Source organism: Coffea arabica, chromosome 9c (assembly GCF_036785885.1).
Source record: "Coffea arabica cultivar ET-39 chromosome 9c, Coffea Arabica ET-39 HiFi, whole genome shotgun sequence".
NCBI lineage: Eukaryota > Viridiplantae > Streptophyta > Magnoliopsida > Gentianales > Rubiaceae > Coffea > Coffea arabica.
The window spans coordinates 31,024,249-31,096,337 of record NC_092326.1 but is presented as its reverse complement, the minus strand read 5'-3'; the positions used below and the strand labels follow the sequence as shown (position 1 = coordinate 31,096,337).

General features: G+C 34.1%; 4 protein-coding genes and 1 long non-coding RNA gene across 10 annotated transcripts; 1 reads left to right on the top strand and 4 right to left on the bottom strand.

Moving 5' to 3' along the window:
* The first annotated feature begins 23,209 nt into the window (after positions 1-23,209).
* On the top strand, positions 23,210-31,817 carry LOC113708870 (mediator of RNA polymerase II transcription subunit 19a-like). Of its 5 annotated transcripts, XM_072064715.1 has the most exons (5): positions 23,231-23,346; positions 24,061-24,136; positions 30,743-31,032; positions 31,116-31,160; positions 31,477-31,817. In XM_072064715.1, exons 2-4 carry the CDS (start codon positions 24,106-24,108, stop codon positions 31,140-31,142), a joined length of 348 nt encoding a protein of 115 aa, XP_071920816.1. In that variant the 5' UTR covers positions 23,231-23,346; positions 24,061-24,105; the 3' UTR covers positions 31,143-31,160; positions 31,477-31,817. The 5 variants fall into 5 exon arrangements, with proteins under 5 accessions (XP_027087342.1, XP_071920816.1, XP_027087340.1 ...); XM_027231541.2 differs by lacking the exon at positions 31,116-31,160 and having other exon boundaries at positions 23,210-23,287; XM_027231539.2 differs by lacking the exon at positions 31,116-31,160.
* Positions 31,818-32,018: 201 nt separating this feature from the next.
* LOC113708869 (phospholipase A1-Igamma1, chloroplastic-like) lies at positions 32,019-33,894 on the bottom strand. Its single transcript, XM_027231538.2, has one exon. It carries the CDS (start codon positions 33,815-33,817, stop codon positions 32,267-32,269), a length of 1,551 nt encoding a protein of 516 aa, XP_027087339.2. The 5' UTR covers positions 33,818-33,894; the 3' UTR covers positions 32,019-32,266.
* Positions 33,895-41,669: 7,775 nt separating this feature from the next.
* On the bottom strand, positions 41,670-47,763 carry LOC113707725 (CSC1-like protein ERD4). 2 transcript variants are annotated; one of them, XM_027230019.2, is made up of 6 exons: positions 47,177-47,763; positions 45,242-45,390; positions 44,805-45,080; positions 43,686-44,530; positions 42,749-43,004; positions 41,670-42,354 (listed from the first exon to the last, which is right to left on the bottom strand). In XM_027230019.2, exons 1-6 carry the CDS (start codon positions 47,406-47,408, stop codon positions 41,977-41,979), a joined length of 2,136 nt encoding a protein of 711 aa, XP_027085820.2. In that variant the 5' UTR covers positions 47,409-47,763; the 3' UTR covers positions 41,670-41,976. The 2 variants fall into 2 exon arrangements, with proteins under 2 accessions (XP_027085820.2, XP_027085819.2); XM_027230018.2 differs by having other exon boundaries at positions 47,138-47,762.
* Positions 47,764-59,181: 11,418 nt separating this feature from the next.
* LOC140014036 (uncharacterized) lies at positions 59,182-62,175 on the bottom strand. The gene is made up of 3 exons (XR_011820909.1): positions 61,948-62,175; positions 60,049-60,128; positions 59,182-59,336 (listed from the first exon to the last, which is right to left on the bottom strand). It is a non-coding gene; the product is annotated as an uncharacterized lncRNA (long non-coding RNA).
* A 1,644-nt stretch (positions 62,176-63,819) lies between these two features.
* On the bottom strand, positions 63,820-70,600 carry LOC113708642 (hydroxyproline O-galactosyltransferase GALT2-like). The gene is made up of 7 exons (XM_072064791.1): positions 69,507-70,600; positions 67,639-67,889; positions 66,273-66,563; positions 64,999-65,127; positions 64,722-64,895; positions 64,443-64,550; positions 63,820-64,328 (listed from the first exon to the last, which is right to left on the bottom strand). The coding sequence occupies exons 1-7, from the start codon at positions 70,456-70,458 to the stop codon at positions 64,125-64,127; spliced, it is 2,109 nt and encodes a 702-aa protein (XP_071920892.1). The 5' UTR covers positions 70,459-70,600; the 3' UTR covers positions 63,820-64,124.
* Positions 70,601-72,089: the final 1,489 nt, after the last annotated feature.

Below are 72,089 nucleotides of genomic sequence, written 5' to 3'. Positions count from 1 at the left end.
ATTTTGAAGAGACATCTCGTCCCTCTCAATACCCTTATGTCTAGATTTGCATCCATAGAAAAACATCTAAATGTGAAAATTTTATAGGTTAGATTAGGAAAAATTTTCGACTAAACCTTGCAACTTGCCTTGGTTAAGTTGAAAGGGTGTGTTAAATCAAATCTTTGTCTTCCCTTTCTTCAAATATGACTCCCGAACTCTTTTCACTTATTTTCAAAGACCTGAAGTCATTTAAAAAGGTTTTATTTATTTTTCATTTAAAATGTATTTTGGGTGACTTGATATACCTAAATTCGATACCGAGTGATGAGTCCTATTTTTCTTAAAAACCCTTTTTAGACTAAATTTTGCATCTAAACCGCCACATTTTCTAAGTCCCATTTTATGCGCTTTTTCTTTATTTATTTTATAAAAATAAAAAATCATTTTTCTAAACTCATTTCTCTTTTATTTTAAAAAATGGGGCGCGACATCTCATGTGTCAAATTCATTTTTCTCGTTAAAGTACAATTCTCATATGAAATTGTGATTAAGAGTTATGACCAAAATGACCAAGTCAAGATGCATTCATTAGCATTATCTCAGTGCTATTATTCAATTGAATTTAATCCTAATTCAATGTATTGAGAGATAAATTAAGGTTGTGGATGCTTTTGGTGCTTAAGATTGACATATTCTATATGATGTCTTCTTAGAACTTCATGAATAAGGTGCAATTTATTTAAATTTGCTCTTTTATGAATGACATGAGAGAGTTTATGTGCATAAAATCTTTGTCTCAATTAAATAATTCTTAAATTATAATGAATGGTATCATCGAAGTGACCTTTATTTATTTATAAAATTATTTAATAAGGGTCCTGAGATGTTCATGTTTTGAAGTTATATGTTAGTTTTCAACTTGGGTTTTTATTAAAAGTTGAAATTGTTACTTGAGATATGAACCTTTGGCATAATATTTGAGGTAGCCTTTTTTGTTCATGTATTTATAAAAATATGTCATATTTTTTCTTTGTCCATGATTTCAATGGCATAAATAAAGATTTTAAGCAAATTAGACAAAGGATATTTAGCTTGAGCAAACAATTTTTAGTTTGCCAATGTCATAGTTAGATTTGTTATTCATTGACATAAAATATTAGCTCAATTGAATGATTTAATGGATTATTACAATTAGTACCATTGAAGAGGCAATTGTTTTAATTCATAAAATTATTTGATAAGGATTCTGGGATGTCTGTCTTATAAAATTATTATCATAATTACCTGTCCAAAGGAGATATTTATGCATATTAATTTTGGAAGAGTTAAGTGATCACCATGATACATTTATGGCCATATAATATTTATCTCATTTAAATGGTTTATTGAATTATTATAACTGGTACACCAGAATGGCCATTTTCATAATTCATAAATTTATTTAATAAGGATCATGAGGTGTTTGTTTTTTATGATTGTATTATATGGTTATCTGCCTGAAGGTAATAATCATATATCAATTTTAAAAGGGTTGACTATACAGTGAGTGATAGGTGTTGAGTCTGTGCAATAATAAATATCTACTCGAGAAAAATACAATTTTGTATATAGGGTCAGCAAGGTTGAATCCACGATGACTGAAAAAATTCGTTTCTTCTAAAGTTCATAGTCTTGGGGGATTTTTATAAAAATGAAAATAATTAAACAACTTAAATAAAATAAATGAGTAAATAAAACTAAATGACAATTTATTAGAATTGAATCAATAATATATAACTCTAGTCAAGAAATACCTTCAAAAATGGTTCACTTAATTGATCATTGATGCAATAGTAATTCCACTTATTAACTAATAGACAGGTTATAACTGCCAAATAGGTGATGACAATAAACTTCTTCTTACTTTATTGATAGTCAAGGTACAACCGTTAGCCACTACCCTAATCAAGAAATAACCCTGGATACGACCTTAGAGTTGAATTTTTCAATTGCCTTAAAAATTAGAAAAGCCCTATTCTAACTAAATAACACGCTATGAAAGTTATTTTAAATCAACCCATATATTCTCCTGACACAAAGCTAATCATGTTAGTTACTACTAATTTATAACAATTAAACAATTACGGATTTAATTGTCCTAATTGATTTTAGGTTATTGAATTAATCTAAATTCCAGACTCTAGATATCGAATAACATAACAACCATAAAAAAGTAAAGTAGGGAATATACGAATACCAGAAAATTAAAAAATAAATAAAATTAATTTGATTTCACAATTTTAGATGAATCAAATCCTCCGTTGTTCCTTGATTAGAAATAGAATTTTAGTCCATCTCCGTTGAAGAAATCCCACGTGAATTAGTTGAATTCCTCGACAAGAATATTTCCCCAAAAGTGAGGTATTGTTATTTGAAAAATGGAAAAGAAAAAGCAAAGAATGTCTTTTTCTTGAGTCTTGCAGCCAAAAAAAGAAAAGAATACCTACTAACTACTGACTAGTCTATTCGGCCCGAGAAGAAAGAAAAAATAAGCCAAAACAGTTTTGCATTTTTTCTATTTCCTACTTCTAGTCAATTACTAGTATCAATTCAAATCAAATTGTTCCGACAAATCCCATCTTAACCAAAAATGAAAAGTCAACAATAATCATATCCGACTTTTGAGACTTCATTTCACAACTGGATATTCCACGTCAACTCCCGAACTCCCCAGGACAAGTAGAGTTTTAATTTTGATGTGACCACGCCGAGCAGCAGGTTCAGTGAAGAAATCACGCCTTTTAATTACTTTTTATTTCAAATCTCTACAATCAACACAAATTATCAAAAATAAGTAGAATCTACCAATTAACGTGATATTTGGTCAAATAAAAGAGGGAAACAATCATAAAATTAATGACAAAATTACAATCTATCAATTTCTCCCACATTTAAACTATGCCTGTCCTCAATCATATCCAAACTCAGAAGCACAATCAAAATAGCAAGATTATGTAGTAATTCATACCCGTACCTATACCTTATTGTCCCAACAAGTTCCCCAAAGTCAAAATAAATTCAATTTTAACAATCCTCCCAAGAACTTTTAACAATGGCACTTGTCACTCACAAGAGTGTATAGGCATACTATACTCTCAAATCAATACTATGGAATGACTTTACCATAAGTTTGCTCAAATATCACATCTCCACCACCAATAGTAAATTAATTACAAGAATCGAAGGGACTTTTATAAGGTTATAATGGGACTAGGGCAAAGGGCAAGCTATAAGGGTGAATCGAGGTGTAAACATGTTAAGGGGGTGTCAAGAATTCATTACATGAAAACTTTCTCAACTCAATCTTCCAATGTTTCGCAACCATTTTCATCAACTCGACAAGTGTAAATGCTTTTCAGCAATTTGCCTTTACTACTTCAACACTTATGCACAAAAGCACTTCATGGCATGCGTCTCTTTTTTTTTTGAACCATCATTTTTTTTATTTCATTTTTTTCATGTCATTTTCAGCGTATGCAAACACATTTGGAACTACTTCACTTGTACAACTTGCTAACTTTATTCTATTGCCTTGCAATGATACACCCAATTTCATGCAATTCAATTTAGCCATCCCTTTAACACAAGGTTCGAAAAGAAAGTCAAAACAAAAGGTCTTGGGGGTAACAATTGTGGTTATTAGACAAAGAAAAGGGATAAAGGCTCAAATGGTATCACTAATGGTAAACAAATGAGGGGCTGGTCCTTTAAGAAAGTCAAAAGGGATTAAATTCAAGATGCCCTTGTCACTTTCATGCATCAAATTCAACAAAAATGTGATCTCAACATGCATATTAAAATGACAATACGCAGGCACGTCATAAAGTGAGAGTCTTATGATCATGATTTTGGGAAATTTCTTCCTAACACATGACCAAAAGACACGAGCATGTCATAAAGACCGGGAGTTTTCTGACCTTGCATCGTGAAATTTTTCCTAGCACGTGACCAGAAAGCGTGGGCACATCATAAAGTGGAAGAGTTTTCTGATCATGATTTTGGGAAATTTCTTCCTAGCACGTAATCAGAAGACATGGACACAGCTTGTCGACCCCTTGACCCTTAAAATTCTGCACTTGTGAAAATGACAGACTCGTAAGTTAAGTGCAGACGTGCCTTTATTCAATTACAAAACACAAACATTAAATGAGCAAAACGAAACACAAATATAAAATGAAAAAAAAACACAATTGAAAAAATATCAACAAAGTTGGAATGCCTCCCAACAAGCACCTTTCTTTAACATCTTTGGTTATACATACCTAAATGTCTTTAGTTTGTATAAGTTGGATCTTCAAGTTGCAACATCTCCACCTCTTCAACTGGAAATTCTTCATAATAAGGTTTGAGGTGATGCCCATTCACCACAAACTTCTTGTCCATTTTCAAACTTTGAATTTTCATTGCACCATAATGAAAAATATGAATAACTACAAAATGACCAATCCAACGAGAACATAATTTACCTCAAAATAATTTAAATTTTAACTGATAGAGAAGAACTTTCTGACCAACCGCAAAGGTTCTTCTTGAAATTTGTTAGTCATGAAAAACTCTATTCCTCTCTCTATAAATCACGGCATTCTCATATGCTTCATTTCGGATTTTCTCTAATTCTTGTAATTGAAGCTTCCTGTGAATTTCGGCCTCCTCAATGTCCATATTGCACTGCTTCACCGCCCAAAATGATCTGTGCTCGAATTCCATTGGAAGATGGCATGACTTTCCGAATACCAACTTATAGGGAGACATCTCTACAAACATCTTGTACATGCTTCGATATGTCCAAAGTGCATCTTCTAACTTTTGGTTCCAATTCTTCCTATCTGGACGCACCATCTTCTCTAAAATAGATTTGATTTTCTTGTTGAAGACATCTGTCTGGCCATTTCTCTAGGGGTGATAAGAGGTTGAGACCTTATGAAGGACACCATACTTCCTATAAAGTGCAGCTATCATCTTATTGCAGAAATGTGTCCCCCTATCGCTCACCATGGCTCTTGAAATTTCAAAACGTACAAAAATATTGCACTTTATAAAATCTGAAATTACTTTTGAATCATTAGTCCGGGTGATTTTAACTTTCACCCATTTCGACACATATTCTATCGTCAATAATATATAAAGAAAATCAAGTGATGTAGGAAAAGGATCCATAAAATCAATACCCCAAACGTCAAAAATTTTAACAAAAAATATGGGGGTTTACGGCATTTGATCTCTACGAAAAATATTACCTATTCTCTGGCATCTATCACATTTGAACAGGAAAGGCTAGTAAAATCCACTTTCTAATACCCTGTGAGCCATTTTTTCGGTTCAAAATGATCTCCACATGCAAAAGTGTGGCAAAAAGTCGGTATAGATTGAAATTCATTTTCACTTACACATCTTCTCATCACTTGATCCGCACACCACTTTCATAGGTAAGAGTCGTCCCATGTAAAATATTTAGTGTCACTTTTCAACTTGTTCTTTTTCACTTTGGACCACCCTGCAAGTAATTCATCAGTCACTAAATAATTAATAATATTAGCGTACTAAGGCAAAAGAGAATTAATTAAAAATAATTGCTTGTCAGAAATAGATTCCCTTAATGGAAATTCCTCCTCGACAATGGGTGTGCGACTCAAATTATCAGCCACTAAATTTTTTGCTCCTCTTTTATTTTTTATCTCCAGGTCGAACTCTTGTAAAAGCAATATCCACCTAATCAACCTTGGTTTTGCATCTGTCTTTGTCAGTAAGTAACGCAGAGTTGCATGATCAAAATATACGATAATTTTAGTACCAAATAAATATGATCTAAATTTTTTTTAAAAACAAAAATAACAGTCAGGAGCTCTTTTTTGGTGGTAGAGTAATGAACTCCATTCAAGACCCTCGATGCATAGTAAATGGCGCGAGTAACTTGTCACACTCTCTAATCTAGCATTGCTCCCACTGCATAGTCACTAGCATCGCACATGATCTTGAATGGGAGACTCCAATCAGGGGGTTGAATAATCGATGGTGAAGTTAGGAGTTCTTTCAACTTGTTAAACGCCATTTTTACGCTCGTCATTGAATTTAATGATCACATCTTTTTGTAAAAGTTAAAATAGAGGTGCTCCAATTTTTGAGAAATTTTTTATAAATCTACGATAGAAACCTGCATATCCAAAAAAGAGCGTACTTCCCACATATTTGCAGGGTAAGGTAAAGTAGACACAATATCTACCTTGACCTTATCAATTTCGATACCTTTGGATAACACTACATGACCTAGAACTATCCCGTACTCAACCATAAAATGACATTTTTTTTCAATTGAGCACTAGGTTAGTTTCTATACATCTTGTCAAAATTAATTTAAAATTATCAAAAATATTACCATACATACTAAAATCATCCATGAACACCTCTATAATTTTCTTTACATATTCAGAAAATATACTTATCATATATCTCTGAAAAGTGACGAGAGTGTTACATAATCCGAAAGGCATTAGTATATAAGTAAAAGTTCCAAACGGGCACGTGAAGGTAGTTTTGTCCTGATCCTTCGATGCAATTGTGATCTAAAAGTAAGCTGAAAAATCATTCAAAAAATAATAGTAAACTCGACATGCTAACCTTTCAATTATTTGATCAATAAAATGGAGAGGGAAGTGATCCTTTATTGTGATGGCGTTTAGTCTCTGATAATCTATACACTGACACCATCCGATGGGTTTTCGAACTAGAATTAGTTTAGCCTCTTGGTTAGCTTGCACTATCACTCCAACTTTCTTCGAAACTATCTGCATTGGACTCGTCCATGGGCTACTGATATTGCATATATAATCCTCACATCCAACAACTTGAGTATCTCCTATTTTACTACCTCCAATATCAAGGGGTTCAACCTCTTGAGTTTGTTTTACAGGTTTGGCACTTTTTCCGATCCTAATTCTGTGCATACACACAGAAGAGTTGATCCCTTTAATATCAGCAATAGTCCACCCTATCACTTGCTTATGTTCTCTAAGATTCCAAATCAATTTATCTTCCTAGATTGATGATAATTTTATCAAAATGATCACAAGATGAGTCTCATTATCACAGAGATACGCGTATTTCAAGTGATTTGGCAGGAGTAATAATTTTTTGTGAGGTTCTGGCATAAAAATAGGTGCAAGTTCATATCTTGTTATTGTGGTTTCTAAAAATTGCAGTGCTCTGACCATATGCTTTATATCATCACTTAACTTTATATTGTGAGTTGTTTCCAACTCAAGGTGTTTGGTTAAAACAACTTCTAACTCATCCCTACTATCAATTTTGAAAACTTCATGTACAACAGTATTAATGACATTCACAACAAAAAAGAGTTAGAAGTAGAAGTAGAATGATATTTCAAGACCTCAAACAATTTTCATTTTTATCTGAGTCTTATTCAAAAAGGGTTCACCTAATAGCAGAGGGGATGGGTCTGGGGAGCGATCATCATCCATATCAAAAATATAAAAATCAACTAAAAATGGTAATTCATTAACCTTGACTGAAACATCTTCATTTAGCTCATCAGGGTATGCATTAGTTTGATCAGTTAATTGAATTATTATTTCAATTTCTTTCAACGGTCCTAGATTTAAAGATGCGTACATAGACTTTGACATGATGTTAATTGATGCTCCTAATCTAGCATGACATTTCTAATCAAGATACTTCCTATTTTATAGGAGATAGTAAACATATTTGGATCCCCGTATTTATGTGGAAATTTCTTTTGGAGAATTGCCAATACATTCTGCCTCACAACAACTCTCTCATCTCCTTTCAGTCTCCTTCTGTTGACGTACAAATCCTTCAAGAATTTTGCATACTTTAGCACTTGTTTAATCGCGTTCAATAGGAGAATATTGATTTCCACCTTACAAAACACCTCTAGAATCTCTTTCTCCTTATTTTGCTTCTTCAATTTCTCTAACCTACTAGAAAAAAGGTGATGGTTTAGATCTAACTTTAATTACAGAATCAGAAATTACCTCTGGGTTCACGCTCCCTATGCCTTCCTCGTCAATCTCCTTTTCGATCCACTCTTTATTCTATCTTTTGGAGTCACGAATTGGGATCCCTCAATTTTCTTTTCGCTTCTTAAAGTCCTAGCACTTATATTCTTCGGGTTCACTTCGAGTTGAGATGGAAATTTTTTTTTAACTTGAAATTTCAAACGGTTCATTGATATTGCCATCTAACTAATTTAATTCTGTATATCCTGCATGTCAATCTCCACCTTTTTCTGAAATTACATAGTGTTAGCAATTAATACTTTCATCATGTCTTCTAAAGACGGACCCAAATTGAAAAAAGAATGTTGTGATCAAGATTGGTATTGCTATTCGTACTTTTGCTAGTTATTTGGCATGAAATTCTACTATCTGTTTCCTCCATAGCTGAGATTCGGATGGTCCTTCCAACTTAGGTTATAGATGTTGGAGCATGGATCATACTGCTTTCTTGGAGCAGACATGTGACCAGTCATGTTTACCTATTCAGCATTCTTCTTTTGAAGCATCGCACACATATCCGTAGAGTGTCCTACATTGGTACAAATCCAACACGCCTTGACTTGTGATGAGTTTCCTACAGTCAATTGTCTAACCAAAAATGTTAGTTCAGACAATTGTTATTAAATAGATGAAGTTTCTATCTCATTCACTCTACGTATTGGAACGTGTACCAAATTGTTGTGAATTCTTGGTCATCCCCTCAATCAATTCCCATGCCTCTCGCAGGGTTTTGTTCACTAATGCCCTCCACTTGCAATATCAATAATACTTTTATCTCTAAAGAGTAAACCCCCGTAAAAGCACTGAATTAGTCATTGTTCACTTATCTGGTACTGAGGGCATCTAGTACACAACTTTTTAAATCTCTCCCAATAGTCATGGAGAGGCTCCTTTGGATGTTATTTAATGCCACATATCTCCTTTCTCAGACTAGCAACTTTGGGTGTAGGAAAATATTTTTTTAGAAATTTCTTCTTTAACTGCACCCAGGTTGTGATATTACCTGCTGGCTGATAGTACAACCAATCTTTTGCTGAATCCTTGAGGAAAAAGATAAATGCTCTCTTTTTTTTTTAACCAACATATTTTATTATAATGATAATGATCCTAAGGAAGGCATAAACCTTACGTCATGCTATACATGTCTGCTGAAATTTTGATGGCCCTGTCTATCAGACCGACGTCGCATCCAAAAAAATGGGTATGATAGCCTGTCAAGCTTATACTCTCCCTTAGCCAGTCTAGGTAACCCCTCCTATCGTTCATATACAGATGTCTCAAATTTTGACTTACTACACCCTTCCTTTGCCAGTATATCAGCAACCTTATTTGCTTCTCGATAGCTGTGTTGAAACTTCAAGATGTCAGACGAGAGCATTCGAATATGTTCCAACTTCCTACCAATCAACCACGGACATTGAAATTCGTTGTTTAGGATTCGTACCAGTACCATCGAGTCCGATTCAACCAATATCTGCTTGAAGCCCCGTTGGACACATAGTTTTACCCCTACTAACAAAGCTCTGGCCTCAGCCTGCATATTAGTCCCCTTACCAAAACCAGTTGAGAAAGCGAAGATTAAACACCCCAAGGAATCTCGTAGTATCCCCCCTCCTCCGAATATTCCTAGATTATCCTTCGAGCAATCGTCTGTATTAAGTTTTACCTAGCCTGATTGAGGTGATACCCAATGAACTTTTGTAATTTTAACAGCATCGCACTGTAGCTCCACCTGCCCCAAGAATTGTGGCCAGGACATAATCTCCTGTAGCTCACTGAACTTAATTGCATATGCATCCTTCAGATCCTGAAAAATGGCCCGACACAACACCTGACAATCCACCTTCACTCCTTGAAAAAATGCTTCATTCCCCGCCTTCCACAAGTGCTAGCAAATAAAAATAGGTAAGAGCCAAAAAATAAATTGTAGCCGTTCCGTACGTGCTGGCCTGAACCACCATTCGACTAACACTCCCCGAAGAAGATTTCCTGACTAGCAAACTCCACAATCCGAACCAAAGAACTGCGAAACCGCCTTAGCCAATTCCCCGTCCAAAAATACATGATCGATCGTTTCACACTTCGTATTTACAGAACAAAAACATTTGGAAGGCAATTGAATCTGGAACCTGGCCAAAATGTCATCTAGAGGAAGTCTTCCCCTCAACAACCGAAGCATAAAAAATACTCTTAGTGGAATATGTAAATGCCAAATCTTGCTGCACATAAATGACGAATCTCTTACCTCCTAAACCTCCTAAAAGGCCGAACCGAGAGAAAAACTCCCCGAGGTAGAAGGAGACCAAATCATGACATCCGATATGTCTGCATCCAGAACCTCCATCTCCAAAATTGTTTGTACTAAGTCCACTGGTAAACAGTATGGAGATTAAACAGTTGCAGTTGTGATTTCTGGTATGATAATTGGGTTGGATCTGGGGCTTTGTACTTAAAGGCTCCAATACAAAGGGGCGTGGGTTTTAGACAAATGCTACATAATAGGGGTTGGAATGGCAAGTTGTTGTCGCAAAAGGGAAATGCTCTCATTTTTATATGTTCTTCAATAATCCCAAGGGATTTTATACTTGTGCATACTACATCAAATTTCTACAAGTGCTTAAGGGGTTCCTCACTAAGAAAACCATGAAAAAAAAGATAAAAGATGAATTAGACCATATTTTAATTCAAAGGGGGTATTATCATCTAAATTTGGAAAGGTAATGCATAATAGCTGCTGATTTAAGTCAGGGATAGCCAATTCCTTTAGGGTCCAAGTATTAGCCATGACGACTTCTTCTTCTTCTTTAGAATCACTTGAGACAGCACTCAAAGAATTCATTGATTTGGCTTCTGAATCGAGCCTGTGGAATGCAGCAATTAACTTCTCCTCTCTGTGTTATCTGGTCCCCTTCCTTACTTTACATGCAATCTTCTTTACTTCAAAATCGAAAATTAATTCGCCTGTACAAGAAGAATATGACATAAACTAGAAAAATACCAAAAAAAATCTAAAAAAAATGAACTTGAAAAGAAAAAAATTAATTAACACCAGTTCCCAACAACGGTACCAAAAATTGACAGGTGTCGAACCTGTGCAATAATAAATATCTACTCGAGAAAAATACAATTTTTGTATATAGGGTAAGCAGGGTCAAATCCACAGGGAATGAAAAAATTCGTTTCTTCTAAAGTTTAGAGTCTTGGGGGATTTTTATAAAAATGAAAATAATTAAAAAACTCAAATAAAATAAATGAGTAAATAAAACTAAATGATAATTTATTAGAATTGAATCAATAATATATAACTCTTACCAAGAAATAACTTCGAAAATGGTTTATTTAATTGATCATTGATGCAATAGTAATTTCACTTGTTAATTGATAAACAGGTTATAACTGTCAAACAAGTGATGACAGTCAATTTCTTCTTACTTTATCGATAACCAAAATACGACCATTAGCCACTGCCCTAATCAAGAAATAACCCTAAGTACGACCTTAGAGTTCAATTTTTCAATTGCCTTAAGAATTAGAGAAGCCCAATTCTAATCAAATAATACGCTACAAGGGTTATTTTAAATTAGTCCATATATTCTCCTGACACAAATCCAATCATGTCAGTTACCGCTAATTTAGAACAATTAAACAATTATGGATTTAATTGTCTTAATTAATTTTATGTTATTGAATTAATCTAAATTTCGGACCCTGGATATTTGAACAACACAACAACCATAAGAAAATAAAGCAGGGAATATACGAATATCAGAAAATTAAATGAATAAATAAAATTAATTCAATCTCACAATTTTAGATAAACCAAATCCTCTATTGTTCCTTAACTAGAAAGTGAGTTTTAGTTCATCTCTGTTGAAGAAATTCCATGTGAATTAGTTGAATTCCTTGACATGAATATTTTTCCAAAAGTGATATATTGTTATTCGAAGAACGGAAAAGAAAAAGCAAAGAACATTTTTTTCTTGTGTCTTGCAGCCGAAAAAAGAAAAAAATACCTATTGACTACTGACTAGTCTATTCGGCCCAAGAAGAAAGAAAAGATAAGGCAAAACAGTTTTGCCCTTTTTTTGTTTCCTATTACTAGTCAACTACTATTATCAATTCAAATCAAATTGTTCCAACAAATCCCATCTTAACCAAAAATGAAAAGTCAACAATAATCATCTAGTGAAACATCCATGATCCGACTTTTGAGAGCTCACTTCACAATTGGATATTACATGTCAACTCCTGAGCTCCCCAGGATGAGCAGAGTTTTAATTTTGACTTAACCACACTGAGCAGCAAGTTCAGTGAAGAAATCACGCCTTTTAATTCCTTTTTACTCCAAATCTCTGCAACCAACACAAATTACCAAAAATAAATAGAATTCACCAATTAACACAATATTTGGTAAAATAAAATAGGGAAACAATCATAAAAGTAATGACAAAATTGCAACCTATTAGTGAGGGAAAATTATGATCTTGAAAGGGCCTATCTATTTGAAGTATATCAGTTCTTCTAAAGTTGTCTCGTAATTTCACTTGAGTGGAAGGTTTATACTATCTAGAGGGCACTCTTCATAAATATGCTTGAACTCCTGCATGAATATTGCCATTAGTTATTCACGTCTTCTTGCACAAGTTTTGTGTTTATGTCTCCACACATAATTGTTTTAAAGTTTGCAATATTAGTGTGAACAATTGTTCAACTGTTGATGATTTGTTTGGCAATATTGTTTTGAGGTGGAAAAGTAAAGTCGAGTATAGCACTTGACTTGGTTGATCTTGTTAGTATTATACTTCAAGTAAAGTTTTAAAGCTTACAGTTCAATATAAGAAAAAAAAAAAAAAAGGCCTGTCGTAATGGATAAATTAAAATATTAAGATTATGCAGAAATTTGTCCTTTAGCCTTTTTCAAATTATCATGGTAATTCAAACTATTGATCAAAATTTTACTTGAATCCATTGATCAACAATTTTGAGAATACGAAAGACCTAAAGTTACGGTTTCAATAGCATTAACAGACGGTGTTGTTTGTTAGATCATTGGGGAAGAGCTTTTCTTATGACCATGTAAAACTGCCTACCTTCTTGACAATTATAAAGTATAATTTTGTTAACCACCGAATTTAAAGGGTCCACTTTCTTTTAGTAATTTGGGGCTTAACTTTATGTTTATATTCAAGTGTCTATACTTTCAAATAAAAACAATTGTGATTGCCAAAAAATGAGCATAAAAATAAAAAATAAAGTTTGTTTCTAGTGGAATGTTCCACAAGTGTGCTCCAACTTGCTTATTGTGATGCAATGGAGGTTTATCTTGCTATATTGTATGGACAAACAACAGCAAAAAAATTTAAAAGTAAGCACATGAGAAATGCAAAACTTGTTCAGTGTTAACATAAATGATACATGTTTTGTAAAGCTCAAATATCATGCTACTACTATTACAAATGCAAAAAAATTTTCCACTATTTCCTTTTCAAACAAGACACTATCATGTAAAAACTTCCATCCTACAAAATTCATTACAAAACTTGTAAAAAATTCAAAGAAAATCTTGGGAGAGAAAAGGAAAAGATATTAAAGAAGAACTTGATTATCTCTGTAAGGATCGAAGACAACCTAAGAGGGGGTGAATTAGGCTTTCAAAAACTGCTAAGATATATTCTACCTTTTTAACAGACAGCCTTTCTTTTCTCAAATACCTCCCAATGAACAAGATAACACAAGAGCACAGGTATTCGTGAGATGGAGAGAAGAACAGTTTATGTAGAAAAGCAGTAAATAAGAGTAAAGAAACAAACCAAGCTTCAAACACTACTGAGGTTTGAACACCACTTTTATATACCAAGATACTTCAAGTTGAATAGACTTGCAACCAATCTTTTGTGTACAAGGAAGGGATCACTTCCTTCTTGCCCCAAATCACACTTGATCAAGCAAGGAAGTTTTACAAACACTCGCAAACCCTCACTTTGCTACACTATTGAAGAAGCTATGTCACACTTGAAAAAACTACACGAAGATTGTACATGCAAGGAGTACAAATGTTCCTTTTGAGTATTCTAGCACACGAATCACTCACAATCTGATGTAGGCTTGATGTACAAAGTTATCTTGAGGTGGTTGGCTTTGTTCTTTTTATAGGAGACCAGAAAGTTCCTCAATTAATGTTGTCAACGGGTATAAGGCAGCTGAAGAGTCAACTAGCCGTTGGTGCTGTCGGACGTCCGATGTTTGGTTTTTATGCGTCCGAAAAAGATTAATGAGTTCTGGAAGTTTTCTTGAATCTCTTAGGACGTCCGATCTTGCGTCCGAGGGTAGGATGAATACTTGGACTTTCTTCTTCAATTCCTTCGGACGGCCGATGCGTCCAGAGTGTTGCGTCCGAAGAGCAGCAACGCTTGTCGGACGTCCGATACACAGGTGTTGAGCGTCCGAACCTGATCAGTAATCGAGTAACTCCTGGCTTGTCTTCTTCGGACGTCCGAGTCTAAGTTCTTTACTCGTCCGAAGATACTCAAAGAATGTCGGACGTCCGATACCCTCCTTTTGTGCGTCCGACATCATCCTCAGCAGATTTCATTCTTCTTTGATCTTCTTTTTCTGCTTTAAATCCACAGACCTGTTTGGTTCATTTCTGAAAAGGATCTCTACAAAAAGTATTAGAAACATCCAATTGTTTTGTAATCATCAAAAGATATGAATTGAGATAAACGATCTCAGTCCGTAACTTTTGATTATTACAAAACAAATGGATGTTACTAATGTTCTCTAAATAGACCCTTTCAGAAATGGAGCAAAATAGGTTCAAAAATTAAGCACAAAAGATGTTGAAGCTGCCATTGGACGCACAAGAAGATTGGATCGGACGACCGACAACCTTTGCGCAACTTCGAACGCATGAAGAACTTCACCCTCGAACGTCCAAAGATATTGAGTCATTCCCTCTAAGCTCACTGACCTCGATCGGACGTACATCATCAGAGCATCGGACGTCCGACAAGCATTGCGACACATCGGATGCAAAGCCTTAGAGACACCGAACGTCCGAAAAGAATTGAAAAAGAATTCTCAATTTCACCTCCTACCCTCGAACGCATAAATTGAAGGTACCGGACGTCCAAAATAATTCAAGAAAATTTTTTGACCTCACTGCCTACGTTCGGATGCAAAAAACTGGTCTACCAGACGTCTGATACTACCAACGGCAAGTTGACTCTTCAACTGCCCTCTATCCGTTGGAGGTATTAATTGAGAAACTTTTTGGTCCCATATAAATAGAACGAAATCAACTAATTCAAAATAACTTTGCACATTGAGACTACATCAGATCAAGAGTGATTTTAGTAAGAAAATACTCTTCAAAGAAAATTTGTACTCTTAGTTGTGTAATTTTCGATAAGCTTTTCGAAGTGTAATTCAATTACTTCAATAGTGTAGCTTTGTAAGGGTTATCCGACTGATAGTAAAACTTCCTTGCTTGACCAAGTGTGGTTTGGGGTAAGGAGGAAGTGATCCTTCCTTTGTACACAAAAGATTGGTTGTAAGTTGATCATCTTGAAGAAACTTGCTCTATAAAGTGATATTCAAACTCAAGAGGAGTTTGGTATTTGGTTTAATACTCTATCTCTTTTACTTATTATCTTGATATATAAATTGTTCATCTCTTCCACTCACAAGCACTTGTGCTTTCTCGTCATTTGTTCCATTGTGTGGTCTTTTAGAAAAAGAGGCAAGTACTCAAAAAGTGACTCACAATTTGGCCAATTTTTAAACTACCTAATTCACCTCCCCTCTTAGGTTGTCTTCGATTCTTACAGAACTATCCCTGCTTAAGTTTTCATAACTCTTAAGACTAAATGCATAGCAATTGTTAGCTTACTATGATTGTAAATTTTACCGCAAGATTTAATATGTGGAAATGCAATTAAATGAAGAAATAAGCAAACCTATTAGCGCATCAAGACTATACTATAGGCAACTTTCAACAAATAAAATCACAAAGTAATACAAAAAAAGAAGAGGCATCGCCAATGAGAACCAATTCGATTCAACATAACAAAAAAGCAAAACCAATCTCTACCTTTAACATGACCTAGGACTATTAAGCTCTTAGGAAAGAAAGAGCGAGTACAAATAAAATTCAATTACAGCCAATGAGTTTAGAAACTTTAGCAACTTTTTGTCTTCAAGAAATAAAAAAATGTAAAGAATGTATAGGTGTTGCTCAGTCACTACTTTTATGCCATTGTAATATGTCATCGGACGTTCTCCAACCAATTCAGCAGCTAGAATTGTTATAAGCTTCTAAAGATCAACAAACTTTTTTTTACCTACATTGAAGAAAATAAAATTTCAATATTGAAACCTTCTCTTGTTAAAGGTGTTCAAAAAGTATACTTGGCCAGGACAAATGAAGATGGGTTATAGAACTACAAAATTTTGGCTATTCACTTGCTTGATTTCTAAAAAATTTCTTAAACTAGAAATATCTCTCTTTGTTAAACCATAATTAATCAAATAGTACATGACAAAGATAAGAAAATTTATTTTTGGAAAAGCAAAATACTATCAATTTGTTGTCAATGTAAGTGTATGTATTTGTTGCATAATTAATCAAATAAATAGGACAAAAATAAGAAAGTTCATGCTTGAAAAGCAATATGCTACCAATTTCTTGTCAACATATCTAGTATTTCTTGTGTTTTTTCCCACTCTTATAGAATTAATGGGATCTAATTTGATGAAACTTAGTTAGTTTCGTATTTAATAAATTATTATGCTCTTTTTGTGGCGTGATTTCAAATTGGGAAGTAATACACATTGTATAATGAAAGGAGATATAATTAATATACATATCAGAAGCTAAGAGTGAGGTAGCACAATTCTATCTAATGAGAAGGAAATTTTTTTAGTTAAAGAAGACTAATAAAGTATACAAAGTCATTTGTCTTGTTGGGTAGCTTTCTTTAAAAAAAAAAAAGTCAAATTGGCGAATCTATGGAAGCCATGACTTATACCTACTTCATTTCTTAGACAACTAACTAATTCAATTATTTTTAGTTGGTCAATCAAAAGTTCTTATGAGAAAGGCTCTATGATATGTCAAGATCAAAAACCTAATATAAATTTATAAAGGCAAATTTGTTATCAGAAATAATAATAGTTAATCTTTTTTTATGATAAAATCATGATAATTAGACCTCTGAACAAACTAAATGCTGGAAAATGAGATATTTTACACAATGTTCAATCAATTCTATATAGAAAGATAAAACTTTTCAATTACAATCTTTTAAACCTTCCATATGATGGTTCATTCTACATAAATTGAAATGCATCTTATATAGTTGCACTATCATTTTGCAATAATTTATAAAATTATAACATATGAAGTTGGAGGCTTACTTGATAATAATCTTTCTTGGGTTTTAAAGTACTAAATGGCACTAGTTATTCTAAATCTATGAAATATTTGCAGCACATATTGATCCTGTTCCATCATCTATCAAACTTCTCTTGTGGTACCTATTATATGTTGACATAGTATAAAGCAAGTTAGAAAATAGTACTCTCGCAACTGACTGTAGATAATAGTATCCTACAGCTATAGATGGCATTTGCTTCTCCTTAATGTTTCATTTGTTAAAAATTGAAACAATGCATCTCTTTGTGGCTATAAGTCTTGGGGAAACAAAATGTAGTATTGTAACTTCCCAACTATTTGAAAAACATATAAGATGCAATGAGATATTAAAAGGTGAAGGCAAAAAAATATTTTAATCAAGAGGGAAAAACAACTTTTCGATTTCTAAAGAACTATCTAGAACTTGAATAAGAATTCGCAAAAAAATTTTTAACCAGAAAGGAAAAATGACTTTTCTATCTCTAAAAAACTATCTATGAATTTGAATAAGAATTCACATTAAAATTATTAGCAAAATGCAGGAAAAATAAAGTTAACAGATCAAATGATAAAGTTTTTGACTTTTCCTTGCTTAGAAATAAAATATAGCAAACTAAAAGGCATACACTAAGTAAGAAACACAATAAAATTTAAAGAGCATCTTGATATAACTTAAATAGTCAAGCACTCATTCTCTGATGGCACCAAGAAACTCAGGCGTCATTTGGATAGACAGAAAAGGGTAGAAAAGAAAGTATCTTGAAAGAAAGTATCTTCATTTCGTTCCTTTGGGAGTTATACCATGGAAAAGAAATGAAATGAATGGATAAAAGCCCCTCTAATTCCACCCAAAATTGGGAAGAAAAGGATGGAAACTTCATGGGTGCCAAAAGATATTTTCAATATGACAATTTTGTCCTTTAAAAGCTGATACAAAAGTTTTATAATTCCTGATGTGTCCTAAAGCTAATTTGTAAAGGCATCGAAGTAGAGCTCTTCAATCTCAGTCCTATACTTTCAACTAGTAACAAAATACAAAGGAGTTCACTTGGCTTTTGTTCTTCAGCCATAGTCCAATAACAAAAGGTATCTCTTTGGCTCAATCTCCTCTAGAGAATTGTAGGAAAAGTATTTCTTTTGTGTAGATTGTTGTTATTTATATTCTAAATTTTTAGTTCATTTTCTGTCATAAAATTCTTGTCAATGAACTCTTGATTTTTATATTATTGATCTATGATTATGTCCTGCATGGTTATGATACATGTAAGCATCGGTGGTGATACATGAATATAAAATTTAAATGCATACAATCTATTTGTTTATTTGCCTATAGTTGTTTTATTATAAAACCTAATAAAAGGATTGCAACTTTTGCTATTCTCCATGCCGATTTGATTTTTGTCATTCCTAATAATGTTGAATCTACAATGCTAATCACATCTCTTTTTTAAACCAATAACCTTGCACTCAAAAGAACACTGTAGATTGTAAAATGATCAATCTAGAGTCCGTAAGCAGTATGCTAGCCTCTTTTATTGTAACAATGCATCTTTCTTTGAAGTGATTAAAAAAATGGTGATACTAGAAGTATTGCTTTGAATGAAGACTGATTGTAAAAAACAAATTAGACCTAACAAGATAGTGGTCATATGACAATAGAATAAATCACATTTTGTCATGTGAGTTGATATCATTAGATCTCCTAGTCTATGGTAGTTCTATTTATGGTCATAGAGGTGTCCCCGGTTGCCAGTTGAGACCAAAATGAAGACATGAAAAATCTAATGCCTGATCAACTTAAATTAGAGCAACGAAGAATTTTTCAATAAAGTTTGAGTAGACAAAATGGTATTTATATATCAGTACCTTCGTTTACAAACATCTTTTATGTATTCGAAAATTGCATTCTCCTGATTATTTATTGTAGATTATGTTAACACTTTAAAAACATTACTATTAGAGAATACTTCTCTTTATATTGATGTTTAGAGTTTTGGCATTGTACCTGATAATGACTCCATAACTTTTGTAAATAAATAAAATCTATTTTTTAATTATCCATTCATTCGTAAATTTAGTGTCCTAATAGAAATTTTTAGATGGATAAGGAACAAAAAGAAGTTGATGGAGAATATGACATTCAACAAAGGAATCGACAATTAGTTGCTACTGAAATTGTTTATTATGTAATAAAGATGATAATTGCTCGAAATCTAAGCCGTGCAAATTATGTGGATCAACCCATTAGATATCGGTCTGCACAATGTCATTTAGTATGAGACGAATTATTGATGCAACTTACTACAAATGGATATTTGAATAAGGTTATCCGTATAGTGCAGAAACTTTTAGGTGCTTATGTGACTTATTGCAAACACATCGTAGTCTATAACCTACTCAAAGATCCATGGTGCAAGAATTACTTCATTTCACTTGAATTTGTTCAGGTGAACGATTCGATCAGCTATAGTATTAGAATTGTCATATCCTTCATGTGAAGTGTTTAACTATTATTTGCTTATATAGAATGCATGAACATAAAAAATCGATAGGCAATATTACTTTGTTGGAGTTAATGATCTCATCAATGTTCTCAGGCCCTTGTTTTAGGCTATCTAAATAGGAAAAACAAATGGTCACAAAAGATTAACTATTGCCAAACAGAAATGCTCCAGCCCATGGCCCTATCCAAATAGGGAAAACAAATGCTGGCTTTAACTTGAATAACTTCAAAACTTCTTGTTTTATGACAGCTTCCATGAGTGCCTATGTAGAACTACTTAGCATGACATGTCCTATTGGTCATCTCACACCAATTTAAGTGCTACGGGGCCTAATTTCAGCTATTCATTTAGTTGTCCCTTATGTCTAGACATGAAAAATTAGGCATCTGATGAGATATGAAAGAACTAAAAATATCCATTTTATGGAAACTATATCTTTGCCAGCTCTAGTTTCCCCTTTTTTAATCTTTTTTGTTTGATTTGGCTTATTTGGATAACAATGCTGATCCCATAAAGGCATGCGTATAGTGACACAAAAAAGTTTATCATGCTTGATGTATCAGAAATTTGTCTTGCACAATTTGGGAACTCAACTTATTACTATTCATCTTGTGGGAATGTATATGCAACTATTTTAGAAATTTGTCTTGCCCAAATATACTATTTATTGGAACAAGAAAGCAAATCTTTGGACTTTGATTTAAAAACTAAAATGGCAAATACATAAAGTTGTATTCTCGTAAGATCCTTTCTTTCCATATCTCTCCAACTCTCAAATAAGAGAAAGATGTTTCTTTTCTTTTCTGTCATTGAACTCCCACATGAAATATACATTTTTCCCTTCTTTTCCTTTCTTTCCTAAGTTATCTTTTCTTCTCTTTTCACTTCCTTCATAAACTCCCAAACTAAGCCTAAAAGCCTTGAAGCAACCATGTTACTTGCAAAGGAAAACTTTCTTAGTACATATAAGGTGTTTTTTTTTCGGTTAAGCTCAGTGGATATTAACATTTCCATAACATCATCACTAAAAAAAAAAAAAAATCATAAGGACAGTACCTTAACCAGCATTGATCTATTAATTATTTTAAATTCTTGAACAGAATTTTTTTACACTGAAATCAGTTCAGTAGTCACAGGAATCAGTTGTAGCCTTTTCTTTTATCTCTAGGTTGCTATCTTTGTAATTTTGTTTAAAGATTTTTTTGGATAGTGTCTTGGTAATTTTATGAGATTTATCTAATTAGGCAAATTAAAATTTTAAGTCTTTGGATTTGTCCTAAAAAAAACCTTCTTCTAATTTCTTGTGGCAAAATAATTGAATCTTGCACTTTCTTTAGTGATTCTTCGATACTGAATTTTTATAACTTTTTTGGGGTTAACCTGAATTTTTGTAACCTTAATTTAATTTAAATTGCAATAGGTATAGTCTTGAAAATGTGAAAGAGACTTAACTTTTTATTAGAATGTATGTATAAATATTGTTAATAAAGCTACAAGATAGAGGTGATAACATGTCTTTAAAAGAAAGATAGACAAAACCTCAAAAATTACAATTGAATGCTACATAATAAGTAAAAATGCAGTTAATGCATAAATGATTTTTAACTTTCCAACAAAAAAAAAAAGCAAAAAATTGCTTGTCAAATAGCTTGCATACTAAAGAAAAAAAATTTCAAAACGTTGAAAAAGGAACTAAACATCAAAATTGCAAAATACCAATTTTGCATTTAAATTTAAGACAAACCTCACGAAAAGAGAACCAACTTGCAGGACCAAAATAAAGGAATACTGAAAAAATAGTTAGAAAATAGCAATAATTATATCACAAAAGAAAGACAAACCTCTCCATGTTCAACAATAATTACTTGAAATAAATAGCAAGAAAATAATTTAGTGTAATTAGTTATAAAAAAAAGAAATTTGAAGAGGAAAAATGATGAAGAAAAAAGAGGGAGATAGAGGTGGCAAGAAGAAGAATTGAAGATGAATAGGGTTTCTCATTGAGAGTAGTGGTGTTTGTTTGACTTTTGACTAACCAAAGAAAATAAGAGAGTAAAAATTCAGCTAAAAAGGAAACTACCACTTGTTAGAAAAAGAGACTATACACATGGCCAAAAGAGATGTTATAGTAGCCTTTCTTCCTTTTTATATACGAGGTAGAAAAATAGTTAGAAAATAGCAATAATTACCTCACCAAAGGAAGACAAACTTCTCCATGTTCAACAATAATTACCTAAAAAAATAGCAATAAAATATTCTTACTGTAATTAGTTATAAAGAAGAAATTTGAAGGGGCAAAAAAGATGAAAAAAAAAGAGGGAGACGGAGGTGGCAAGAGGAAGAATCGAAGATGAAGTGGGATTTCTCATTGAGAAGAGAAGTGTTTATTGATTTTAGGCTAACCAAAAAAAATAAAGGAGTAAAAATTCAACTAAACAGGAAACTGCCATTTGTTAGAAAGATAAGCTATACACATGGCAAAAAAAAAGCTTGTTACAGTAACTTCTCTTCTTTTTTATATACAAGGTAGATAGATACAATAAAAAGATAGTGCAAGTAATGTAGTAGCCCATCTTTGTGACAAGTGGTGAACCTCACCTTTAAGAAAGTTGTGTATTTTTAATTTTTTTCATTTTCACTGTTGTGTTGATGGCCAGCTTAATGATCTTCCGTTTTTTTTCACTAAAACCCACTCTATGTAAATTGTATCACCTGCACTTGCTTTTAAGCCTAGAATATTAAACCCATCTGGGTTGTTTGGTCTGATAATGTGACATTTTACAAAAATTATCCCACCAAATAGGCAATAATTCTTGGATCCAAAATACCAAATAGAATCAAGAGAATCTATTAGAAAGGTACCATAATACATATTAAGTCTAAATGTTTATGCATAATCATATTTGAAAAAAAATTCACAAAATAATATGCTTACCTTTTAACCTCATTAGTTGTCATTATTTACATATAACGAGGAATAAAAAATCTCTTGTTATTTGTGTGATAATAATTAGTGGCTCACTTCATAGATAGAATATTTCTCCATAACAAACTTCAATAAATTTCTAGCTCTTTTTTTTGTTTCTGTGTGTCTGTTCATTATGTACCAAAAGAATTACAATTTTTTAGCCAACTTCTTGGAGGGCCTTAGGTTATCAAAAACTAAGTCGGGGCCCAAATTTGGCAAAGGGCTAAAGTTCGGGCAGCACCATCGTTATTTGCCCATCCTGCAGAAGATGGCTCTTCAAGAAGCCCAAAAAAGCCCCAGTGCAAAATCGCTCTGGTCATCTTTGGCCGGCCTTTATTCTTCTCTGGTGACACATCCCTCTCTGTCTCTCTCTCTGTTTCTACTCTAACACGTTATTCAATCCATGTATGTGATAGATTGAAGATTTAAAAATGAAATCTTTTTTTCAATTTATTTCTTTACTACATTGCGAATTGCATTATGTGCTGTTTTACTAGGTTTTTGTTTTTTTGGGTTAAATCTTTGTCGGGATTGATTCAAGTGGCCAAATCTTCTCTGAAATACAGTTTAGCATGTGCATTTGATTCGTATGCCGATTCTCATTTGCCTTTCGAGTATTTGTTTAAGGCTATATTCACCCAGAAGAATTTCCGCATTCCTAACAATTTTCTTGTAAGTTTGTGTTCGTTTAAGTTTTGTAGATTTCCGGTGGTGTCCATTTGTTATAATTCTTGCGCAAAATTTCCCAATTGCTGATGTTTGTTGGAATATCTTTGCTCTGTTTAGTATAATTACAGCAAAGACTGACGATGGTATAGTCTTGTGGGAAAATCACATAAAAAGAAAATAGTAGTGCGGTTAAAGTGGGTCCTTTTCACCACGTAAAACAAACTGAACAAGGAATCAAGGACATCAGACCACCTTGAAGAGTCTTATTGTAGCTTCACCAAATTGTAATGCTTTTTTTTGTCTGCCATATATTCTTGGTTTTTGAATTTGTTACTCGCGGTACGTAATATATTTCTGTAGTTAGTCAAAAAGTTCACCAACTCAATTCAATTTGATATAGGATAACGATTTGCATTTTCTCATATTTTCTTTGGTTGCTTTTTTCTGCAGTCTAAGGGTTGTTGAGGATCAACCCTCACACTTATCATAGAAGTGATGGATCTTGCAAAACCAATGTTTGGAAGAGGTAAGGTTTGCAGGACACTTTTGTGTTCTTTATTCAAATTATTTTCTCTTCCTCTGAAATCAAATTAAAGAAATGAAATAGGGCATTCACAGGGATGCTGCTTCTTTGATTATTGACTTATCTGTATTAATGGATAGAGCATAATTAACACTATCCGAAGGAGCTTATAGTAACTGGAGTATGATTTCAACAGAAAAGGAAAAGAAAAATAAAATAAAAAAGTTTCACTGGCTTGATATGGAGTTATTGTAATTGGATAAATCGCTTATATTGGGTGGAATGGTTCACAAATTTTTCTGGTTTATGTACCCTTTCTTATGCATTGCTGCACAATGAAGTTACTCTGACTGATTATAAGTTGTGGGGATTTTATAATGTTGGTAACAAATGCAATATGATCTACTAAGAGAATCCAACTTTGGTGCACTGTAGTAGTTGTTGAGAATGCATGGTTGAATTTGGGTGGCTCAATTTATGCTTTACAGTTTAGCCCAGAGGTACTCCTATTCTTGTAGAGTTCTCTATTGTGGGGCTGAGATTGGTGTTAGATAATGTTATTAATGCTTTATGGCTCTCAGAATCCTCTCTCTGTGCCATTATCTAAAGAAAGGGTAACCTTGTTTGCACGGATTACTTTGTCTCAGTCTCCCTATTCCTCTCCTTTGTCTATATTTGAGATTAAGAAAAAAAACTACTATGATTTCAAAAGTTCTATTCTTACTTCTAAGTCAAACATTAATATAGCTAAAACTGAGGGGAGCTAATGAGCTACGCAGAAGGATGTGTCTAAAGTATTGACCTCTATGCTTAGCTCGTGTCTCTGATGACAAATCATTGCAAGCTTCTTCACTAAATCATAAAGAACCTTCCTGCTGAAAAGCAATGGAGACCATAGGCGCTTGATATAAATAAAAAAATTGGGAAGACAATGATGATCTATGGTAGAAGGGGAACTTGTATTTCCAAGAAATGTGATAAGTTGGTATTGTATGGTTGAAGCTAGTCTCAAATGTTAAGCCTCTAGGTTTTTCAGCTGTTTCAAGTATGTTTTATGCTAACTGCAATAGACTGTTCTTCTAAGGAGATGCCTGTGGGCATGATGTAGCTTGAGTTACCACGCAGACTTTAGAAAACACTTTCTTTTATGCATTTGGATGAAAAACCTGGTCCAACAGATTTGCTGATTGGTGCTCTTCACTTAAGGATTAATCTCATGGGACTGTCTGAGATGAAAAGTGGCTTTAATTTGCAAAGAACAGATCAATAGGCCTCGCCAAGTTTGGAGGAAGAGAACTTGAGGTGGCATAAGATGATCAGGAGCCAAAGTAGTGAGATGTGGCGGTGATGTTTTAGGAGATTTACAAACAATTACCATGAAAAAGAGCAACTTGTAACTCTAGAAGTCGGCAGTCAAGTACATCTAGAAGTTCAGCGAGACTAAAATTCCAAGTCAAAATCTTGATTATGTTGTCCTGCCTTTTAATACTTGCTCCACCTCTAACTTTTTCTTTGATTTGTTTTCTTGACTACATCTTATTGAAAAAAGCATGAATATATGATTGGAGAAGACTAGTATAGAATGGACTTGTCTTTGATCGCTATACACCTGAGCAAAATTGTTTGTCTGCAGCACCTGCTCCCTTAATTTTTTTCCCACCTGTCCTAATTAAGGTGCCTCCTTTTCCACTACCATAGTTAAGAGAAACTCCTGTAGTCTATGCAGGTCATTCCGTCTAGTTGTCAAGTTTTCCTTCCCCTTTGCGATCAGTATGGCAGGCCATTAATAGTTGCTAAAGTTAAAGTTGCTTCTGCTGTGGCATTTATGGGTATTAGTAAGTTACAAGCAGTGTATGGGTAATTTGTCCATGCTTGAAAAGTATCCAGTACAAGAAATAGAAATTGTTTGGCTGTGGCATGTCAAATTGGATGCTTAAACACTAGTGACAAGTCCTAGGTGATATAGATAGTGGTTGCTAACCATTGGCCCTAGTCAATAAAAAATTTCAATTTGAAGTGCTGCAGATCCCATTAATGTCTCATAAAAAGGAAAATCTTTCTTATTGTAGATGGAGATGGAGTCCAAATAAACCCACCTTTCTTGTTTTTGTGGGAAAATCATCTTCAAGAGTTTGTTGGAAAGCTTGCCCTGTGGACTTTTATGTTTGAACAAGTCCAGAAATGGATTAGGGATTTGGAAATGTTTTAAGACATAGTGTGTGTAGTGTTTGGATTACTTTTGGACCATATGAACAGAATAAAGGTTTTACTTCTTTCTTAGTTTTAGGCTATCATGTCTTGAAATAAAAAGTTGTAAGCAACAGAAGTAATGGAGGCTTAGTGGTTGATCATTAGTCTGCTTATCTGTTGTGCACATTATTGTCATCTTTTATTCATTTATACATGTAATATGTCACTGTATATTAGAGCTTCACGATGGGAAGTTTGTCTCGTGAGGTTTAAACCAGTGATAAAGCAAGGCCAGAGTTCATGTTGATGTTTCTGATGTTGAAGCAATTATTCCGATGAAGTATTCAGCAGTAATGGCTCAAACATGGACGTACATATAGTCATCATCCTATCTGTGAATGCTTATTCATTTGGTTGTTCATAGTGGAGTATAACTCCTTATTTCATATGTATAACTATAAATCTTGCTCCCTGTTGTTTTGAGACCTTGCTTTCAATTGTGGAACACGGTAGAGGTTTGACGTTCATCTATGTGTTCAACTGTTAACATTCTCTCTTGAAGGATGAGGTAGAAATGGTTATTAATCTTTGTTTCTCACGTTGCATTTCAATGTTTCACTTTCCTGTTTGGAAGATTTATAAGACTTAAAAAGAAAAATGATCTAGGCGGAATTAACATATAGTATTCGGAAACTCACTGTTTTCTTATGTTCAAGATGTTCGGATAATATTCTGGCTTAAGTATTTAAGTTGTTCCTATATTTTATTATTTCAACATTTTCAAGTGTTCAATTGCTTCCTGAAAGCTCTTCGCTGCTGTAAAATGTCTACCAAGTTTTTCTATCATTGTGAAGCAGTGTATTGCTCTTTAGAGAGAATTTAATGTGTGTGAAATTTATTGACAAGGGGGCTCTCGCTTGATGTGCTAAATGGATTGATTAGCTGGCTTCATTGCTGGTTTATAAAGCATGACATTAGCTTGGGGAAACTACTTAATGCCGTTATTGCACTTCTGTGTCCTGCTAGTTTGTCATCTGCCATCTATGTCTAGATTAGCCCTCTTGTTCTTTGCACTTTAGCATTTGTTGTAAAGCCTTTCATATCCTGCTTCACAATCTGGAGAAGTGTGGTAAGCTTTGCATAGGTTCCTTAATTATTTTGCCATTCAGTTATGCATTATAGGTGAAGATAACTTGAGAAGCAGAGAGAGGAAACGAGTTTTGCTCTTGCTGTACAGAGAGATGTAAGGATGGAAATTCTTGTGCTTCACTTTTTGTGGATTGCGTCATGGAGGGATATATTTCCTACTCCATAATCTGGATTACCAAGGTTTATAGTGCAGATGACATGAATGGCATAGATAGTTAATATATCTTTATCTCATGTTTTCTTTGTGGTATAGAACGAATTGGTAGATTTCTAAGTTAGGTGTACCATATAGGCAAAAAACACTTCTAGATGTTTTGAGTGTAACCTTGTTACTTTGTCAATTTTGTGTTTTGTTGGTTGAAGTGTGAATGTGTCCATGCATTGCCCTCTGGGACGTAATCATCTTGTTGCACAGATGTATGCCTTCGTTGCCTGGTTCTGGCACACAGGTTTCTAAACATTTTACAAAACTTGCATGATTTTGGTTCTTTCAATTTCAGTGTGCAGTCAAGATAAGGTGAACCCAAGTACCACGTTCTTCGAGCTTGGCTTCAAAGCATATGCTGTTGAACTCCAGCTCAAGCTTTCTGAATTTAGATGAAGAAGCTACTTAAACAAATAAAGTACAATAGGTTCCATCTTCATTTTTTTTTTGGGGTCACTCTGAGATCATTCAACCATTTTAACTGGGTGAATCCTTCTATGGACCCAAAAAAGATTAACCTTAGTGACCACAATTAAAAAAGCCTTCCTATGCCTTTATTAATCAGAGTAATTAGCCTTAGTACGAGATAAGATTGTGTTATTGTGTGTCACTTCCCAATTCTTGACCAATGCTACAGTGCTGGGAGCCTACTTCTGCATTTGGAAGTGTCAAGAAGTTGTTTCCCATATATGCCAGTGATAAGGTTTTTAAGCTGAATGATGGATAGATGGTGAATAGGTGATGGGTATTCCTGCTTTGGAGGTTATTTGCAAAAGTTGTGAACTAAACTTTGGATTAAAGTGAGTGCAGTGGTTCAATGCATTAGTTTGGGCGGTCAATTTGTCCATGTTCTCTCCATTGTTTATTCATGGAGTATGAATATGGGTTAAAACAGTGTGTTGTGCATTTGTTACCAGATGAGTAGGGGGCATAAAAGTTGAGCACTGGAAATCAGAAACTTGGTGTCTCGTATATGCAGACATTGACACATCACATGGGATGTGATGTCCATGGTCAATATAAATTTTGCTCTCTTTGTCTCTGTTATTATTGTTATGCTAGATGGCATTACATAAAACCTCTAATTCATTGTTTTTACTGTTTCTCCTGGATGTGCTGAATGATTTGTTGAAACTAATAACTTGTTGCAAAGCCTTGTGATAATATTGGATAGTAATCATCCTGGCAGTTATACTAAAAAATTGCTTTTCAATTGAATAGTTTCCGCCAATGAAATTCAAGTCCATGTACTTTTTTCCCCTAAGAATTGTACCAATAGTAATAGATACATTTGGCTTCCTCTACAGAGGCCGATTTGAAAGTTGAGTTATAAAACTTGTGTGAAGTGATTATTATAATCTTGACCAAAAAAACTTAAATTATATGATGGGGGGAGAAAAAAAAGAAAGCAAATGCCGCTTCCAAGTCCCCTATCTTACCAATGTCACCTCATCCTGATCCTCCATGGAAGCCACCCTTCCCTCTAAGGTTGAAGAAACACTGGCTTCACTTTTGATAATGACTCAATTTCCAGCAGTAAGGTGTCAACTCATGGCTTCCTCATATTTTGTTCCACGTGGAATCTCCACCCCTTTATAGCTTTTGCTTGCACCACCTCAGAATCTCCACCAGTTCTGTCTCCCGTAGCCTCCAGCCCCAACAGTCCAATATGTGCTTAGCTGCCCTTCATCTCTCACTATGGGCACATTTTGCCTCCATCCCTTTCACTATCAAAATAAAACAAAAGAAAGCGAACAAATAGCCTCCATTGGATAAGTAGCTCAACTAAGATCTCAGGCCTTATACTACATGCATATAAAGTAAGATCACTAGGTCATGAGCATTCATCCTTGTCTGAATTTGCTTTGGTTTAAGCTACTTTAGGTGAATGTAGGCCAGGTAAGATCTCAGGTCTTATAAGCTCTATATGCATATAAAGCAAGATCAACGAGGTCACAAGTTTTCATCGTAGTTGAAGGTCAGTGAGTTTCCTGCAGTTTTTGTTCATCTGAGAGATTTCATTGTTTCCTTGTTCCCATAAAGGCTCGTGATACACCTCAACAAGAAACTCGGTTTTCCTAATTTTCTAGCTTAATATTTCTTTTTACATATCTTCAGTTTCTATTTTTCTTTGAAGTTCCTTTGCAATTACTGTGTATTTCTACGTTTCAGCTCTTCTGGCTGACCTTTATCAGTTTGTGTGCCTGTAAATCTGGTTATTCCCTGCAATAATCAGGTTTAATGTCATAAATCATCTTAGTATGCCAGTTTAAGGTAATGTAAACAAAGGAAGTGATCAAGCTATGTGCACACTTGTTACATACAATGGTACATTTTCTTGGTTCTGGGAGTGGGTGCAGAGCAGCTATATCTGCAACTTGATCCAAGAACACTTGGAAAAGAGCTGACTTCCAAAACTTTTGTACTTTTATATTAGCAAAGCTGCTAACTAATGGAAGCCAATCCTAATGTAAATTTTAGTATTGGGATTCTCTCCTCTATCTAAAAATAATGTTTGAAGATCCTTACTCTGTACAGTTAGTATTATGATAGGTTGCTTTTTGTCTTTCATCTTGTTTAAATTTGCCTAAGATTTGTTTCTTTATATTTTTACATTTTGGTACATCTAAGGGGCAACGCCCTCTTTAATACTCTTTATAAAATGTGCACAAGCTATATTAGCTTGTAACAACTGTTATATAGAGTATGGTGGAATTCCAAATAGGAAAAGGGCTGTTATTCTTCTCTTAAGTTGGTAAGATGACTAAAACTATTTTTCCTGTGTCAAACTTAAAGTATGCCGCAATGTTACTTCTGTTCAGAAAAAATCTGCTATGCTCAATAATAAATTAGATTTACATTTTTTTTATGGTTCTGATGTCATACAGCTATATCTTGGCTTCTGTAGTACAAGTGAAACTCAGGAGTTCAAACTTTAGAAAAGTGGTTATAATGTTGATCTTGTGCTTTATTTCTTCCTTTTTCTGCCTCTCGAAGTTCAATTTCCCCTCCTTCCTCCTTCCCTTCCTTACTTTCGTCCTTGATGTCTTGTTGCACACCTTCAGGACCTAGTGAACTTTGTGGGGCAGTTGATCTTATAAGTCGTTATAAACTTTGGCTCCATCATGATTATTTCTCTAAGAGGCCGCCACCTTTATCACTTTCTGAGTCTGCATACCTTTGTAATCTGGTCGGAGACCTACAGATTAGAAAAGGAGAAGGAATGGAACTTGGTCAGCTCTTGCAGGGTACATCCTGTACGGGAGATAGAAATGAGCACCTGCCTCCTTTTGACTTGGATATTCTTAGTGAAGCGTTTCAGATTAAGGAGACAACAGATTTCGACCTTGCCTATGTAATATATCTTTCACTGCATCTTCTTGATATTCATATCCTTACTTTCATGGTATGATGTTTATGTTGCTTTTATATGCCTAGTTGCCTGCACAACTGAATGTTATCTAAAGGATGGTAACCGCTCAGGTACGTGTGAAATTGCACTTTGGAAATCACTTTTCAAATGTCGCTGGCAAACTGAGCAAAAATAAATTCTTTTTCAAACCAACAAGATCTTTTGCTACGTATAATAGACCAGAACCCATCTCTGTTAAATACTATGACAAGTTGACTATCTATCACCTGTACTTGTTAAAGCTATTTTTCACTTGGAATCAAACATAGACACAAGCTACATCACTCAACCCCAAACTCGTGCCAATTTGCTTGTGGAAGGCTCCTTGCACCAATGGTCATCCCAAAATTTCCAGTCTCATGATATATCTGTTTCTTCTATAAGCAGGTGGCAGCATCCAAGTTCAAATCCAAGGGTGAGAGAAAATATGAAAGACGCAAAGATATGCGTGCACAGAAGAAAAAGGACATTAAGAAGCCAAAAGGCTGTCACAATAGAACCAGCATTCAGAAAGAGGAATGACGAAATAGAATTGGGTTTGTGTTTTTCTGAAAGAGCAAGAAAACGGATTGGATTAAACTTTGCTTTTACGTTCCTACTGATCATCATCCATCGTTGGAAAATTTGGGCTCTTTTTGTTATCTGTTGGTTGAAGTTATATTTTGTGAAGCATATGATTACATATTGAAGTGCAAATTCCTTTTAATCTTAGGTAGCAAATTGTCTCATATGCGATTTTTGTCACCCCAAATCAAATGTGATCTAGTTGATTAAGAGCTGATGAGGACATCTGATGAACTACTTCTATAACCAATTAGGAAATGTACATAAATTCTTTGTTACAATTGCTCCGAAAGCCATACCCTTGAATTTGGATGACTTTGAGCTTCTATTCCTGCAGTTCTTTACGAGACATTCCCATCCAGATATCTATACCAAAGAAATTTTTTGAGATATTCTCATTCCAGATATCTATGCCAAAGAATTTTCTGCTGAACATCGTTGCGCTGTGCTGTTCTGGAGTTATTATACAATAGTATAAAGTTACAGCAGCCTAATTAATGACTATTCAACTCTCTTTTTCTAAATACTTCTTTTCCTCTGCTCTGTTCACCTTAGAGCTACTTTATCTTAATCTATGGTCACATCTCTCTATTCAATATATGTAATTCAAACCTCAGGAAGCAAACAATGGTTCAAGTGCATAATGCGTTTGCACGTCAAATACATGGTTCTGGCTATGCAATTCCACAGTAGGTGATGGTATATCTTCAGGATCCCTTTTGGGCTTTACCCACCTCCCATGAGCATTGCATTGCAAACCTTTGTTGGCCAATTGATACCAACTGGGAGGAATTCTGAGTTCATCAATTAGCATATCACAAGCTTTGTTAACCAATGCTGCATCCCTTCTGGCATCAGATCGATATGTTGAGGTTGTGCTAAGGAATCCATCCACAAGATGAAGATATGTCTCAAGCATATGAAACCCCATCAGGTTGAACCCCCTTTTTAGGTAAGGTGAAGACCTGATATCAAGCTTCAATTCTACTCCAACATGTGTATAAATCCACTCTAAGGTCCCGGTCAAATCATCAAACCTTTGCAAGCTTTCATTAAAAACTATTCCAGGCATTCGAGGCACGAAATCTTGCCTTATGGTGACTCGTAAAGTCTTAACGCCCATTTGGTAAAGTTCATCTCTGAAAGCAATATTACCAACTCGAGGCGCACCAAAGGATATGACACTAACTGGGAGGCCTGGAAAGGAAGCTGCAGCCTCGTAGGCATTGAGGAGAGCCAATGCACCACCTAGACTGTGTCCAGTTATGGTAAGACTAACTTCTTCGCCCCTGCTTTTATAGAAATGCACGAGATTTCTCACTTCTTTCATGACTTGCTCCGATGCACTAGACTTGTTGTACCTAGTGAAATCACACTTGGATGTGTAAATGCTAAGAAATCCATGTTCGACTTTGGCATCTCCCTCCCCTATAGGCTGCAGTTTTCGCTGAAAATCCTCGTACCACTCTGTTGCTGCTACAGTTCCACGCCAAGCCACCACAATGTCTCTTCTTCCAATTCTTTTAGACTCTTCATCATCACTTACAGCTACAAACCCCATCCAGTTTGAATCTTTGCTCCATGTATCGACCAACTGCGACCTCTCGAGCCATCGAGGCAAGTCTATCTGTGACATGGCATAAATGTATGCACTAACCTTATAGCCGCTCTTGCTAAGGCCTAACTTGTCAAAAATTTTATGACGATTATATCTACAGCTCCCGCAATACTCCGAGAAGGGATCAAAATCGAAAGCATCATACGTTGCTTGCGCGAATTCTCCGTATTTGATTATCTCCCTACGAAGCCATGGATGCAATGGATCAATGAGAGTATCCCATTCACTAGAACCATGGATTTCCTGCCATTTTTCTGATATGTCTTCCTTAGGTGACATGGTTGGTGTGTTTTGCATGTCTTCAATGTTCGCAAGATTGTTGTGTTTATTGGAATGGCCAAGGCTCTTATGAATTGCTGTTTCAATCTGGAGCTGTAACGAACTTGACCATGATTCAGCTAGCCGAACTGCCCTGTTGGGAGGCTTTTGGCGTGGCCGGGCTTCAATCTTGAAATCTTGATAGGATTCAATTCTCAATGGAAGCCTGTAGGGGTTGGGAAGATTTGTAGCTGGGAGATTCTGATGAAGGCTGTGTATTGCTTTCATGGTTGCTCTGATGATTTGGTTCTTGATTGCCAAGCAGGTTAAGTTCGGAGTTAGAAAGAGATTTTGAACTTGATATTTATTAGCAAAGATATTTATAGCAAGGCCTGTGGCAGGCAGGCAAGCTAATCTTACTCGGTATGCCAATTTTGGTCAAGACTTCCCAATTTTAATGGTTGAACTTTTCTCAAAGGAGATAAAGAGTCGTTGAAACTTTGAAAAGTAAAATATTAAAATATTTTGTTTCACATTATTTAAATTAGTTTGAAAATTTTTATGACTATAACTTCTATCTAATATTCTATTTCAATCTAATCTTATTATTAATTTATACTTTCTCGTCATATGTAATATCACTTGTAATGCTATTCTCGTATATTATGAATATATGCTATTGTTGTATATTGTAAACATTCACGGAGCATATTCACCATTGTTAAAAATTTTAGAAATTAGCGCAAAACGTGAAATAGAAAATTTTACGTTTATTCTTAGTTAGCTTTTTTTTTTCTTTCTTTTTTTTGAATATACAGCCACGATTGCAACGTGATATCTTAAAACATGTTTCTTGCTCTTTTCAGCCGAATTATCAACAGAATACAGAAGGGAACTTACGAATGAGAAAGAGATTTCAAAACTACTACTCTTTTCACTACCATTATGACTATTTCATCTTGACTCTGTTCCCGTGTTTGGCAAAAAAAAGAAAAAAAAAAGACTATTTCATCTTGACAATTGTACTGAATAATAAAGAGTCAATTGGTCGCTCTAAATCTTTTCAACACTTCAAAGTTAGATAATGGGCCTTGACTGCCGCGTGCGGACGAGTAGTCTACTGTTTGAATCACAACAGTCAAGAGCAGATCTCCTGCTGACGAAATTACTAGTCTGCTTTTGGGTTTGAAATAGTCCCAATTACGTAACCGACCGTACTTCAGCGAAGAAATTTGCAAAAAAGAAAAAAAAAATTCAAATATTATTCCACTTGCTTTATAAATATAATTTTTAATTATCTTTTTCAAATATGTCAGTCACAAAAATTGCAACAGTATTATTTTAAATAAATTTTTTCAAATAATCTCCAAATGACACATCATTTCGAGTTCACTATGCCGAAATACTACCTCAACCTATTGGAAATGAATCAAATTAGATCAAATTTTTAGGCCGATGGGTTCGGTTTTAAATTTTGTTCCTGAACTCGAATGGTAGACAAACCTAAGATTTGAGGTTGAGTTCGATTTGCTCCTATGTTATGGGCTCGAATTCATTTAGAAAGCTCCAATTTTTTTCTTTTTAGTTTTAGTACTACTTTATAAATAATACATATATAATTTTTGTATATATCAAACTTTATTCTAGCCTTAATGAGTCGAATCTATATGAACCCTAACTAACTTTATCAAATCTTAAATATTATTGAAACTTGATTCGAACTCGTTAAACTCAAATTGAATTGAATCTTAACTATTGCTATTTCATTAAGGACTTGATTCGTTTATGCCTGGCCCCAATAGTGTACTAAAATTTTTGGTCGTTTATGGGAGAATATTTACCCTTCTATTCTTAATTTAAAAACTATAAATTTTTAAATTACTTGCCAAATTATGCGAGTTGCCTGCCTTCTCATAGTTAACTTATACCTTCTTTAGGTGTGAAACTTGTTGCTGTGCCCTATTTTGTTTTGGTTCTAGCTGTGACTGTGAGTGGTTTGCTTGAAGTGTGTTTGTTGAATGAAGAAGTGTGGAGTATTGAATATGCATGAGGTTAACCACTGAGCTGAGGGTCTTTAAGTCTCTTCTTGAGTTGTAGGTGGGGGTTCAAATTTCACCTGCAGCAAAAAAAATTCAAGAGTTGTGCCAAAGTAATTCCTTGATCTAGTAAAATCTGTGTACCTGCTAGTCTCAAATACAACCTCTTTCAGCTTCCCCTCTCCTGTAATTTAGAATAAATAGGTTATACAATAATTATCGTTTTCAGAAAAAAAAAAAAAAAAAAAAAAAAAAAAAAAAAAAAGAATACGCATGAGATTACACATGGTCATGTAGATGGGTAGGGTGCTGTGGTGTTTGACGTTTTGGAAGGATTGGGTTTGGTGTTTTGGTTTGCATGGTGGACGGGAATACTTTAGTTAACGTGGAACATGTACAAAAATCGCTTTGAAATACATTCTATGGAAACACCACATCAATCGACGTGCGTCAAGCTATTTTATGCAAGTACACACACTTTTCTATTTTTTGAATCTATCACATCTATGAAAATCTTTTAGACCTATACTATTCTATACTAGGAGGAGGGACCTGAAAAGGTCCAAAAGTAATTCGAAGGGGACTAAACCATCACCGAATCAGACGGATACACTACGCACTCATATAGATTTTTTCAAGTAAACCAGCATATTGTGACAATTAGTGGAAGATAAGATTTGAACTCTTGACCTCCCACCCCACCAACCCTTAATCCTTTGGTTCGGGACACCAGCCTTTGGGTTGGTGGTTCACATCTGTGAAAACCTCTTGGAATGCCAATATATGGTAGTTGATTTCTCATGGTTAAGTTGTACCCTCCTTAGGTGTGAAATGTAATATTGCACTTGGTTGGCTAACTTTCTTTCAATCTGACAGAAAGAAGAAGTTCACCAGCTGAGGAGATTGATTTAACTATTCTCCGGGAGGGAGAAGATGTGAATTCTTCCTTGAATCAGAAGGCAATCTCTTGCACAAAGCTAAAACTTTTCTATTAAAAAAAATTACAGCCATCTCTATCATCATCAATTGGAGCAATTGAAAGGGTTAATTTCATAAACCTCACTTGAGATTTCTGATAATTGCAGCCACCTTCCTTTGAGATTTTAAAAATTACACTTACTTCCCTTAATATTATGAAAAGATTATAATAATTTTGACAAGTCTACAATTCCTAAGTGGGTGTAAGAGAAAAAGAAAATCACATTTTACAAATATTTCTATAACGCCCTGCACCTGCTTGACTGGCCTAATACCTTTTTTGAGTTGAAATCACAGGTTCAAAACGGTTAATTCCAAATTATTAGTAACCCGACGGGTCATACTTTATATACCTTCCTTTTTCTCTTTTTCAGTCGATGTGGGATATTACACTCTCTCCACCTTTAGAACTTTGCATTATCGCAAAACCTATTACAGTTCAACTATCCATTTAGTCATGCACGGATTTTAGAGGTGATTCGTACGGGCTCTAGAGGTAACTCTCATCTAACGTGGCACTTAGTCCCATAGGTTGTAGAGATAACCCCTGTTGAACATGACACTTAGTCCAACACAGCACTTAATCTTCCTTGCATAGTTGGAACTACACCACTTGGCCCCAATCTCACCCCACGTAGAAACCATGCGAGATTTGCTTTGATACCATTTGTAATGCCCCACACCCGCCAACTGGCCCAATACTTAATTGAGTTAAAACCACGGGTTCAAAATGGTTAATTCAAAATTATTAGTGACTCGATGGGCTGGACATTATACACATTTCCTTTCCCTCTTTCCCAATCAATATGGGACATTACAATTTTTTTATCCAAAAGCTCTAACCACGTCTCACCGTAACACATTATATCCAATTCATAAGTCATTTAAATGGACCTTTTTGCTTAGTTTTATAAATAGCATATTAGTTGGGATGCATTTGTTAAAAAGAATTTTTTTCACAACTTACTTAGCAAAAGAAAAAAAAAAGTTCAAATATTAAAAAATGGTGTCCGGAAACATGGCCTAAATTTTTTGTTAAAAAATTAATTTCAAAGATAAAATGAAATTTAATTGTATTAGGATTTCAAAAATATCACATAAGTGATATGTTGTACTAACATATATGTTTTTAGTCCAAATTATAAGTGATATATTCTACTAACTTTCATTATTCTTTTCTTTTACTCCAATTCTTTTCTTTCATTGTACTAACTTTCATTATAAGATTCAATACTCCCTCTACAATTTTTTTTTTATCCATAAGTAATTATGACAATATGTTTAAAACTTAACATCATATACAATAAAAAAACTATTTTGAAAGAAAGCATAGACATAACAATAAGAAATAAGAGATAAGACCATTATAAATGAGTACATTTAATGTGCAAAAAAAATTCAAAAAAAATAGAAAAGTGCTATGCAGATTGGATCAGATATCTGTGGATCGCAAAAAATGATGTCTGAATCTAATCCTTATAACTTCTTGACTCGGATGTGATCCTTATAATAGGATTCGGATCTAATCACTGGGTCAAGATGCAGAACCGTACCGCGATGAGAGTTTGCACTTAGTTGAGGACATTTCTTTAGGTGATTATGACTAGAAAGATAGAAAAAATTGAACTAACCCCACTTTACATTCCTGAACTTGTACAACTTTCTTATTTTGTATCCCAAATGTTAATTTTGGACACTTTACACCCTAAACTCTCAGATTCTAATCAATGAATTTAGCAAAATTAATGGCATGAAAGACCCAACAAATCAATGATAACGTGCCAAAAGTGGTTAAAAGGTGCCACGGTATTGTAGCAAAATAAAACAACACATTATCATTAATTTACACCATTTTTTATTTCGTAAATTTTGCGAATAATATTAGTGATTGAAGCTGTTTAAATCACTGACAATATGGTACAAGTGGTTAAAAAAGAGTTAAGGGGTCGCAATTAGAACAAAATAGCATATATCATTAATTTTACCATCTTTTATCTCATTAATTTTGCGAACATAATTATTGTGTGGATTTAAATGGAACAAAGTTGAGTGTTCAGAGTATAAAGTGTTCAAAATTAGGAGTTTGGGGTGTAAAGTGTCTAAGATTGAAAGGTTAAGATACAAATTGAGAAATGATAAAGTTTAAGGGTACAGAGTGGGTTTGGTCCGAAAATATTCCCAAACCACTGAATCCAGAATGGTATTTCAACAGTTTAATGCACGTTTCTTTGATTTGTATGACTGTCGCTCTAGACTTCGTCGTTTTTGTTTCAGCGTTCTTTTAATAGTTTCTTACCGAGTGTAGTCAAGAAAATTTTTGCATATTATAAACTGCTCTTATTCTATACTCAGTAAATTAAAAAAAAAATATATTTTCCTCATTACACCAAAATTTCTTCTCCTTTACTTTTGCCTTTAGTCTCTCTTTTATGTTTCTTTCTTAGTGAGCATTTTCTTTTCTCAAAATTCTCGACTGCAGTTGTAAGATAATTAACACAAAATGTCGAAACAAGCAATACCTTCAACTATCTAAAAATTCCTCAGTGTGCTCTAGTAGTGATAAAAATTATCTAAGCTCTAGTATCAGCATATATGCCTTAGGCATCACAATTGACGGGGAATTGGTGTTTCCTCAGTGTTGAGCACACTGGTTGTAAAGTCAATTCGAGTTTTTGCTCGCACTTGTATATCTTTTGAAAGTAATATAATCAAATATCGTTTCGGAAAAAAAAAAAAAAAAAAAACCAATACCTTCAACTATAATGCGGTTTTATTTGTGTTAGTTGCATTGTGGAGCAAAATGCAGTCTCAGTTTGCCATGATTTTCAAATTTCTTTTGGCATAGGTATGGTGTCAGAATGAACAAAACGGGTAACAAATAAAAAAAAAATTGTTATGGAAAACCGTGTCTGACCCTAATATATGTACAATTATCGAGTGATTTAATTTAACCAAAAATTATTTGCAAAATTATCTTGTGGTTAATAATATAGTAAACTGGGTAAAAATTGTACACGCAACATGATTTATTTAACCATGAATGAGGGATCAAATTGATTAAGACTCCAAAGACGAGGAATTAAAATGGTAAGAGCTAAAATTCTATTTCCCATCATTGCAAAGATTAGGCGTAGCCGCATCTTGCAAGATAAGCTCATGTCCAAACTCAATCAACCCTGCACCTGACAAGAAATCTGGGCACTTAAGAAACGTTTTTCTTTGTCATATGATCCTCACTTTTCATGTTTGTTTGGACAGTGAATTATTTGCCAAAATTTGTTTTATTTGCTTACATCATCAACACGTTTTCCAATCACTTTTTTTTTTATTTCACATGCATCATATCAAAAAAAAATATGCTACGTACAATATTATTTTTTAAAAAAAAATTATTCCAAATTATCTACTGTCCAAAAATTATTTTCCTCAAGCTAAAACTTAATAAATTATTTTGTTCAATCCAGGGTTGGCAACATATATTATATCTGAGTGCTTTGAATAGGGGACAATACACTCTGATGGTTTATCTGTTAAAGCTTGAGTACTCAAATGCCAGAGCTTTTATTTATTACACCATCGCAAAAGAAAATATTAATCACACTCTATTTTTTTGTTAATCGCACTTCCAGTATCATTTTATCATATGATTTTATGTATTAGATTATATAATAAAATAAATAGTGAGAGTACCATTTTATCATTTCCCATGGGATACAACATATATGGTCGGAAACTTGACAAGACCAATCACCTTGGGGCACAGCTTACTATGTTCTAGTTGGAGTAAATTGCATGCTTCCGCAGCATTTTTTGTTACTTATCTGGATTTACTTCTCTGCATGTGAGTTTTATGTAATGGTGATTTCAGCTGTCTTTTTCTTTAGGGTTTCTCCCTGATTTTTTACATTAATATCCTCTTTTGAAATTCTTGTCACAGAAGAAAGAAGAGTAGAAGATGATTGGCAACAACATATATCGGAAGGATTACAAATTAGTTAGGCGTCTTTTGTTACACACTAATGTGTAACACTGTTCTCGTGCATAGATACGTGTCCTTTCTAAGATTTAAATCTAATTAAAGGTATTATTGTGATAGTCTAAAAAGTACACGTGTCAATCTATTAGGGTGTGTAACATAAAAAGTTAAGCGTCATTTGTTACACGCTAATGTGTAACACTCATATTATACACTTTTTTGCATAGATGCGTGTCCTTTCCCAGAATTAAATCTAATTAAAAGTATTATTATAATACTCTAAAAGATACATGTGTCAATCCATTAGAGCGTGTAACATGAAAAGTTACACTATAACTTTTAATCTGCAACAGAAACCCATTCCCCTGCAAACCATGAGATGGTCGGAATAGTTGATTATTTGATTGATTTGAGATTTTGGATGTTCATATTTGATATGGATGTTATCTCGTTTCTTCATTTTAAACACTGATTCGAGGAGCTGTGACGTAAAGATGAAGAGAGTGATTGCTTCTTATCTTGGGTGTGGCTCATTAGTGCTTTGTAATTTGAGTACATTCAGGCGAAAAGACCATCTATTTTAGTTTGCTTTGTTTCTAATTTTGATGGTTTTCTGATCTATTTTCGTTTGGATCAACTAATGCCCAATTAGCTAGCAATTGTTGGTTTTGGTCAATCTTTAGTTTTGGATGATAAGAGGGTAATTGATTGGATCCCCTTTTTCATGACATTATAATAAAGGCCACGGAAACAAAAATTTTCTACTTTTTTTTAGAAAAAAATTTTCAAAATTTAATTGTGGCACAAAACGTTGGGTGTCATCAACTTTTATCATGGCACCTTGATTTTTTGCGACACATCCTGTAACAATGCCGCAAAAGATTATTCATGGCATTTTTCTTATTTTACATGACATTTTTTCAGTGCCAACATCGTAAACGAATGTGGATTTGAAATAGTGACAACTATGATTGACCACAAAGTCTTACTGAAAATCACTAAAACTAGAGCCAAATTACTTGGGATCACAATTTCAGACTCGTTAAAATAAATAAATAAACAAATTCAAATAGTAGAGTACATTTGCATATTGCATCGAATAGGCTCATTATACCCCTATAAATTGACTTAAAAAAATTAAAATAAGTGATGCAGAAATCAGCAGCTTTAAAATTCAATCAACACAACATCTGAAATAGGTATTGGTTTCAATGTTCGTGGAAACTGACTTTTCCAGATCCATGGAGCTTTCTTTGTGTGAGAACTGAGAACATATGGTAAAGATTTTCATAAAGCAACAAACAAGAAAAATCACTGGACTCTAATCAGCAGTTCATTAAACAAGAAAATATACACACAGCAAATTCACTAGACGCTCCCTACACTAAATGATAAAACAAGTGGATGAGTATTGGGCACACAATTTACACAATCCACTGAGAATTGACTACTGTGGATCAAAGAGTGGAACCTGTTCTTGAAACTTGAGATAATGCATCTTCAAACTGATCGTCGTCCGATTTCTCGGCACTCAGACTTGGTGGAATGAAAGATCTGAAGACAGATTCCATGTTAGGAACTTCCTTCAATTCTTTGCAAGCAACCTCGAGGGCAGTCGACTGGAAGGATCTATAGAACTTTTTGTCACAAACGACGCAAAAAATGATTGATATTATTGGAAGAGGAATGAGAAGCACAGTATAGGGGAACTTCTTGACTCCAAGGAAGCCCAACATTGTAACTTGATACAAAAGCAAGGCACTCATGATACGTATGAATATGTGAGGCCACATCCTCCCATAGCTCTCAAATGATGGAACATACACTTTAAGCACCTATGTCAAAGAAATTTGGCCAGAATAAAGTTAACCTCACCAGTGAAAATGGTTAAGTCCAATATATGCATGCATTCCTTAGACTAATTACTGAATGAAAACATTTTAAGTCTCAACTATATAAAAACTTCAGCTAATCTCCCACAAATACAATTAAATTGCAAGTTGACAAACCATCATTATCTTAATTCGGACACTAATCAAGATTAATGTATGAAATAATAAGCTTAAATGATTTGCCATGAAACAACAGATCTCAATTCGTATGGTATAATAAAGGATAAAAACTATCCATTTGCCTAGCAAAAAAAATTTCAAAGCAAAGTCACTTTCAGACAGTTCAGTTCAGAAAACCTTTTAAAAATGAGAGCTCACAGTTAGAAGTAACAATTACCTGATTCCGTAGAACGAGCCATCCCAAACCAAAGTACACGACTCCAAATGGAATGATTATAGGAGCTATGACAGAATAGCAAAACACAAGAGTAACGATCAGCATGTCATTAGGAAATCGAGTAGCGTATCCAAGATCTCCAGGAGCCCAAGCTTCTTTAACTTCAGCTTCAGTCTTACACAAGTACTTTTTCTTCAGATGGTATATTATCAATGGAACTATCTGGGAAAGCTCAAGCCCATAACCAACAAAGAACCTGAGAGCAACATGATTGTTTGAAATCAGTTAAACATAAACTTCTTGGACACGAAAGGAAAAATTGTTTATCCACAAGTAAACACATCAACATGTAAATGCAGAACTTGATCATCTATTGCATCCTTACAGGTTAAAATTAAAAGTACTCGCGGGCCAGGATAAAAGAGGAGAACACAGACAAGGTCATAGAACTGGAACACCAATAAGCAATAATAAAACTATCTAGTAAAATTTGGGTCCATAAGAACGGGTCATGCCAAATGTATTGCCCTGAGAACAAATATTGGTTTGGCCAGATAACACGCAGCAACAAATTCATGCCCACCCAAAGTTAAGGGAGGATGCACTCAGTCGACTAGGTCTGCATAGGATAATGATCCATAGTAAGACAAATTTACGAATGTTCAAAACATTCCAAACAATAGATAATTTCATGCAAGCCCAACATGCAGAAAACAAAAATGATATATGTCCAAAACGAAGAGTTACTGGAGGCATGTAGGAATAGGGGAGCAAAAATAGTGCCCAACACTGAGACCATTAGTGATAACTAACTCTCGTGCAAGAAAACAAACTACAGGTGCACGCTAAAAAAAAAAAGAAAAAGAGAAAACAAGACTCATGTAAGAAACAAAACAACGTTGCCCAATAAGCAAAGGAAAAAGGAAGCTGCTCTTACTTCAATGCTACAAAAGTCAAGAAGAAAGTTGCACTCTTTGGAAGGCTAGTTGCTAACAGTGGAACAATACTATTTGGATCCTTCTCAATCTGCTTAAACGTACCAAAAAGGGAAGAACCCACTGTAACACCAATAAACACGTTGAGCACTGTAAAGTAAAAGTACTTCCCGGATGCAGCTCTAGTAACATGGCTTTCTGAAGGGATGCCCTCCGTCTTGGATAGAAACAAAAGAAACTTTGGTAGCAAAGCCAGGAATATGATGAGTGCAAGCTGAGGCAAGTAGGCCTCTAACACCGTACTAACCACCTTCTGTTTCACAATTGGTTTTGTAAATGGGAGAAGTTTCTTCAAATTTTCCAGAGTTGTAAATGCGGAAATAAACCCAATAGGAATCATATAAAAGAATATGGTCAAGAACACAATAATGTACACAAAATACTGACGGATTTCTCTCTCATAGTACTTCTTAGGCAGATTAGTCCATATTAGCTGGCGTGGTTCAGGAGCATCCAAGACTGTCCATGTATTCACCATTTGAGCATGTAGACTCTGTGATGCAGAAGCTGCAGTTACCCTACTGGTGAAGAAAACCAGAGCTGAAGGTTGCTGTTTCTCTCTGAGAGTGACCTTTTGTTCAGCTTCTAATTTTGGAATTAATTCATTGATCTTCTCATTGTAATATTCTATTGAGTCTACCTTTTTACCAATTAGACCAAGAAAGCCAATTCTATTCGTTGGTCTTGTCCCTTCAGGATTTCCATTCTTCTTTGACTCTGCAAATATGGCCTCTGCACGAGCAAGCTTCTTTTTGTAACCTTCCAGCTCTTCATAAATTTTGTTAACCTGAAGAAGTCAAGATCATGAGATAAAAGGAAACTCAAACCAGTGTAGAGTCAGAAGCCATAACACAGTAATTATCAGGTAAATAATCACTAGTATTTTGGATAATAAAACTATAGCAGCCTATATCTACTGCCATTTGTAATTTGTTGCTTGTTTCTTTTCTGTTTTACCCCTGTTTGCTAAAATCTTTCAGTTAAATAGCCAAAGGGATTAAAAATTAATAGAAATTACCCAAATAACCATCAAAACAGAAAAAACCATTAACACAATTCACCTTCTTGTTATTTGTGACCACCATGGATCGGTAAAAAGTCTCTGGGTAGATTGCTTTAAAGTATGAGTCAACCTGTTCTTTCCTGGTTTGTCCTTCAGGGGGTCGAGGTATGTCTCTTACCACAATAGCAAATTGCTCAGCTTTCACCTCGGGAGACTCCAGAGCTGCTGCTCGTAAATCAGAAACATGATTGTATGCTTTCCATAAGAGGCAATATGCAACAATAGAGGCCAAATATGTAGCTGTCACAAATGCCCACAATCGAGGACTGTTTGCCTGAACCAATGAAAAGAAGGACAAAAAACACATCAAAAGCTGAAAAACCAAATATCACATTCATTTATCCCTTCATAAGCAAGGACAGGAAAAACCATCATTAGAATCCAATTATTGTTATCTCCCCAAGAGAAACTACACATAAATTTACACCCACTTACTCCAACGTGGCCCATGGACAGCTTGTCAAGATCATTAAAGGTCCCTTGGCTGGTTTCATTAACAGTTAAGTGCAAGCTATGATCTGTTGCCGCAACTGGTAGCAGCACTGGTAAAAGCACAAGGCCAGACAGAACCAATATTCCCAATACTGCAAATCCAAAACAATATGTTTAAGCTGAGGGCTTAGCAATTTAGTTAATTTTAGCTAACTGCAGAAGAAAATGCTTGTTTCGCATAAACAAGAAACTCTTAAACAGCATAAAGAATTTTTACAGCCTAGTGCTAACATTATGACTTGTTAAAAGGAAAAGGTTACACCTTTTTCTTGTTGATTTCTCAATATTTTCTTCTCCAAATTTGTTAAACAGTAGTCCATCAACGTGTTTCACTTTTGTAATCTCCATTCAACATCCAGACCCAGATAAAACCATGCTTTTGAAATGGCAAAACACCATGGGATATAGAAAAAGATGCATAAAAATGATGACACATCTGTGACCTGACAACTACTAAATTATACAGCCAATTTTGGTGAAAACTTATCGCGGCATATCCAGAACTCAGGTGAATGAAATATGTTACCTGACAACAAGCCAGTTTAGTTACTTGGTCATTTGGCATCGTCTCCCTACCTTTCCATGATATCTTATGTGAGGAACTTCTAATCTGTCAAGACTTCTCATCATTTGTTCTTCATGATTGATATGCTCGAAGTATAATCCCCTTTTCTTTCCCCTTTTATTCAAAAACAGAGGAGTGAAATTCCACTTTCCATTGAATTAATCATCCTTTTGTCCCCCATAAATCTATGTTCTTTCAAGTAATCTTTGATCTTTGGAAGTATATTCAGATTTTCTAGGAAATTTGACTTGTTTCACTCATAAGCTAAACCAATTTGAAAACTAAAAGCAAAATTTTTGACCAAAGCAAAGCTTAGGTTGTACAACCATTCAAGACAATTTACTGCAGATATATTGTGGGAGATCACATCCATTTTAAAATTCAGTTAAAATTCAGCATCCTAATGTACAATCATTTTTCTCTAGCTACCAATAGATGATTGGGGCTGGCATTACAGAACAAAAAAAATAAAAGCAAACAACGGATGCTTTTGTTTAAAGAGAAGGTCTATTCAACTTGAGGCATCTTATTAGTACTTATATGTAAGATATCAAGAAATAGCATTATCTTAAAGCTTACACTAAAAAATTTCAAATCACTTAGGGCCTGTATGGAACTTGATATTTGCTAACAGAAGAAAGATAGATAAAAACACAATAAATCTTTGGTTTTACTGTTCAAAAAAATGGAGAGATGAATTACAAGCATAATCAGTACAAAAATCAGGCGATATAATAAGCAAGAATTATCTTAATCTTCTTTCCTTTTTTGGATGGAAAGAATTATTTTAATTTTCAAAACAGTTTATAACTTCTGTAATTAAAACTTAAAGTACTGTGAGAGTGGCTAAAATTATAGGATAAAAAACAAAGCCAGTGTCTTTCGAAAACTTGAATCTAATAAATTAAACTGAAATGCCGCAACTTTACTGAATAAAATGATGAAATCACCAGCAAATTCTGATTATACATAATTTCAGATTATGGACTCCACTAACAAAGTCACAGATCCTAAAAAGGTGGTTAAGTTGGCTTCAGTCAAAAGCTGATCCATTAATCATTTCCCCACACTATTTCCACCAAATCCACCAAAAAATACAAACTTTTTTTTAGAAAAAAATAATAATAATAGCCATGTGAGAATTAAATTCAACAAGTAGTAATACCAACACAAAAAGTTGAGCAATATGCTGCATAAATATGACAATATCACAAGAGAAAAACTGGAAATAAGCCAAAAAAAAAAAAAAAAGAGAGAGCAGTATTATTCCATACTAGTACTCATGAAAACAAAGTAGACAGCAGAATCAACACCAGAGATTCTAATCACATCAGCTTCAGTTGAAGACAAGGCCTCCCGGATCCATGCAAACGGGTTACGGGTCCTCTTGCTACCCTCAAACGGATCCAAACCTTTGAGGATCCTGTTGGGATAATAGACCACATAATTTGCAGGCTTTCTTGAGAGCCAGGTGAACAAGAACATGAGCACCACAAATATCACGAAAGAAGTCCCTAAGGACGTCAGAAAGGCCCTAAACTCCATCTGGGCTCCTCAGAAATTTTAGTCTGTTTTCACCCCTGTTCCAGTTACCAGAGACTGTTCTTGTTCTGTTGATGTTTTGGAGGGAGGTTTGGTTTCTTGCCGTTTTGGGGTCGTAGAGTGGGGAGTCTAGAGGAGGTTAATGGGCATTGAAAGCAAGAAAAGTAACCGTTAGGAGTAATGGAAGAGGAAGGGACTGAAGGAAACTGGAGGTGGTTGAGTTTCTTGAGGTGTTGCTAACATGTCTATAGAGGAAAGAAAGAAAATATCTGGATTACAGTTTGAAAATGATTGTGGAACAGTGAGATTTGTCTCAGTTGGTGCTGGCCTGTGGGGTAAAGAGTTAAGAGGGGTCCGACTTATTCTGATTTTATAGAATTTAACAGAACACTTTTTTTTTATATAGAAAAAACTCATGCTATTTACATAACCGTAGAGGGAGTAATAAATAGAAAAAATAGTTCAAAACATCTCATCATATTTTGTCAAATAAATTTTTTCATCTTTCACTTTAAGAATGATAACTTTACATTCTTTACAAAATCAAATCAATAAAATTTGATCACAACTCATGTTTTTTATCACTTTTTACCTTGATTCATCACGTAAATCACACATGATCATTTTTCTGAGGTAAAAAATGTTAGATTTCATTTATAATTAAACAAATGATTTGATCTACATTCATTTTTGCCCCTAGAAGAGTAGGATCTGATCCGAACTATATTAATTTTTTTCCTAAAAAAGTGAAAACTAATCCAATCTATATTCATTTTTGTAATTAAAAAAGTGAGATCTAACATTTTTGTATATAAAAAATGACTGCATGGGGATCAATTGATGATTTCAAGCTAAAAAATAGTCGCAATTTTATGTTGGAGCTAAATTTTATTAACTTGAATTTCTAAGGGGCATAAAGTTAACATTTTAAAAGTAAAGAACAAAAAAAATCATTTGATGAAATGTAAAAAACATTTTGAATGATTTTCCTTAATAAATATATTTTGTAATTGTTTAACCCAAAAGGTTCTTCTATCTCGTGTAAGAAGAGAGCTAGGCATCACTTCTTCTTTTTTTTTCAAAAAAGGATAAATTTTTGTTTTTGGTAAAGTTTTACGCAAGCTAGATGGTAAGTTTGTTTTAGAATTTATGATGGTCCACACCTTTTTCCTGGTCTGTTAAGCTGAAAAAAAAAAAGGAAAGAAAAGAAAAAACATTTTCGAAATAGAAGGCGGGTAATATGTATTACCTTGGAAGATGACCATTGTAATAATTGAGATCCGCGACTTGTGGAATTGTCTATTTGCATTACATACGGTATATACTGAGACAACAAATGTATACACTAAGGTAACAAATATGTCAATTATATACATTAAGTCAACAAATATGAATATGAAAACAATAATATCTAAAAATATGGCTCCGTTTGGATTAGCTATTTTTGGGGTGTTTTTGAAAAATTTTGCTATAGTAGAGTTTTCAGATTATATTTTGGGATATTGAAGAGTAGAAGAGTTTCTAGAATATATTTTGAGATATTTTTTAAAATTTTAAACTAATTTTTAGATTACCTTTTTGAGTACTTTTTAAAAATTTTTATTGTATTTGAAAAACTAATTTTTGAAAAACACTCTCATCCATCGTCCATTGAAATTTGAGCCTGTAATCTCATTCATTAAAATTCAAATTAAACCGATATTGCGATCAATTGTATGATGCAATTGCTATGGAGAGATCGAGAGAAAAGTATTATATTGCCACAATTCTTGTTGGTTGATGTTGTTTGTGAGAATATGGAACTTTAATATATAACTCCCTGTTGAGATTTTGGATTTGGTCATGTGCTTGAGGCTTTTTTTGCGCAGTTACCAGTTTCCAAGAAAGGAAATGTACAATAAAGTAAGGTAGTCATTTATGTAACATCAAGTTGTGTCTTCTTTAGCTCTTTTTTTAATAAAGAAAAGACAGGCTTGTATCTTAGGGTGCATTTAATAAAATTGAAGTATGAAATTTAAAATTTGAAATTTAAATCCGTTAAAATGTTGAACTGTTAAATATTTGAGCAAATTATCTTGATAGCTATTAAACTTCTTGAATAGTTGAGTTTTGACCATTCAACTATTAATAGTATATTTTTATCCACTAAACTATTAAAAGTGTAAATTTTGAATCATTCCGTTTGATTTTTTCGTTAACTATACCAAATCTAACTATTAATAGTGTATCTTGTAAATCGTGCAGACTATTAGATCTAACAAAGTTAACTGTGAAATCGGACGGAATGATCCAAAATTTACACTTTTGATAGTTTAATGGGTAAAAGCATATTACTAATAATTGAGTGGCCAAATCTTGACTATTGAAAAAGTTTAGTGACTATTTGGATAATTTGCTTTAAATACTTTTACTTTATTTTATTAAAGTTTCTTCTTTTAGCAATGGCACGGGACTTGGTCAAAGAAAGCCAAGCGGATCAGATAGAACATCAGAGGTGGATAATAAAGTGGCGGGATTCACGATGATTTTTGTGAGCGAAAGAGATGAAATAGATTAATGTCAAAAGGGACTCTTTTGTAAATCTATAATGGTAATTATAATTACCATTACAATTACAAAATAAGGGCAACTATTATTACAATAATGGTATTTGCCGCTTTATTAAACCATACAGAGAAATTATTCCTTCACCTCATTAATAAGATTTGTGGCTACTCGAGCCAAATCATATGACTGCAAAGATTGAATTTTTTTTCCCACATAGAAGAATGTAAAATGCCAAAAGAATTTATACAAAAATCTTATGCCATTCAAAACCACATCCAGAGAAGAAAATTCACTTCTAAAATAGTTAGTAATCCTGTCAATGGCACATGAATTGGTTTAGTAGATACAAGAATAATTAATTCGTTTAGTAAATACACAATTTGGAGACAATATCCTTTTTTTTTTTTTGGGTAGCAAATTTAGAGCCAATATCGGTGAAATTGGAATGATCCATTGTACCCTTTGTCTTTTTTGCTAAAACGATTGATAGCATATCAATAGAGCAGGACTTAATTGATTGTAATTACATAACATGGGATTGAAACTACAGCCATTTGTCTTTATGTTATGATTTATTTTCCTCTTAATATAAGCATCTCGTGCCATTACAATAAAACGTATGCTACTAAAAAGTTGCATGGATGATGCAAAAACGTCTCGAACCTTGTTTGAGTAAAATAGGCATTAACAAGCTTTAAATAACTTTAATAAGCTTTAATAACTATCTTGTTCTTCATGAGAAGTTTTTATCAATTTCTATTTAGTATGAACAAGCTTTAAAAAGTAGGTTACTCAATTCAAACTCAAAAATTAACAAGTATTTTTCACATTTTAGCTTATGTAAAATAGGTATTTTTGGTCAAAATAACATGTGTACACAAGACGTTATAACTACAAGGCCCCCAAGCGAATAGTTCGCTGGTTGGCTCTCTAGGTCTTTACTTGAAGGTCATCGTTTCAATTCCTGCCTAGTTAGCATGTGGTGCATCTTTGGGACAAGCCCCAGCACCACCACAGGGGGACAAATTTGGCGTAAGCTAGGATACCTCTCCTGTGTCAACAAAAAAAAAGACATTATAACTACAAGATAGTTTCAATTATTCTGCGTAACATCATTTGGATGTGCAATATATCATCTTTATAAAATAATATTTGTTTGGATAGTATATTATTTGCCAAATTTTATTTGTCTGTATCATCAATATATTTTTCAATCACCTTTTTATTCCATATACATTACATCAAAAAAATGCTATAATATTTGTTTCATTAAATTATCCTAAATAGTCTACTAGCCAAACACACTTAATGATTGTTCACAGTTGCTGCTCACATGATAAATTTCAACAAAAGAATGAGAGGATGGGGAGTGGGGAGTGGGGATAGCTTTCATTGTCAAAACAAAAGTAAATGATTAATTGATTAGGTATAGGGTTTTTATTTTCACTCCCTCTTAAAAAAAAGGGAGTCTCAACCACTTTTGGTGTGCCCACATGAAAGAAATCTCATTCCCTCTATTTAGTGTTTACAATTTGTAATTTTGGCATATAGTATGATATTTTCATTCTATGTATTTAATGTTTTCTAACTTGTGTTTCATGTTGTACGACATGTTTGCGAGTGATTATGGATATCGTGTGACATGAGCCATAGCTCAAACACTTGTATGACATGTTATAGATCCACCGAAATGGGAAGCCTTAACCGGATGTGTTGGACGCTTGTATGATGTGGCTCATGTGGTATAAAATATTGTCGGTTGATCATTTATTTCCACAGCATGAGATTTGGGATGTCACCTATACTTGCCTGAAAACTTGAAAATGGAAAAATAATTTCAAGAAAGAATTCAAAAATCTCAAGGTGGCACACTAATTATTTGCAGGACATCTTCTCTATTACAAGATAAAAGAGAGAATTGAAAACTTCTAATGAGAGAATTTTCTTCTTTTTTTTTTTAAATAAGGATATAAGCATAAAAATTAAAGAATATCTGTCATTTGATTCTTCAACATTAGTTTAGTTTATAAACATTTTTTAAAAATATTGCAGTAGAATTTGAAATATGGTCATGTTAAGTCCCATTATCCACTGAATTTTCTCGTGTACTTTTATTTATTTATCTAAGCAAAACCACACGGATACTTTTATCGTCAAGCAGCTAATATGAACTTATGAAGATCATATTGATTAGTCCGATTTGCCCTTTTTTTTGTTTGGTTATAATCAATTTACGTAGGAGGCTTTGTCTATCACACGATTATAGAGAAAGCATATTAATTACAAGAAGTCCCGCGATGCCACAACCAATTGAAAGACCACATGTATTGTTATTGCCACATCAAAAGCTAAGTACATAAAATCTTTGCGCTGTCAAGCAAAGAGTTTTTGTCTGAAAATGCAAAAATGTGGCAATGTTAGAAGATGACTTTTAGTGTTTAATGTTTAAATGCTTAAAGATAATTAAAAATATTTAGGTAAACTCAATCTATACGTACACTTATAAATAAGCAGTGCAAGATCGGCCACATCATCACTGGAATTAGGTACTCAATTGTCAATAATTCTCCTTTGTTATTTAAACATCAGCCAAGTTAAATATTTTGAATCATTTGCAGAAATATTTGATTGCAATTAATTCTTGGAAAATCAGATTTTATATGTAAGTATTCCACTTTAAGTATTAGAGCGAGGATAAAAATTGAGAGTGAATGAATAGGGAGAAGAAGTTTAAACAAGTTAAACACTCTAATGTTTAAACTTGTTTGACTATTTTCACTAGTTTAAAATTTTGTTTAAATTTGACTTGTTTACTTCTCGATCTGAGTTGGAACGAGATTTTATCGAGGTAAACCTGAGTCGAGTTCGAATAGTTTGCATTTTTTATATGTAAATTTCACTTATGTGTTAATCAATTGAGCTCAAACCGAATTTAAAAGTTCATCAAAGACAAATTGTTATTCAAGTTTGGTTTAATTAATTGGTGAATTAAACTTAAACGAACTCTTACCAAACTAACTTCAATTTAAATACCGAATAGTTCGATTCATTTTTCAACCGTACAGGACCTACATGCACTAAGAACACATAAAAATGGGGAGGGAAATTAAAGAGGATTGCATGAATGAATACAAATTAGTAAGTTTGGTCCCTACTATTAATACTACGCCTTCTCCTGTTGCGCATTTAACATTGCTAATGGTAATAAATCCGTGTAAACTGCTAATTGAAGACATCTCTAAACAAAAGGAAATATTTGTATTAGTATTGGTGGCAAAATCAATGTCTGTGCAATGTCAACAATAATTGTTTTTTGCACGACATAATTTCATTACTATATACTTTACATTATTAATGCAAGATTATGATCCTTTTATATCATTTTCTTAAAAATGATACTTATCTTTTTTAAGTTACATGATGATGTATGGTTATATTTGAAACCCGTGCTTAGGTAGTTAGGTAAGGAGTTGGACATTGTTATGGGAAGTTTCCTTTTTTGGTAAATTATAAGTGTAAAGATAAGATTAAAGTGATAACAAAAAGTTTATACCATGCTAAATCCATGATTAACATGTAACTAGTAAAATTATCAAAAAAAACATGTAACTAGTAAAGAAAAAAATTAAAAAAGGTAAAACACATGCACGCACACACATTAAATAAATTTAGACATTTTGCAATTAAAATGAAATATTAACTTACTCTCACATCATGAAAATTGAAAAACTAGGTTTCCATGATTTCATTTCACAGAAACCTTTGATTGTCGGTACCACCATGTTGACCCAATTATGTTTAGCTTTTGTGTTTGTCAATCTATATATTTGCTATGCCGAAGAGGCTTTGGTTTAGTGGCAGATTGATATTCCAAAAATTAAAAGTCTTGAACTTTAATCCTCCTACTTCCTCCTTGTTTTTCAAATTCCGCTGCTTCTCTTCTAGAAAAAGAAATTTTTTGAAAATCTTCATTTGCCACAAAATCTAATGTACTTCTGGCTAGCCTAGATCTCTTGCTCATTTTTTTTTAGTATGAAAAAGTTTGGACTTCAAGTTTAAGGTCCTCAGCCGCATTTTCAGTTACCAATTGACTGGATGGTATTGATTTGTAGACTCCATCTTAAATTGTGCCTTGCACCAGAATTTCATTTATTTTTGAATATTAATCTAATTTTATTGTGTTATTTTCAATAATTTCGATTATTGAAAAAAAAGAAAAAATTTGGACAAATCTGATTTCAATCACCATCACGGTTCAGTACATACTTTCAAAATCATAACTCGCTTTTATAGATAATGAGTCATCGCTTCTCATTCAAGCGAAAAATACATGGACAATTACATGTACATATATTTAACTAGCTAAAATACATGGACAATCGCGTTCCACACGTTCTCTCCTTTATCTGTTTGGGTCATCACATCGGTATAGGCTAGGCCCACCTAATTAGTGTTCTTATGCTTGAAAGAGATTGATGTTACAGAGACCAAGCATCATCTTCTTTTTCAACCGCGAGAGGGACTTAAGTCCTTTTGGGTCGAAGATAAGGTTTGAATTATTATTTACAATAAAAAAAATTTTAAATTTATGTTATAATATTTTTTTTGATTTAATTGAGTATGTATGTCCACTAGTTTCTACTACAGTCTTCTTAAGTCCCTCTTTCCCTTCCAGATTAAAATAGAGTAGATTATATAAATGTATCATTGCTGATAAAAAAAAAAAAGCAACATCTTTTTTTTCTTTTAAAAAGAAGTAAAGAGTATAAAAAGACATAGTAATATCCTATTATAGACGCTTTATCAATAAACAAAATGTTTTAGTTTTAAAATCGTAGTTACAAGATCCTTTTCTAACTACCTTTTCTAACTTTTTGAATTTGGAATTTCATTTGGTATTAGCTTTAACTTTTTGGCATTTTTTATTCTGATATTTTAATTTGAGTTGCCACTCCTTTTAAATTATTTCGTTAATTGTGAAATTAAAAAGATTACTTTTTGTTAACATTCATTTTTTATGAGAAATTCATTCAAAATGCACTCTAAATCTCATGAAAAGATCGCCGTAAAATTTAACAATTAAAAGGAGGCTTTTTATATAATCCGTAACTTTTTTTTAAGGAATAACTTTAACAAAATTAAGTAATAATATCAAGGGTAACTTCCCCCTTCAAAAGGATACACATAGTTCTAGCTTGTATTTTACCACTTCCTTTTTGTTTTAAGAGAGATTTTATTATAAACTTTTTAAAATAAATAAATATTGGTAGATTAAAATCCCTATCCAAACGCCCAGGGTCAATTTTTGTCCTTTAGCAAAAGACCCTAGTATTCTCCATCCATCCACCAAATGTCCACATCCAAAATTAGCCAATTCATACGCTGTTTAACCACAACCGAAGGCAAGGAAGCCAAACGACATCGTATGACTTTGCCGACATGTCGTATTTATACGTGGCGCAAGCAAATGAAACTTGATCCATTACAAAATTACACGTGGCGGTTGTCCGTGTTGCCGACAAAGTAGACACGTATTTTCCGCTGGTTGATGTCGATAGTACTTTAAAGATCGAGGCCACGGCGTGGGACATGGTCCCAAGCGCCAAGTCCTCCTGTCCAGTTATCCACTTGTGTATCGGCAAATTTCCAATCCGATCCGTAGCATTTTCACGCGAGGAAATCTAGTACTCAGTCAGTGAGTGGTCTACAACGTCCCTGCCTATGTTAATGCTAAGATATGAATTTATATGATTACAGGTGTTACCAAATATCTATTTCAGCTATCCGGACATTAAATAAGTTTGAAATTTGAAAAAATTGATCAAATTGATTACAAGTGTCCTACATGTGTTTGATAAAATTCAAGTTTGAAATTTGAAATCTAAAATTTGAATCTGTTAAATTATTGAATTATTAAATATTAAATTTGATACATTTGAGTGAATATCACATTAAGTAATAAATAAATAGCTATTGATTTTAGGAGCAAATTTTGTCTAAAAAGTTCAATGCTACTTAATTAATTCAGATTATCTATTTTTAGTTATTAAACGTGTTTGAATATATTAAAATCTGAACTCATTAAATTTAAATACTGAATTGGATTATCAAACAAGGCTTAGGTGATTATAGCATTCCATTTTTTTTTTTGAAGATACAACTTAGTGCAACATTAAATAACTTTAAGCCAATTCCATGTTTGCTTCTCAAGTCATTCCTCTTCTCTTTTTGTAAGATTTGAAATCTACTTTAAACTAAATGTATATGATGAGAAGTAAGCTATAATGATGCAATGAATACGAACAATTAATAATTGAACAAATTTGATTTGCAAATAACATTTTTTGGACCTGTTGTATTTTTGCATATTTGATATAATTCCCACTATTAGCACAGATCTATTACAATGAAATTATATTGTTTATCAAAATAAAATAAGAAAAAAAGCTGCAACTAATATGTAAACTAACATATTGAAAGTGCATAATCATCTATAAGGACCAGTGATTTTGGCACACCTTAAATTTGTGCTAAGAAATATATAATTGTGGATGATTTTAAAGCTGTGTTGATATATTGTGGTTGTGGGTGGTAATAGAACTATTAAATTACCTTTATGTGAAACATTCATAGTATGATTTTATCCTTCATCACAAGAAAAATATTAGAAATTAAAAAGTGACGAAAATGATTAACATCGTAGAGTTGCTCTTGATTTATGTATTGTTACATTAGATGTGCCCATAATCAAAATTAAATGTACGCTTTTGATTTTTTTTTTTAAATTTGACTTGTTATTTTATACGGTAAAATGACGTGTTGTTTTCCAGTTGTCGAATCCTGACAAATTAGTTCAATTTGGTCCTTGAGAGTGATAAAATCTCAACTTAGTCCTCCAAACTAAGATAATAATCCTAATGTGATCCTTCAAACCTTTATTGAGGCTAGAATGAGTAACTAGCTCTATGAGGATATCTAATTGCGGGAAAAGTAAAGTACAAAACGCCATTTAGTCTTTATTACCAAAAAAAAAAAAATCTCATCTTAAATTGTTACAATGAAAAAAGTGTAGTCTTTTCTAAATTTGTTGTAATATTAGTGCAAAGCAATTTAAAGGCTTGCTTGGATTGCTTGTTTCCGTCGGAAAATATTGTCGTTTTCCGTGATCACATTTCCCTATCAGCTTTTTTCCTCACATATATCAAATCGCTACAGTAATTTTTCCATGAAAAATGACGGAAAATACAATCCAAACACAACCTAAAAGTTTCATCACTAATAATAAAAAAAATGCACCTTTATCTTTGAAACTTCTAAGCCAGAATGAACTCTTCACAAGGATGAAACTAGGCCTACTCAATTTCTTATTTTGTAACTAGATTCCCCCATAGTTAGTTATGCTTACTGACAGTAACAATAAAGTCTTGAAGGAATAAGCTGAAGACGTTTATTGAGATTTTACCAAATTTTGAGATGAACTCGTGATTTTGGAAAGCTACTTTAGAAAACCAAGTTGATTTTTTTTTTTTTAACAAATTGCGGGTTTGAATTGATATTTTTGGACTATTTTAGAGAACCAAGTTGAAATTTTTAAAGTTTGAATAACCAAATGTATGTTAGGGAAAATAGAAGTGAGGTTAGTCCATTTTAAAATGTGTAAGATAAAATTCGTTATTACATATTGATAGTGTACACTTTATTTCCCTTGTTCTTTGAGAAAAGCACTTCATTCAAGTTGTTAGAGGTTTCGTTGCTACAAGGTTCAGGATTCGAATCTTGGATTGACAGTTGGGGATAGGATAGGAAGGGTGTGGGAAGCAAAAATGAAAAAAAATTGAAAAAAAAGCTTTACTTCCTTTGTTGGTGAATGTTAAAAATTTGTATATGACAACTTACAATGACCATTGCTTATTATTAATAATCACAATTCTCACTTGCATTGTTTGGGCCCAAAATTCCATGGAGTGTTGTTGGCAAATCTTCCAACCATAATTGCTCCCAAGGCCCAACTTACCATACCATCATCCCCAAACAAAGAAGTTTACGAAGAATGACAAAAATCAAGAATAAGTAGGTGCTTCTAAGTATGGTCAAAACTTGGCAGATTCGATTTTTAAAAATTCAACGGTTCAAATTGTATTATATCAATGTGGCATAATTTGAACCATTGAATTTTTGAAAATCGAATCTACCCAAATGTGAGAAAGTACTTGTATATTTACCATCCAATTGTTTGAGACAATTATAAATGAATATTGTTGAAGCGTCTAGTGCTATAATAGTGTTATATAGCCATAATTGTGCTTATAGTAGTGCTATAATAGTGTTTATCTGTGGTGGAGCCGGTGGAGAGACTTGACAAATCCTCCACCCCCTCCTACCTTTTGCATAACCTTAAAAAGCTTTAATTTGAAATTTAACTGAATCATAATAATTTTGAATAATTATCTCCCACAAAGATTAAGAAAAGAATAGATATAATTATATTCTAAACATACATGACTTTTACGTTGATTATGTAAAATATTTGATAATTGATTTCACTATTGATTAGGAAATCGATGTAAATTTCTGAATTATTACTTCGTATAATATTTAAGAGAACCAATAGCAAAATGTGGCCCTTCTTGCTTTTGTCATCATTGTCTTTGCTTTTTGTCTTTTTTTTTTAATAGTGGTTAGAATTAACTTTAAAACTATAGTACTTGGTGCTACTTCTATAAGAATAACGGTTGTGTTGCTTCAAAAGACAAAAAGCACATCTAACTAAAGAGGGATATATGTGTAAACCCAAAATGTTTGTGTATTGTATCGCAAAGTAAACCCAAAATGTTTGTGTATTGTATCGCAAAGTAAACCCAAAAGGTGTTTCTTTTAAGTACTTAAAATTACGGAATCAAGTTTTTTTTTTAATGCAGAAATTTCATGTGAAAATGCATCAAATAATTTCCTAAAACATTGAACTAGTTTATTAATGCCCACTCTTATAGCATACTCGAACTCTTAATCACTATGACTCAATGGAGTTCATATTTTACTTACTAAATTCAAATAATTTGATATTCACATGCACAAATTCAAAGGAAAATAGTACACTCAATGTGACGCCCCCACTTCTTTCAAGGGCGAATCCAAGGATATTCGCGGAACGCCTGCCCAACTCTAGTCAGGACTCAATACAAGTCAATTCCAAGCTTAAAGGTACGCAACCAATAAATAAAAGTCGAAATGCAGAAAAGTCGCTTTCTTAATGGAACATTCAAATCTTACATCAACTTTTCCCCAAAATGCAACCACTATGAGTCGACTAGTCAATTACATCCCAAAATTTTAATCAGAAGTAAACAAGTCGGCTCTCCCCAAAATTCTTTCCATTCCGAGCTCCTGTTAAGGAAAAACAAACTAATGGGATGAGCTGACGCTCAGTGAGACCAAAAAAAACATGCAAATACATAGTTCACATACCCATGACATTTGTACGAAAATTAAAATAAGAAAATTCAAGTAATTCACAAATAATAATAACACACATTCAATAAGGATACAGGAGCTCTCAGGAGTTAGGTTCCACATGTTTCGCCAAGGCTCGATCAAATACTTTCCCGCGATGACACTCCGTCAACCGGGTAGGTATTAAGTGCGTAAAACTCCACTTACTCTGCTCTCCTGTTCACCGTTACACCCTTGCTCTGGGCCCGCACTTCTTTTATAAAAGGCACTACTCCACGAGTATGTCAAGCGAGATCTCTTAATAGATCAAGCTTTTGATTATCTCATGGTTCACCGAGCTTCGCGAGCAAGCCCATGCTGGCTCGAATCGCAAGGTCGGTCAATTGAGATTTAGGCGTCCCCCGATTATTATTATGAGTCGATGAGATTCACTCCAATCGACAAATACAATTATAAGCCGATGAGATTCACTCCAATCGGCATGTTCAACCACAAATATAAATTCAACTATGAGCAATTCAATTGTATAATCAATTAAAAGAGAACGAGTGCGATAAAGTACACACTTGACTCGACAATTGTAAATCAGATAATCAATAAGAAGCAATTCACATAATTGGCAACTATTCATGCACTTGACACTCACCAATTCAAAATAAGTGAGTAAGTGCAAATAAGATCTTTAGTGGTCAGCTCCGAGGTTCTCTTCAAAATTCTCTTGAGTGCCTGAAGAAATAACATTTAACTATCACTCACAAATATTTACAAACCCCTTGCCAAATAAGGAAGAATGTATACTTGCGTAATATTAAGACAACGTCTTAAAAGAGTTTTAATATCTCGAAAATCGAGATTCAAAAGTGAGAATTTAAAGTCACAAGACAAACTTGCATCCTTCATGAAAATGAGTTTAAAACGGATGATCGATATCGAAAGACAATGAAAAGTTCTCAAAACTCATTTCCCAAGAAATCATGAATTTTCAGCTTTGCGCGATAAATTTTGTAAAATCAGATCTGGAGTTCAGTATGACCAAAAATGGAAAAATTTATACCGTTGTAAACTAAATTCAAAGTACTAAAAGTTTCTAGAAAACACTTTTCCAAGATTCTAAACGGAGAACCTTCATATTTCAGCTCAAATTTGCTGATTGAAGAAGGTAAGACAGAACCAGTCTTGGTTTTCGGCGATATTTGGAAATTCGGAAAAATTCACAAAAAATGAATCAGCCTTTGAAATTTGTAACACAATAAGAGTCCTATACAAAGTTTCAAGCACAACAAACGGAACAAAATTCGGAGTTTTGAACAACAAGATATAACAGTTTAAATTCGGTTGATTTTTGTAATCTGATCAGTGAATTTTCAGATTTGAGAAGCAATGTTTGGGGCATTATTTGGGCATCGAAATGGTATTGAAATTATACCAAATTTGGTACACTTAAACCTCCATATGTGGACTACCTCTCTATCAAAGTTTAGATTGAAACTCACACGGGAAGGTAGTTAACGAAACGACCAAAGTTTGCGAAATGTTTCAAAGCTAATCTGCCACCCTACTTCTCTTTCTTTTTCAAACGTTTTGTCCAACGAAGCCAGCCCCAATTCGCTCCATTTTTTAAACCAAGATCCCAAAAACATTTAATAAGCAATTTATGGTTAAATAAGACTAAAATTTTGGAAATATAATATCCCAAAACAGATTTTACCATTTGGTCAGCAAGGAAGGGAAAAGTTTCCAGTTTCCAGTTCTGTCGCATTTCCGAAATCAAACCATATCTAGCTCTGTACAACTCCAAATTGAGAATGGTTTACGGCATTGGAAACTAGGTTCCAAATTCTACAATTCATCAGGAGACATCATTTTGAAAATATTTTCACAAATGGGACAAAATCAAGCCACAAGATGCAGCTTCCCAGTTTCATTCGAACAGACAGTCAAAACAGAACAGCCAACTTTTTGGACTCATTACGGTTCACTCAAAATGAACTACAGGGGATTTTTATACCGTTGGAAAGCTATGAATGTCTAGTTTTGAATGCTAATTTTGAATTTTATAAAAAGAGTTATGTTCGGACAAAGAAGTACTGTCCGAGTACCCTACTATGTGTTTTCCAGATTTGAATCTTCACCAAAACTAAAGTTTTGCACAACCATTCAATACAATTTTTGAAAGGCACTTTGTACACACAATATACAACATATATCCATCAATTTCACAGCCAACCAAGCATCAAAATTTCGAAATAAAAACAGAACAACATGGACAGAATTTTCGGCCGGCTTGCCTTCACAATTTTCCTTCGATTTCTCTCCACTTTCTAACCATAAACATCTCATTTATCACATAAACAACCATAATCAAACAATCAAGCCTCAAGTCAGATATCTAGAGGCCTCATCAAGACAGCTAACCTATGATTTAAAGCGAGAGAAATGGTTCCTCAAGTCCGCTAGGCTATAAACGCGATTAGGGTTTCAAACCCATGAAAATTAACCGTTAAACTTCTTATAATTTGAAAGGTTAAAGACGTTGAGTGCTTACCCTTTAAAACCTTGAAAAAAACCAGATTTTCCACCGAAATTTCCTCCAAGAAATTCCACAAGATTGCTTCTTTCTCCAAGATAGAATGAATCTCCAAGAAACTAGAAAGTTGGATGATGATTTGTAGACAAAATGGAAGCCAAAAGAAATGGAGTTCTCTTCCTCCCTTTCTTTTCTTGCTGTTGGCCGAAAATGGAGAGAGAGAAATGTGAGAGTTTGTGGCTTGTCTTGGAAGATTGGAGGGAAAAGCAGCTAGAAAGATTTGCCAAAAAGTCAACTTTGAATAGTTGTCGGAATAAGGTTTCGTACAACCTCTTTTTCTCTCGGGTTTGATACACTCATGCACTAATCCTCCAAGATACGCCCTTTAACATTATAATTACTCACTCTTACTAGTCTAGTATTAATTTCTCAAATCTCCACTTAGTCATTCTGACGCGAAATACGCAAACTTTCGACTCGTGTGCGATAAAAGCTTAATTTGAACTCACTCACCTCTAATCCCTCAATTAACTTTTCTTAGTCTACTATTGATCATTCTTAATTCTCCAAGATAATTGCACTCTCGGATCGAATATTGTCTCGAAAAATGTGTATTCGCTATTCCATACTAGACGAGCCGCAGAAAAATTAAATTTGTTTTAAAAATATAAGTAAGGCATTGTTCCATGTAAATAGATTTAAAATGGTTGAAATAAATTATTCGAAGTAAACAGTTGAATAAATAATTAAAAAACCAGTAAAATAAGATAAAAGTAAGTAAATTTTCGGGTCCTCACACTCAAAGCCTTAAGTTTAGGAAGAAAAAACAAAAATAATTCGCGCCAAAAATAGTTTAGGAATGATTTCAGCAAGACACGTAAAAGAATAAGTAGAAATGGAAAAATGTGTTCAATCCACAATGTTTAGAAATCCCGATTACAAGTTAAAACTTACCATTCTTACTAAAATTAGTTCTTTTAAAAAAAAAAAAGCAGAATACATTTTCTTCTGCTGTACTTTTTCTCCAAGGTAATATTTTTATCTTCATCAAAATAGTTCATCTCAAAGCACGGTCTGAAATGCAATATACGTCTTTTACTTTTAATTTATATCAAATATTTTGAACACAAAAACATAATTTTCATTTTTTTTAACACGAGAAGGAGTTTTTTTTTTAATCGAACTTTATCACTCCTTTCATGTCCTTATTTCTTTTGGCTCCTAATGAAAGTTTTCTCGCATTGGAGGATCAAACCCTTAGCTATGTCGATGAAGGAAACTTTCTTGAACTGTTATTTTCATTGTGTTGGAATATATGCTGTTATTTTTCACATCATGTTTAGCATATTTATTACTCAATGGTCTCCTTTGCCTTATTCTTTATCTGCAACTTTTTCTTTGTCGCCTATTTGGTTGGACTTATGCCTTAATCAAAAGTTCAGTCGTATTTTGCATGCTTTTGCTTATCGTGCTTTTACAACTATTCTAGCCTAAGACAATACAATCTCCAGAATTTGCATGTTTCTTGTTTATCTTTGCTTCAACAACCATTTTAGTTTAAGATAACATTCTTTAGACCCACAAATAATACTCTCTCCACTCTCTTAGGTCTTTTATTTTGTTCGTGCCACTTTTTTTTTTTTTTTTTTTTTCAGTTTTAATGTTTTGGAACTTCAATTTGTCATTTTTTTCCTGTGTCTTTATCAGAAGTACAAGCACTTTTGCACATGAAAAGGATCAACTAGTTTGATCAACCATACTGTAGTAGCCCGTGACAAGATTCTGTCTGAAATGTGTTTGCCAACGATAGCTTACATGTCTATGATGGTAGCACCCCACTTCCCAAACTCTTCACAACTTTTGTGAAGAACAAAACTTGAAGCTCAAAGGTTTTCCCGCTCCACAACAAGAATGCTATTAATTATTTAATTCCATGGTACAAACTGACATAAAACCTATACAACTTACAGTGCATTGCGTGGATACATTACAGAGAACCTAAGGTGACTGGTTCAAAGGGGAAATTCCCTCTGCTTTTAAGTCAGTAGCTAAATCTTTCCAACAATTCCTCGACACCACCAGCCATGCCAGGCAACCAGAAAAGTTGTCATTTCAGTGAAGTTTTCAGGAAGACAACATCAGGTCACTGTACACGTAGAGAAACCAGATCCATAGATTGTTAATTGCCTACCAATTCAGTAGTTGCAGCAGCGAGCCCGGCCCTTAATCAAATTGGCCCACAGACAGAGCATCTGCCGTGGCGATTGGTAATGGGCAGTGTAATAGTCCTCCGTGCACCCATACTGGCAAAACTTCCAGCTGTGAGAATATTGGACAGGTTTAGAACTGTTGAACTGCTCAACCCACATTCCCATGCTGACATCCTCCATTTTGAATAACTGTCAGGGATTATAAGAGAACAATACGCTTAGGACAAAATCCTCCTTGCACTCTAAAGCCCTTGATCTTGCATTGACAGAATAATACGGAAAGAGTTTTGAGTTGCCACATACCCGGAGACTACGCTTGAGATGTTGAGATACAATATAATTTGCAATGTCACTGGAAATTATATACCCAGGTCCATTGGCATAAGGAGGATATATTGCTTCTGGCCATTCCTGTTTCACAACATTGTTTATCTTTCAGATACACAAGCAGAATGACAATTAAATTTATCTTGCTTAGAAATGGATGTAACCTTTTTAACAGAAGTTGATTGCTCTTTCTTTGGATCAACTCCAGTAAAACAGTCAAATCACATCTAGATTTCAGAAGGGATACTTTCATACCTTGAAGGAAACAGCCCACTTCCCAGTTCGAAGAGGTCTGTGCAAGAGGTTTAGATTTCCCATATAAAGGGATCTTTTGGGAGAGAATCCTTCAATTTGTTCAAGGACATTATCCACTCTAACAAAAGTATCATCATCAACTTTCATGATGTATGCAGCTGTTACATTTTGAACCTGCAGAAAACCATTAATGCCATGTTGGGGATAGATCAAAAGTGGAAGTTGATTAAGAGCTCATTGGCAGAGGATCAAGGAAAAAGTATAGAACTAAACTAACCCCATATTCACAGATGGCAATAGTTTTGAGTACGACTAGTTCATAACGATCCATAAATGGAATAATAACAATGTCACCAAAATAGGCAGCCTCTTTCTTCAAAACAGCATTAACCTCCTTCCTTGGATTCTGCATGTCATTTGTTACGTATGAGTAAAAATTCATCCATAAAACTTGTCGAAGCAAATCAACAGCAACAAAAAAATCGGAAGATTGAAATTTGTGTGCTTTTCATTTGTCCTTGTTCTGAAGGTGCTGACAGAATGAACTGAAATTTGTATGCTTTTCATATATGTACAGTCAGTTATTAAGTCATGGTACTTAATAGAGAATCAACAATTGATATGCATAGATTTGATGGTTGTATGCATTTTTCATACAAGAAAAGTTTTAGCATTAAAACAGGTTATAATCAATCCAGAGAACCACTAAACTCTCAAGTCAGCTCATTATCTGCATGGTCACCACCAAGTCACTGCTACTGCAAGAAAGGGTTTATTGTGACAAATTGGCATGTAACTCTAACATGCAAAACCACATCTGCCAAGAAAGTGCTATGGTTGGCTCTCATATCATATGTGCTGGTGAACGGTCATTTTAGAGGACCGAAATGAATTGATCAAATTAACAATTCTGTATCACCATTTAACAAGGCAACGGTGACAACTTGTCCCACAAGCACTGGTGCAGATTCTCTACTTGTATGCATAGAACAAGTAAGCTTTGCAAACATTTGATAGAATCAAAATTTTCCTGATAAGCTGGCAATTTCATAGGTCCAATATTAGCTAACTCCTTCCTGGGAAACTTATCATCTCCTCTCCCATAATTCAATCACAAGAGACAAGGAAAATGAGCCCATTGTTGAAAATTCATGATCTTTAAGTAGTTGAGACACTAAAAGGATACTTCTAACTTTTCACTTTCATATCACCTTCTATTTCAAGTTCTAACCAAAATTTCAGGTTCTAAGAATAATCTGTTCACAAATAGAAGTAACAAATGAACCTTTCACCACACTTGTCTACTACAGGAAAATCCAACAGACAAATTAACCCAGCAAGTTAGTGTCAAAATTATATCAGGCCTTTGTTCCTCAATCATAGAAAGCAAGCTTTCTTTTGAAATGCACCAATTTAGTGTCAAAATTATATCAGCAAGTTAGTGTCAGATTGTTCCTCAATCTGATAAAAGCAAGCTTTCTTTTGAAATGCACCAATGCAACTGCTTTCAATAGGATATATCAGATGAAGAAGAAAATTAAGGAAGCTTACCAGGGCAACGAAGAAGCGAACCACCACATTTGAGGACCTGACAGCTAAAGATTGCATCCAAGTTTTTCTAACAGCCATGCGTTCAGCAAAGTGATTGTTGGCGGAGAGAACCCCTATAAAAAGCTGAATACCATGATGGGGCAGAGGATGTGATTTCCACTCCTCAGAGAAACTCAATACCCTTTGGGGAGAAAAACTTGGATGAGAGGTTGGAAGAGAGGTGGCATGAACCGAATGTACATCCACATCACCTTTGATTGCCAACCCTGTTGCATCTTCCAAAGTAAAACCCTGAAATAACAGTAAGCATCAGATCACCAAAGGATTTCAAAGCAATGTAAGACAAAGAAGCACTTCAACAAATTCAATTTCTTACTTTTAATACTCTCAAGCATTTTCAATAGTGTTTATCATATTAATTGTCAAGTAAAATGAAAGATTTATGCTTATCACACTCAAAGAGTCCATTATCTATGGATAGAGGTCAAAGAAACAATGAGATCCTTCATCCGACTAGTGCAAATGTAAAAAGATTAAGGCTGGGCAATGCCATTTGCTATTTTAATAACCAGCCAGGTCTACACCTCTAAAAGTTTCCAACAGACTAGCAAACATCTCGTAAGAGAAAGAAGGAAAATAATGGTCTACTTACTTTCCTAGCTCCACAATTACCTCAGGAGCCAACTGCATCTGCATCAGACCTCTGTCTATTTGCGTCTTTCAGTAACAGCCTTATCATATACCATACTCCCACCTCATTAACCAGCAAATACAAATTTAATCTAATATATCTTCTAATATCCGGATTTCTGTCCCAAATGATATTTGACTTTATTTGGAGGGATATGGTCAGATCTCATATCTAGTGGTTATTCAAGTAAGCAACAGTAAGGTAATGACAACTCATGTGGTCAAAGGACAAATAACATTGGACCAACATTTTTCTGCATATAGTACTACATTTTAAAAAACCAATAAGAATTAACAGACATGAAGTGGTCCAACATGAGAGCCAACAAAGAATGACCAATAGTAACATACTAAGTTCAATGTACAGGCATTGCTCAATACAAAAGGAAAACATTCAACAGATCTTCAGAGGAAAACACCATTCACAAAATCATTCAAAAACATTTTCTCTCCATTTTGATAGTAGTTTTTTTTTGGAGGGGGGAGGGTCAACGCTATGGATCATGAGGTCAGCCAACTTATCAAATATCAGAACACCATATATCAGTCACCAAACGACTATTTCTAGAACAATTGCAAGCACCTCTATGGTATGGAAAAGGTTTGCAGAAAGTCATCATAAAGGAGCTGAAATGGAAACAACCACAGGGCCTTCTTGTAATTGTGACTAGCATACCGTGCGATATGGAAACGAGGTCACATGCCGACCCCCAACAATGATATGGTATCCCTCAACACCAGCACGAATAGTAAGCACAAACATCCGACCCTCCATAAATGGAAATGGCCAGGTCACTTCTGGAACTTTAGCACGCCCAATAAATCTCTCAAACCATGAAAAGATTTTGGACTCCTTTGAAATTTTGGACTCTTTTGAATCCACTATTTCATTTCGCATCCATTTTTCACATTTCAAGAAGCCGTCGACTGCCAAGAATATTTTGTTAGAAATCTGGAAGTTCAGATGGCAAATAAGCTAATATATCAATAAACAAAGGTTAGGGGAAAAAAAGGGAACAAAACAATAAACTCAAGCATCATCCAGAAGACAAATGCAATGCAAAGTTAAAAGATTCACGATGAATGACAAAGATTAGAAATAATGTACCCAAGGGGCAGAAAAACCAGGCATTCTTGCTGCAATATAAGAATGACCTAAAAACGAAGAAGGAACACACAATTCATCTGAACTCTCAAGCAAAATGAATGATGTGCACTTATATGGGCAACCTCTCGTTACAAACTTCTCACCAAAAAAAGGCACAAGAAAAAAAAAATAAAATTGAGAAGCCAATAGTACATGTGAGAAAACTGAAGGCTATATGATCACATGCAGTCAACAGTAGAAAATAGGTCAAAAGCCATTTCTTCTCCATCATTACTCTAGTCTGAACTAGGAGTAGATATGCATGAGTTTGGCTTGGAACAGAGAAGAGCTGCTCAAGGTTTGACTCGTATGGAGTTTGGCTTGGAAAGACAGATTCTGGCAGCTTGAGAGAGAACACGGACCTCTATCTTGCAGATATTCAGCACATGAGCTTGTTGAACTTAATGGAACTCCTTTTGCTTTTTCTTTAAACTTGATACTTTATAACCACCCCACAAAATAGGAAAATTTGATCACCTGCCCAAGCCTAGGAAATGCCTCAAAGACCCAGAAGTCAAAAACACATAAATACTGAAGAGTACTCCAGATTTAAACTGCTTTAGGGATCTTCCTTATGCAATCTAATCCTGATCTTCTATGATATCTCAGATATACTTTGACATCTACAGGTGGCATCCGTAAAGAAGACATGGAGCAATCTTCTTGACATTTGTTTGATATCAACAACCTGACTGCAGAAGGGCTGCTGTATACACTAACTAAATGCAAATATTTTTTGTTAAGATATGTAACAACATAATGAATGAGGGAAGAGAGGACTCGAGCTCCAACTCAAGTTGATATTGGCCCAAAAAGGACTAGAAAATGGGAACATTGTAGTATATGAAGCTGTTCTACCAACTGAACCAAATTTGAGCGCAACACTATATTTGGTCAATTTTAGGTTGAGTTCAAGTGTAGGAACCAAGTTGACCTTGATAACATAGATATAGGGCTTGAATTTGTCCAATATCAACCCTAATTTGGAAAAAAGAAGCAAAGCGTCTAACAAACATCTCAGAGTGAGTAATTTTCCTACAAAGAAAAAGCTAATTTGTTTGCATAATTAAAGTGTCAGCAGATTCTTTGCCATATATTGTCAAATACCAAGAGACTGAATCCACAAAACTAGGATTTTTACATTAAATCTATCCAACAAAACAACAGCATTTAGTGTTTGTGATTTTATCTTCACGCATCAGGATGATTATAACCATATTCTGTATCTAACTATAGCGATCAAGAGATATTCTGCATCTAACTATAGCGATCAAGAGAACTCAAAATCAATTGTCTTCAGTTTTTGGTTCTTTTCCTTTTCCAATTTGTCCCTGGGGAAGGGACACTGTATTTAAATGAAGAGAGCATTCTATGAAAATCTAGATTCAATGCCTTACCTAGCATTTCGTCATCACTCTTGGATGGTAAACCATCACACCTTTGGGCGCTGCCCCAGTGCATCCTATAGCAGGTGTTGTGCTCAATTACTGGTCGATGGCTCCAATCTCCTCTCAGTCTAGGATTAAGATGTAAAATCTTTGGTGGGTCCTCTCCAACTACAGCCTTTAGTCCTTGCAATTCAACCATGAATTGTGAAACCAAAACCAGTGCATCACCAGCTCTTAATCTCGCCAGCTGAGGCACGTACTCCTGATGAGCTACACGTGGTGTTCCAATCACTGTGATTGAAGAACCTGCAGCAAGCCCACAAGGAAGGAACATGAGATTATCTCCCCTAGCCAATTCTTCTGCATTCACCGACACCCAAGAAGGACAGGACTCAGGCTTCCCCTCAAGTGTGGCATTCATCTCAATATCCTTCCCATCATGTTTACCTACTTCTTCCCATGCCTTCGTGCCTAATGACCAAGCCTCATCTGCCATTTTCTCTACTACGGAGAAATCACTTGTTCTGTTCCTACGCCTCAAAATTGCAGCAGCTATTCTACCATAATGAAGCGAAAGGGGGTTAACAGGTGTTGAACCACCTTTCTTCTCTTCTAAAGCTTCCTCACGCGGCATTGGAGGAGCATTTTGGTTCACATTGTTTTGTAGTATTCTATGAAAGCCATCCTTATAAGCAGAGCTCAGACGCGGTTTACTTAGTTCAGTATCTTCTTCAACCTCAACTCGCAGTCCCTCCTTACCCACATCATTACCGTTATTACTCAAAACTGCTGCACTCTCCAAAAACTTAGGGAACTTCAAGCATATGACAATCAGGTATAATGCAGCTAACCCCATTAACAAATGTGACAATTTGAACCTCCTTCCACTCTGAGATTCACTTCTGATCCTCTTCATCCTTCCCTGCCCCACCCAACAAGCAGATAAAAATCCTCTGACCATGCATAAGTAACGTCACCTCATTTCTCACCCCAAAAACAACAAACATTAAAAGAAAAAAAAATCCCAGTCCTCAAAGCCTCAAACTTTCACACAAGATACCCACTTCATAAATATAAAAAGCATAAATTAAGATGAATAGAATCAGAAAATGCCTCAATAATAAGAGACTTATAGTTCAACAGCGAAAAAACTTTTAACCCACAAAAGACGGAACTCCAATTCGAAAAAATGCGGACTGATTTTGTGTGAAGAGTAACCAATTCCGACCACAAAAGGATCAGCACTGCACCATCGAACTGATTTTGCGTGAAGAGTAACCAATTGCGACAACAAAAGGATCAGCAGAGCACCAACTTGATCAGCATTGCAGGGCAAGATTAACCAATCAGAAGCCGAGGAAATCGAAATTTCTAAGCAATGATGAATGTAGACGAAACTATACGGAGATTACGTATACAAAATCATCCGAGAGGATTAATTGGCTGGATCTGATGGTGTTTAGAGGGAGGGACCCAACTGAGAAAAAGTGAAGAACCCTAGGCAGAAGAAAAAGGGATATTAGTGGAAAATAGGATGTCCGTGTGCATGTATGGAATTTTTTAAAATGACTTTCTTTTTTTGGTTTATTGGAGGTGGGGAATGATTTTATTTTAATTATTTTTCTTCCAATGGGGAAATAATAATATTCATTTTCATTTTTTGGAGTTTATATTTATATTTTGTTTTATGCTCGTATTAATTTCCTTTTTCAATTGGTAGAATTTATGGGCATGTGTTGGGCATGTGTATGATTGATGTATTTATTAGTACGATATTCATTCTCATTTTCATTTTTTTGGAGTTTTTATTTTTATTTATTTTATGCTCGCATTAATTTCCTTTTTGAATTGGTGGAATTTATGAGTATGTGTTGGGCATGTGTGTGATTGATGTATTTATTGGTGCAAAAATTCAAAATACAATCAAGATGTCTAGTACAAATCATCAACTTCCTCCTTATATATTTATATTTTTTTAACTCTCTCTGACTTATGAGTTGATTTCCATGATAATACTCATCTAAAATTATTTTTCCAGATAATTGGCTCCATTTGGACGATAAGTCTTTTATACGTTTATATAAAACTTTACTGTAGTTATATTCTCCAAAAACTAGTCCGCTCTTGTTTCTTTACCTTTATTTTTTTTCCGAAATGACAGTTATATTGATATGTTTAAAATTATATAGGTGAGTGAGTAAGGACTCAACTAAGTTTGGACCAAAGTCCAACCAACTTTACAAAAGTGCTTCTAGCACAGGAAGATGGGATTAACCCATTCTTCATCTAAGAAAATAGTTTGTGCATGTTTGCTAAGATTAACTATATTATCTAATCTGTTCTTATTTTCAAAACAAAAAAAGCACTATGAAAACAATAGCCCGAGTGACTTAATGTCAGCCAAAATTGTTGCTGCTCTACATGAACTGCATTCTTGTTCCTGAAGCAACTTAACTAGGTTCCTGTCTTCCTGTAATGCCATTATGCATGACCATTGTTGTTCCTCGGCTTTGATGAGTGCTAGTCTCGCTACTTCAGCTTCATCTAGTGTCCAATTCCTAGATTTCCTTTCTTTCATAGCCCAAGTGGCTT

Bases quoted from the DNA above. Each gene is read 5' to 3' on its own strand.
- LOC113708870 (XM_027231541.2), top strand. From the start codon at position 24,106: ATGGATCTTGCAAAACCAATGTTTGGAAGAG. The intron at 24,137-30,742 runs GTAAGGTTTGCA...GCACACCTTCAG, and splicing joins AAAACCAATGTTTGGAAGAG to GACCTAGTGAACTTTGTGGG. The intron at 31,033-31,476 runs GTAATATATCTT...TTCTATAAGCAG, and splicing joins CAGATTTCGACCTTGCCTAT to GTGGCAGCATCCAAGTTCAA.
- LOC113708642 (XM_072064791.1), bottom strand. From the start codon at position 70,458: ATGGTCAGAGGATTTTTATCTGCTTGTTGGGTGGGGCAGGGAAGGATG. The intron at 67,890-69,506 runs GTAAGGCATTGA...TATTCTTGGCAG, and splicing joins GAGTGATGACGAAATGCTAG to TCGACGGCTTCTTGAAATGT. The intron at 64,896-64,998 runs GTTAGTTTAGTT...GGTTTTCTGCAG, and splicing joins TTGCCATCTGTGAATATGGG to GTTCAAAATGTAACAGCTGC.
- LOC113707725 (XM_027230018.2), bottom strand. From the start codon at position 47,408: ATGGAGTTTAGGGCCTTTCTGACGTCCTTAGGGACTTCTTTCGTGATA. The intron at 45,391-47,137 runs GTATGGAATAAT...TTGGATTTGCAG, and splicing joins CTTTGTTTTCATGAGTACTA to TATTGGGAATATTGGTTCTG. The intron at 43,005-43,685 runs GTAAGAGCAGCT...TGTTGCTCTCAG, and splicing joins TTGACTTTTGTAGCATTGAA to GTTCTTTGTTGGTTATGGGC.
- LOC113708869 (XM_027231538.2), bottom strand. From the start codon at position 33,817: ATGAAAGCAATACACAGCCTTCATCAGAATCTCCCAGCTACAAATCTT.